General features: G+C 44.1%; 3 protein-coding genes across 3 annotated transcripts; all 3 read right to left on the reverse strand.

Annotated features, from left to right (window-relative positions):
• Positions 1–6,963: 6,963 nt before the first annotated feature.
• On the reverse strand, positions 6,964–20,047 carry LOC139153222 (cathelicidin-related peptide Oh-Cath-like). The gene is made up of 4 exons (XM_070726870.1): positions 19,871–20,047; positions 16,962–17,069; positions 11,649–11,822; positions 6,964–7,077 (listed from the first exon to the last, which is right to left on the reverse strand). Exons 1-4 carry the CDS (start codon positions 20,045–20,047, stop codon positions 6,964–6,966), a joined length of 573 nt encoding a protein of 190 aa, XP_070582971.1.
• Positions 20,048–31,095: 11,048 nt separating this feature from the next.
• On the reverse strand, positions 31,096–39,741 carry LOC139154822 (cathelicidin-related peptide Oh-Cath-like). The gene is made up of 4 exons (XM_070729823.1): positions 39,556–39,741; positions 36,519–36,626; positions 34,469–34,585; positions 31,096–31,867 (listed from the first exon to the last, which is right to left on the reverse strand). Exons 1-4 carry the CDS (start codon positions 39,739–39,741, stop codon positions 31,754–31,756), a joined length of 525 nt encoding a protein of 174 aa, XP_070585924.1. The 3' UTR covers positions 31,096–31,753.
• Positions 39,742–47,286: 7,545 nt separating this feature from the next.
• On the reverse strand, positions 47,287–51,174 carry LOC139154823 (cathelicidin-related peptide Oh-Cath-like). Its single transcript, XM_070729824.1, has 4 exons — positions 50,959–51,174; positions 49,926–50,033; positions 49,188–49,271; positions 47,287–47,531 (listed from the first exon to the last, which is right to left on the reverse strand). The coding sequence occupies exons 1-4, from the start codon at positions 51,127–51,129 to the stop codon at positions 47,472–47,474; spliced, it is 423 nt and encodes a 140-aa protein (XP_070585925.1). The 5' UTR covers positions 51,130–51,174; the 3' UTR covers positions 47,287–47,471.
• Positions 51,175–71,258: the final 20,084 nt, after the last annotated feature.

Raw genomic sequence — 71,258 nt, forward strand, 5'->3', positions numbered from 1 at the left:
CCCTACGGAGGCTTCTCCTTGCCTTTTCTGGCCCTGTTTCCTCCCAGGAGTTTCCTAGAGAGGCCCTACGGAGGCTTCTCCTTGCCTTTTCTGGGCCTGTTTCCTCCCTGGAGTTTTCTAGAGAGGCCCTATGGAGGCTTCTCCCTGCCTTTTCTGGCCCTGTTTCCTCCCAGGAGTTTCCTAGAGAGGCCCTACGGAGGCTTCTCCTTGCCTTTTCTGGGCCTGTTTCCTCCCTGGAGTTTTCTAGAGAGGCCCTACGGAGGCTTCTCCTTGCCTTTTCTGGCCCTGTTTCCTCCCAGGAGTTTCCTAGAGAGGCCCTACGGAGGCTTCTCCTTGCCTTTTCTGGGCCTGTTTCCTCCCTGGAGTTTTCTAGAGAGGCCCTATGGAGGCTTCTCCCTGCCTTTTCTGGCCCTGTTTCCTCCCAGGAGTTTCCTAGAGAGGCCCTACGGAGGCTTCTCCTTGCCTTTTCTGGGCCTGTTTCCTCCCTGGAGTTTTCTAGAGAGGCCCTACGGAGGCTTCTCCTTGCCTTTTCTGGCCCTGTTTCCTCCCAGGAGTTTCCTAGAGAGGCCCTACGGAGGCTTCTCCTTGCCTTTTCTGGGCCTGTTTCCTCCCTGGAGTTTTCTAGAGAGGCCCTATGGAGGCTTCTCCCTGCCTTTTCTGGCCCTGTTTCCTCCCAGGAGTTTCCTAGAGAGGCCCTACGGAGGCTTCTCCTTGCCTTTTCTGGGCCTGTTTCCTCCCTGGAGTTTTCTAGAAATAAAAAATAAATTTAAAAAGTTGCTGAAATAAAAAAAGTTGCTGAAATAAGAATAAGAATAAGAATAATTAATTAATTAAAATAACCCATAGATAAATAAATATTTAGATGGATAATTAAGATAAAGGATGGATGAGATGGATAATAGAGAGAGGAAGAGAGGGAGAAAGAGAGGGAGGAAAGTTATGATGATGATAATAATAATAATAATAATAATAATAATAATAATAATAATTTATTAGATTTGTACGCTGCCCCTCTCTGAGGACTCGGGGCGGCTCACAACAACATAAACAGTGTAGAAATCCAATTTTAAAATACAATTTAAAAACCTTATAATAAAATAATCACACAACCAATCAAACCATACACCAGCCTTGACAATTGGTGTGTGTGTTAGTTTCCCCATGCCTGGCGTCAAAGATAAGTTTTTAGTAACTTATGAAAGGCGAGGAGGGTGGGGGCAGTCCTAATCTCTGGGGGGAGTTGGTTCCAGAGGGTTGGAGCCGCCACAGAGAAGGCTCTTTCCCTGGGTCCTGCCAGACGACATTGTTTAGTCGACGGGACCCGGAGAAGACCAACTCTGTGGGACCTAATCGGCCGTTGGGATTTGTGCGGCAGAAGGTGGTCTCGCAGATATCCTGGTCCGGTGCCATGAAGGGCTTTATAGGTGATGACCAACACTTTGAATTGTGACCGGAAACTGATCGGCAACCAATGCAGACTGCAGAGTGTTGGTGTGACATGGGCATACCTGGGGAAGCCCATGATTGCTCTCGCAGCTGCATTCTGCACGGTCTGAAGTTTCCGAACACTCTTCAAAGGTAGCCCCATGTAGAGAGCATTACAGTAGTCAAACCTCGAGGTGATGAGGGCATAAGTGACTGTGAGCAGTAAGTCCCGGTCCAGGTAGGGCCGCAACTGGTGCACCAGGCGAACCTGGGCAAACGCCCCCCTTGCCACAGCTGAAAGATGGTTCTCCAATGTGAGCTGTGGATCGAGGAGGACGCCCAAGTTGCAGACCCTCTCTGAGGGGGTCAGTAATTCCCCCCCCGTTAGGGTGATGGACGGACAGATGGAATTGTCCTTGTGTCTCGCGCATGTGCAACTCCTTGCAAGATTTTGCTTCTTGTGCATGCACAGAAGCTAAACTACCCTGCAACGTACATGTGCCTGCATGCGCAGTGCAATTTTTGCTACCGGTGCAGCGTTCTTATCCATACCAGTAGCCATCCATTACTGGTTACTTGGAACCCAGACAGTGAGTTAATTTACCAGGTGGGAATAGCTTGACAATCATGTGACCAGGGGGGTGGCATAAAGGTCATGTGACTGGGTGGGAGTGGCTTACCAACCAAGGTATGTTTTCAAATAGGTGCTTGGACTCTTTTTCAAGTCGCATGATTTAAATAGCCACCAAATGGACAAATGATAGACAGCATTATTTATCAGGGAGCACAAGAACCTTTTAAGGTTTTATACTGAATCCACAAGGTTCAGTAGAAACGTAGAAGATTGACGGCAGAAAAAGACCTCATGGTCCATCCAGTCTGCCCTTATACTATTTTCTGTATCTTATCTTAGGATGGATCTATGTTTATCCCAGGCATGTTTAAATTCAGTTACTGTGGATTTACCAACCACGTCTGCTGGAAGTTTGTTCCAAGCTTCTACTACTTTTCCAGTAAAATAATATTTTCTCACGTTGCTTCTGATCTTTTCCCCCAACTAACTTCAGATTGTGCCCCCTTGTTCTTGTGTTCACTTTCTTGTTGAAAACACTTCCCTCCTGAACCTTATTTAACCCTTTAACATATCTAAATGTTTCGATCATGTCCCCCCTTTTCCTTCTGTCCTCCAGACTATACAGATTGAGTTCATTAAGTCTTTCCTGATACGTTTTATGCTTAAGACCTTCCACCATTCTTGTAGCCCGTCTTTGGACCCATTCAATTTTATCAATATCTTTTTGTAGGTGAGGTCTCCAGAACTGGACACAGTATTATTCCAAATTTGGTCTCACCAGCGCTCTATACAGTACAGCAGAATCCCAATCTCCCTCTTCCTGCTTGTTATACCTCTAGCTATGCAGCCAAGCCTTCTACTTGCTGTCCCTACCGCCTGACTGCACTGTTCACCCATTTTGAGACTGTCAGAAATCACTAGTAGGATAACAGATTAGGCAAGTAGCTCAATTTTCTTTAATTGCTATAAAAGGTTCAGTTCTAGATAATGATTAAAATGATTAGAGCGTGCATGAGTAAAAATGTACGATTTAATTATTTTCTATTTTAAAAGTAATTAAGGATCATACTAAGGTAGTACAGAAGGAAGGACAATAAAAAACTATTAAGTATTCAATAAATAGTGCATAAACCTACTACCCCCCACCGCGTCCCCCTCCCCCATGGGGGCTGCAGCCCATTACTGGTTCTAGTCCCATCTTAGGCAAAAATTCAATTCAATTACATTTATTAGATTTGTAGGAAAGAAAGCTAGCTGAAAGCCCTCTGGGCAACAGTGTAGTTGGGGAGGAAATAGTTTGAGGAAGAAATAATTTGCTGATTTGTATTATTTCCAGAAACAATAACCGCACATTAAAAAAACATATACAAAAAAAAATGATGTCATTGGTTGAGTGTTACTGTATTATTGTGGCTGTTGTCCTGTTGTGATGATTGTTGGTTTTGTAAACTTTTAAACTGGAAGCTTGCCCAATTGACCGTTACAAAAGAAGTGGCTGCATTAAAGGATTGAAGCAAACCACAAACTTTCTTTCCTGAAATAGAAACTTCATCAAGGCCTTGGCTAAGATTCAACAATTATTTAAGGGAACATAATTAGATGTTCCCTTAAACATCTAATTATGTCAGTCAATCAACTGGTCAATCAATTAATTGGTTAGAGAAGATTCGGAAAACCACGGGTGAGAAGTTACAGACAGTACTTCACTGTTCCCAGCCTTGTGTTTGCGTAAAGAACTTGGAGATTTTCAGGAGTTCTGCGTTCAAAGATTTAAAAATTTAATGATTAACAATTCTCTCCCTCTTACTTCTCTGAATCATTTCTCCCTCTGCATCAACAGAGGGGTAGGATCAAGATCACGTGAAGGGTTTTTGTGAACACAAGAACAAGGGGGCACAATCTGAGGTTAGTTGGGGGAAGGATCAGAAGCAACGTGAGAAACGTGAGAAAATATTATTTTATTGAAAGAGTAGTAGATGCTTGGAACAAACTTCCAGCAGAGGTGGTTGGTCAATCCACAGTCACTGAATTTAAACATGCCTGGGATAAACATATATCAATTCCTAAGATAAAATACAGGAAATAGTATAAGGGCAGACTAGATGGACCATGAGGTCTTTTTCTGCCGTCAATCCTCTATGTTTCTCTGTGTTAATACCACTTTATAAGGCCTTGGTAAGGCCATACTTGGAATCCTGAATTCAGTTTTGGTCACCACGATGTAAAAAGGATGGTGGGACTCTAGAAAGAGTGCAGAGAAGAGCAATAAAGATGATTTAGGGGACTGGAGGCCTAAACATATGAGGAAGGGTTGCAGGAACTGGGCATGGCTAGTTTAATGAAAAGAAGGACCAGGGGAGACCGGATAGCAGTCTTCCAGTATCTCAGAGGCTGCCCCAAAGAAGAAGGGGTCAATCTATTCTCCAAAGCACCTGAGGGTAGAACAAGAAGCAATGAATGGAAACTAAACAAGGAGAGAAGCAACTTAGAACTAAGGAGGAATTTCCTGACAGTCAGAACAATTAATCCGTGGAACATCCTGCTACTAGAAACTGGGATTGTTCCAACACTGGAAGTTTTTAAGAAGATGTTGGATAGCCATCTATCTGAAGTAGTGTAGGGTTTCCTGCCTAAGTAGGGTGTTGGACTAGAAGACCTCCAAGGTCCCTTCCAATTCTTTGGTTGTTGTTGTTGTTGTTGTTATTTAATTTAGCAAGCAAAATCACTGCTCAGCCTTGAGGCTGAAAATGTGTGATGGGGAAATAGTTGCAGAAAGGACAAAAAGGGAACTAGACAAAATAGGAATAATTCAGGTAGTCCTCGACTTGTGACTACAATTGAGCCCAAAGTTCACTGCTCCTGAGACATTTCTTAAGTGAGTTTTGTCACATTGTGCAACCTTTTTTGCCACAGTTCTTAAATGAATCCTTATGCCTATTAAATTAGAATTAAATTATTAAATTAGTATTAAATTATTTCCATTTTTTTCTCGCCATGTACATGTATACATCGGAATTAGACTGCATTGTTTCTCTGTTGTCATATATGTGGGTGTATACATAATTTTCTATTTGTTTAGTGGATTTATTTATTTATTTATTTATTTATTTAGTCACGCTTATTCCGTCTGAGAGTTGTATGAAATTAATTTTCTTTTGATATTTATTTATTTATTTTATTTATTCATTTGTCCAGTACACAAATACATAGGAAGAAAAATAGACATGTAGTAATATATATAAGGGTAAAAATGAACTTAGAGGGGAGGATATATGAAAGAAAAAAAATATATATGATAAGTGAGAGAAAGGAAAGACAATTGGACAGGGGACGAAAGGCACACCAGTGCACTTAAGTATGCCCCTTACTGGCCTCTTAGGAACCTGGAGAGGTCAATCGTGGAGAGTCTAAGGGAGAAGTGTTGGGGGTTAGGGGTTGACACAATTAAGTCCGGCAATGAGTTCCACGCTTCGATAACTCAATTGTTGAAATCATATTTTTTACAGTCAAGTTTGGAGCAATTCGTATTAAGTTTGAATCTGTCGCGTGCTCTTGTGTTGTTGCAGTTGAAGCTGAAGTAGTCATTGACCGGTAGGACGTTGCAGCATATGATCTTGTGGGCAATACTCAAATCGTGTTTTAGGCCCCGTAGTTCTAGGCTTTCTAGGCCCAGGATTGTTAGTCTATTTTCATAGGATATTCTGTTTCAAGTACTGTATATACCAATTAGCATACATTCAAAATGACAATAAAGTTATTGTAAGTCTAAGTCTAGTAAGTTTAGTACAAGGAATAAATTGGAATAGATACATTGCTATTGGGTAAAAATGGGTTATACAAGATACACCCCCGATTGGTGGTGGGGTATGTATGTTTGTCAGGTGGTGGGCACTTTTTCACTATACTGTACACTTGTTTTGTGTTGTGTGTATCTAAAAATTGTTCAAAATCAATAAAAATATTTTTTTAAAAAAGTTTAAGTCTAGTAACATGGTTGTTAAGCAAATCTAGCTTCCGCATTGACTTTGCATTATAAATTTTGTTTTAATCAAAGAGAAAGCAAAGAGTACAGCTACCATGTACTTTACTGCTCAACTGTTTAACTCTAACAGGAAACAGGAAACGCCACTTAGAACAAAAGAGCAGAGTGTATACCATAGAGCCCAACTTGTAAACGCCGCCCTCTACTGGGTGAATACTACTATACTGTAGTTGTTGATTGCATTCCAGCAGTGAATTCCAACAATTTGCATGTTGGAAGGGCACAACATAGGATGACATGATCTCGGGACACTGTAACAGCCATAAATGTGGGTCAGCTGCCAAGGATCTGAATCTTGATCATGTGGCTTTGGAAATGCTGCAACAATCGTAAATGTGAAAAACAGTCTTATTATTTTTTTCAATAGCATTGTAACCTTGAGTGGTCCTTAAAACACACCACTGTAAGTCAAGGGCTGGCAGTATGAGTCAAATGCTATATGGATCTACAAAAGCTGTGGAAATGTGAAAAAAAGAGTAAAAAATCACTTTTTTCCAGTGCCAATGTAACTTGAAATGGTCACTAAATGAATTATCATAAATCAAGGACTGCTTCCCGAGTTTGGATTTTCCCAGATCACCTCGGAGTTACGACTTTCTGGATCTGTTTGTTTGATTGATTTACATACTGTCCCTCTCTGAGGACTCGGGGCAGCTTACAACATATAAGTATAAACGTCTTAATTCAATTAATTTTAACTAATTAGTCTAAAGCCCAATTTCACTCCAAACATGCAGGAAAAATGTACAACCAAGCCAGAGAATTTGAAACTTAATTTAATTTAAATGTAATTAGTTTGTAATTTAAATGTAACTCAACTAGCCTGGATTGGATTAGTTTTTCAATGTAGATTTAAGAAGGAAAAATGGAGAATTCCCATCCTTTCCTGTGGACATTCCTCTGGGATCCGGATCCTCGTTGGTTACAAGTTGAAATGGGCCCCAATGGCCACTTGGGTTTTCTTGAAAAATTTCTTGATGCCCTTCTTGATCTTCTTGAAAAATTTCTTGAATCTCTTGACCCGCCTGGGCTGAGCCTAGAGAGGAAGAGAAGGACCGCATAGGTGGTCAGGGCTAGTCACCCAACAGGTAGCCTCCAGGTGGAGGTGCCTACCTACCGCCACAACCGGTGTGAAGTACGTGCAGCTCCAGGTGACTGCTGGGTGCATGCACGAATCCAAGAAACATTTCGCTTACGCACATGGGCAGGAAGTAAAATCTCACGAGAGGATGCGCAGCGGTGTGAGATTTTGGGATTTTTTGGCTTCCATGCGTGCGTGGAAGCAAAAAAATCACTGGAAATTGTTAAAATCTCATGTGCACGCATGTCCTCTCACAAGATTTCATTTCCTGCACATGAGCAGAAATCAAATTTTGCTTGGACATACACACCCGCCTGCCGGTTACCGTGGACAGCTCCATTTTTGCTACCGGTACGCAGTGCAGCGTGTACCAGGTAATAATAATAATAATAATTTATTAGATTTGTATGCCGCCCCTCTCCGAAGACTCGGGGCGGCTCACAACAATGATAAAAACAATATTATAGTGGCACAGATCTAATATTAAAAGAAATAACTAAAACCCTATCATATTAAAACCACTCAACACATACATACCAAACATAAATTATAAAGAGCCTGGGGGAAAGATGTCTCAAATCCCTCATGCCTGGCAGTATAGGTGGGTCTTGAGTAGTTTACGGAAGACAAGGAGGGTAGGAGCAGTTCTAATCTCCGTGGGGAGTTGATTCCAGAGGGCCAGGGCCGCCACAGAGAAGACTCTACCCCTGGGGCCCCCCAGACGACATTGTTTAGTCGACGGGACCCGGAGAAGGCCAACTCTGTGGGACCTTATCGGTCGCTGGGATTCGTGCGGTAGCAGGCGGTTCCGGAGGTAACAATCCATTACTACCCTGTTTCCCCGAAAATAAGTCACCCCCGAAAGTAAGACATGGGAGAGGTTTTGCACAATTGCCTAATATAAGGCATCCCCTGAAAGTAAGACGTAGGAGATGTTTCATTTTGCAGTATTCCCGAACAGAACGTATATAACACTGCTGTCCATAAATTGCATCGCAAAACGCTGCATCAATCAGATTTAAAACACATCCAACACGCATCCAACATGCAGCTGTGTGTTTGGATGTGTTTTTGCTGCAGCAGGATGCAGGATACAATTCATTGACAAAAAATAAGACATCCCCTGAAAATAAGACGTAGCACATCTTTGGGAGCAAAAATTAATATAAGACGCTGTCCTATTTCCGGGGAAACACGGTACTAGCCCCAGGGCCCTGCAGTCCTTTCCTCTTTCTGCTTCCATGACCATCTTCTGTCCTGTTGGCTATTTTCCCTTATCCCCAATTCTGTTTTCTCCGTTATATTTTACCTAGATTTCAGAATCAAATTCTCTATCCCTTCTCCTTTTCTTTTCTATTCTTTTTAGCCTAAATGGGTCATGATTCAAATTACAGGTAATTTAAGAACAGGTGACTCCAATTTTAAAAAACCCGATTTCGTTTCTTGACATAAATAAAAAACAACACACCTCCCTACAGAACTTATGGGGCCCATTGAAAGGATATACAAGAGGAATAACAATAGCTTATTTGTCAAAAAAGAAAAGCAGAAACAACAGAATGTAATATTTGAAAGAAATAGGCCAATTGGAAAAACAAAACCGGGGGATGAACAAATTATTGAGATGTTATCACTTAATAAACATAAATTAAACCTAATAGAATAAGCTGAATACGTAAACAATATCAAACGTATCAACCAACATCTTTTTAAAAATGCAAATCACTTGGGGAAGTGGTTGGCATATAAGCTAAAAGAAGAAAAATAAATTAGGATAGTCCACCAACTGCAGAATGAAGTAGGAAATTTACAAATCAATGAAGAGGAAATTAAAAAGATTGCAATTAACTATTTTGAGGAAGTATGTAGGCAGGAGGAAATTGATCCAGATAAAATAAAATTTTATTTAAAAGAAGAAAATATGATTGCATTGGAAGAAGGAGAAAAGGTCCAGATGGCATACCAGGGGAGTTCTATAAAAGTACAGAGGAATTGATGGATAATCTTAGAACTCTACACGGAAGTGTTGATAGAAGCTAAGATGATAATAATAATAATAATAATAATAATAATAATAATAATAATAATAATTTATTAGATTTGTATGTCTGTATCATGGATAGAAGCATATATCACAGGGATTATGGAAGAAGATTCAGATGCAAATCAAATTCAAAATTATAGGCCAATTTCTCTTTTAAATGTGGATTATAAAATTTATATGATCATCAATACAGGACAATTTTTGGAAAATGAAATAATTCACCCTGACCCAAATGGTTTTCTCCCAATGAGACAAATCAGACACAATAGAAGAACAGTACTAAATACATTAGAATATTACGAAGCACATCCAGAAAAATAAGTCACACTTGGTTTTTTGGATGCACAAAAAGCATTTGATAATCTAATTTGGGAATATATGATTGGAAAGATTAAAGGAATGATATTTGGATATAGATTCAAACAAATGATAGATATATTCCATTCAAAAAAGCAAATATAATAATAAACTGATGTATCACAAGATCATTTCAAATAATGAAAGGAGTCCATCAACCCTTTGGCACGTCTCCTATTTATTCTAATATTAAAGTCTTTATTATTATTATTATTATTATTATTATTATTATTATTATTTATTGGATTTGTATGCCGCCCTTCTCCGCAGACTCGGGGTGGCTAACAACAATTAATTGAAGACTAGTGCAAATAAAGAGATTTAAGGAACTCAGATTAGAAAGGAAGAGTGTAACATTCAAATGTTTGCAAATAACCTAGTATTTTTTATTGAAAATCCAAACAGCAAAAAAATTACTCGGGGAAATAGAGATATGTATATGGAGAAATAGCAGCCCTCAAAATTAATAAAATAAAACAATTGTTTTGTGAAAAATCTAACATTAAAACAGGAACAAGAATTAGAGTGACTATTGGGACTACAATGTACAAAAAAAATTAGGTGTTTGGCTAACAGAGAGATGTTCCTTGATCAAAGAAGACAACTATGGGTAATTAATATAACAAATAAAAACAGATTTGGAAAGATGGAGAATATTATAATTATCTATACTAGGTTGAATTGCAATCATCAAAATGAACATTTTACCAGAATTGCTCTATCTTTTCCAAATTAGATTTTTTTAAACAGATTTGAATAAAAGTACAACAAAATTTATTTGGGCAGGTAAAAAAGCAAGAATAAAATTAATAAATCTTCAGGACAACAAAAGCAGAGGTGAGATGGGGCTCCCTGACTGCCGACTTTACTACAAAGCTGCAATTTTGGTATGGATTAAAGAGTGGATTAATCTAAGAAATAAAAGATTACTAACATTGGAGGGGCATGATCTACAAAATGGTTGGCATGCCTTCCTATGGGACAAAGAGAAAAAAAACCTGCATACTTATTTTGTAAAACACAAAATTAGAGAAGCCTTGATGCAAGTATGGTAAGAGATTAAAAGAAAACATTATATGAAAATCGCTCGTAAGGTACCCACAATGGAAGTGATAACTCACCCCAACACTTTGGATATAAATAAAATGGTTAAATACCAGCAACTTCTGGATAGACAAGAGAATTTAAAAAGTAGACAAGAATTGGACGATCAGAGTATAATTATAGATTGGTGGCTACATATTCAAATTCAATCACAATACAAAAAGGATAAAGAAGAATAGGGATTTGAAACATGCGGAAATGAATAGACTTACAGTGAAAATTAAAGATAAAGAAGATTTGGAGTTCTATAAAATTTAGGGAACACCTTATGAACGGGTTGAAAATAAAAATGGATAAAATAGTTGATGTAATGTAAATTTAATGTAAAAGTAATAAAGAAATGAGAAATGTAATTGAGAGGACCTGGGTGACAGATGGAGAAAAGGAGGCAGCATTAGATAAATATGTAACATATACTTAAAACTAAATTAGAAATAGGTTTGAAATAGAATTGAAAAGCTAAGAATTTGATTAGTAGAATTGAAAAATGAAGAAAAATGTTCAGTCTATTGTTCTTAAAATTAAAATTAGATAGATAAAATTAAAATTAGATAAATAAAATTAAATTTATTTTAGATAGACTGGATCATTTGGGATTGAAAATGAGATTTAGGATTTTTTAAAATACTTTTAATATACAATATTTAATATTGTTATTCACTGAAGATATAAGTGTTGTTATGTATGTATGTTTTTATGGTGGAGAAAAAAAATAAAAATATTTATTTTAAAAAATATGGATTTGAATAATTAGCCCAGAATTCAGGGGTAGGCAAAGTTGGCTCTTCTATGCCATATGGACTTCAACTCCCAGAATTCCTGAGTCAATCATGCTAGCTCAGAAATCCTGGGAGTTGAAGTCCACGTGGCATAGAAGAGCCAACTTTGCCTACTCCTGGCCCAGATGAAAATGTAGAATCTCAGCTGAGAGGGGGTCTCTTTTGCCTTGCAGGTTGTTCAAGCTTCCTTCTAGGTTTTGAGCTCATGTCAGGAGGCCCCATCCATCACATAGAGTTCTCACCTTGTCTTCCTCCTCCTCTTTCTCGTCCGCTTCCTTCTTTTCTTCCTTCTTTTCTTCCTTCTCCCGTTCCTCCTCTTCTCTCTTCTCCTCCAGTCCAGCCACAGTTAAACAGGTGAGTACAATCACTGGGGGCCTCTCCTCAAAGAAGTAGTAGCCTCTGCATTGTCTGACCACCTGGGTTGAGAAAAGAAAGCTGCTTGCTGTAAGCTACTTAGAGTCCTTCTGGAATGGGCGGCATAGTAAGTAAGTAAGTAAATGAGTAAGTAAATAAGTAAGTAAGTGAGTAAATGAGTAAATAAATGAATAAATAAATATAATAAATGAGTATGAGTAAATGAGTGAGTAAGTAAGTAAGTAAGTAAATAAATAAATAAATAAATAGGTAAATGAGTAAATAAATGAGTAAATAAATATAATAAATGAGTATGAGTAAATAAGTAAATAAAGTAAATGAATAAATGAATGAATCAGTAAATGAGTAAATAAGTAAGTATTATTATTATTATTATTATTATTATTATTATTATTAATTAGATTTGTATGCCACCCCTCTCCGCAGACTCGTAAGTAAATGAGTAAATAAATGAATAAATAAGTATAATAAATGAGTATGAGTAAATGAGTACATGAGTAAGTACATGAATGAATGAATCAGTAAATAAGTAAATAAAGTAAATGAGTGAATGAATGAGTAAATGAGCAAATAAGTAAGTAAATAAATAAATAAGCAAATGAGTAAATAAATTAGTAAATAAATATAATATGATTATGATTTATTAGATTATATGCCGCCCCTCTCCGTAGTATGAGTATGAGTAAATAAGTAAATAACAAACGAGCCAGCAAACATGTGGAAAACTCTCAAAAGCATCACGGGTTACAGCAAACCACCTTCCCAAGCTGAAGGAGATCAGCAATTGGCAGATGACCTGAATGTATTCTACTGCAGGTTTGAAAAGAAACCACAACCACTTATCTGCACAACCTCCATCCCAGACACACCAACAACAGCTAAATCTTCTACAACTGAACCCATCCCATTGGGTTTACAACCCCTAGTGATCACAGAAAAGGAAGTGAAAGATCTATTTCACAGACAGAAGCCTGGAAAAGCACCAGGCTCAGACAAGATAACTCCTTCTTGCTTAAATGTCTGTGCTGACCAATTGGCCCCCATCTTCACCCAAATCTTCAGTTGTGCTATGTTCCTTCCTGCTTCAAACGCTCTACTATCATCCCAGTGCCGAAGAAGCCCTCCATCAAGGAACAGAATGACTACAGACCAGTTGCTACGAGTCTACGGAGAGGGGTGGCATACAAATCTAAATAATAATAATAATAATAATAATAATAATAATAATAATAATAATCTGCAGTTATGAAAACTTTTGAAAGGCTAGTGATGTTCCACTGGAAAACCATCACGGATCCACTGTTAGACCCCCCTGCAATTTGCATACCGAGCAAATAGATCAACAGATGATGCTGTTAATATGGCTCTACACTACATCCTTCAACATCTTGAATCTCCAATGACCTACGCCAGGGTCCTCTTTGTGGACTTCAGTTCAGCATTCAATACCATCATACCGGACATTCTCTTAACCAAACTAAATCAGCTAGCGGTACCTGAACACACTTGTAAGTGGATCACAAGCTTCATAACAGACAGGAAGCAGCAGGTGAAGCTAGGAAAAATCACATCAGATACATGTACAATTAGCACAGGTGCCCCCCAAGGCTGTGTACTCTCACCACTTCTCTTCTCTCTATACACTAATGACTGCATCTCAAACGATCCATCTGTTAAACTACTGAAGTTTGCAGATGATACAACAGTGATCGGACTCATTCAAGACAATGATGAATCCGCATACAGACGGGAAGTTGAACAACTATCCTTGTGGTGTGACCAGAACAATCTAGAACTGAACACACTCAAAACTGTAGAAATGGTGGTAGACTTTAGGAGAAACCCTTCCACCTCTCACAATACTAGACAACACAGTATCAACAGTAGAGACCTTCAAATTTCTAGGTTCTGTCATATCTCAAGACCTAAAATGGTCACCTAACATCAAAAACATCATCAAAAAAGCACCACAAAGAATGTTCTTTCTGCGCCAGCTCAGGAAGCTCAAACTGCCCAAGGAGCTGCTGATTCAGTTCTACAGAGGAATCATTGAGTCTGTCATCTGCACCTCTATAACTGTCTAGTTTGGTGCTGCAACCCAACAGGACCGACACAGACTTCAGAGGAGAATCAGAACTGCAGAAAAAACAATGGCTGCCAACCTGCCTTCCATTGAGGACCTGTAGACTGCACGAATCAAAAAGAGGGCGGTGAAAATATTGACTGACCCCTCGCATCCTGGACACAAACTGTTTCAACTCCTACCCTCAAAACGTCGCTACAGAGCTCTGCACACCAAGACAACTAGACACAAGAAAGGGCGTTGACTTACCAGAGTGCCCCTTCTCGTAAGTTGGAGTCAGCCTTCAGATAGGGTTTTCCTTGTCCAATCACATTGAGGACTGAGCCTGTCAATCAAAATAGCATGATATACATATCCGGCCACCATGTAATATCTCCAGTTTGAGACGAAGCCGGAAAGACAGACTCGACGTGGAAGATTCCTGGGGAAAAAGTTACTGAAAGAATTCACACCACTAATTAATGATGCTCTGGCAAAGAACAAAACTGAGGAAGAAGTGATTTAAATATTTATTTTTTTTATTTTTTTATTTTGTCCAATACGCAATAATACACAATGAATGTTATAGAGGATATAGTAGAGAAGATAAGATGAATAAGATAAATTTATCTCATTTATAAAGAAGATAAGTAGATAAATAAGGCTTGTGGAAAAAGGCCTGCAGGAGTAGGCTGTTCTATTGGTATTGCTCTTCTCTGTGGTGGCCCCGACCCTCTGGAACCAACCCCCCCCCCCCGGAGATTAGAACTGCCCCCACCCTCCTCGCCTTTCGTAAACTCCTCAAAACCCACCTCTGCCGCCAGGCATGGGGGAATTGAGACATCTCCCCCAGGCCTATATAATTTATGCATGGTATGTTTGTGTGTATGTCTGCTTTTTAAATAAGGGTTTTTTAGTTACTTTTAAATATTAGATTTGTTATTCATTGTTTTTATTATTGTTGTGAGCCCTCCCGAGTCTACGGAGAGGGGCGGCATATAAATCTAATAAATAAATAAAATAAATAAATAAATAAAGCCTCGTCAGCAGAGAGGGCCTCATCCTGACACTCTGCCTCCTCCAATGCTGAGGCTTGGCTCTCATTATCTGAGGTATCTGAATAATTACGATCCTCTAATCCTCCGAAGGATTTGTGTTGCAAAGGAGGCTGGTTCATCAGAGGCTGGGCCTGGTTTTGTGAGTGACTGGAGCAAGCTCCGGTAATCACCATGTAGAGTGGAAATACAGCCATTTGTGAAAAGCAGCCAGACACTGTTGTATAGTATTGGTAATAATATTTTGAATGTTGTTAGGATCCAATACTGGTGGCTGGGTTGTTGGTTGTTGCCCTAGCTCAGTGTTTCCCAACCTTGTTAATCTGTTATCTGCTTTGCCATGGAGAAATCTTGACTCAGCCCCTGAGGTTGCTTCAACCGTGTCCTTCATCCGATAAGCTCTGCCTCAATCTCCATGTGTACTTTAGAAGGATAGAAACCACCACTGAAGGGTCCAAATGCCGGGGTCCCTTCTCCATCCATGGCGTTGGGCCTAAGTGTTGAGTTGGAGAACAGAAGAGACAGCCAAGACAGAGGTAGAAGAGAAAGAGGCAGCCTCAAGTATGCTTTTTCTTCAACCTAACGGAGTTGGAATTCAACGATGTAAAACTCTTTGAACACCATCGATAACACAGCTACTCTCCAAAAAGACCTTGACTTCGTGTCTGAATGGTCAAACATCTGGCAACTCCAAATCTTAACCAAGAAATGCTCTGTCCTACACATTGGCAAAAAGAATCCGAATACCAAATACCAAATACAAGCTGAACAAATAAGACCTTGCAGATAACCCTCACTCCACACGAATCCCAGTGATCGATTAGGTCCCACAGAGTTGGCCTTCTCCAGGTCCCATCGACTAAACAATGCCGTTTGGCGGGACCCATGGGAAGAGCCTTCTCTGTGGCGGCCCTGACCCTCTGTAACCAGCTCCCCTCGGAGATTAGAACTGCCCCCACCCTCCTTGCCTTTCATAAACTCCTTAAAACCCACCTCTGCCATCAGGCATGGGGGAATTGAAACATCTCCCCTGGGCCTATACAGTTTATGCATGGTATGTTTGTGTGTATGTTTGCTTTTAATAATGGGGTTTTTAGTGTTTTTTCTTAAATTATTAGATTTGCTGTACATTGTTTTATTATTGCTGTGAGCCGCCCCGAGTCTACGGAGAGGGGCGGCATTCAAATCAAATCAAATAAAATAAAATAAAATAAAATAAAATAAAATCAAAATAAATAAATAAATAAATATAAAAGACCTTGTAATACTCATATCAAATGACCTAAATTCCAAAGCCCACTGCAAGATCATCGTCAAAAAGGCTTCAAGAGTTGTTAACCTAATCCTACGTAGCTTCTGCTCCGGTTATCTCTCACACTACTAACCAGAGCATACAAAACTTTTCCAGACCAATCCTTGAATACAGCTCATCTGTCTGGAGCACACACTGTATTTCAGACATAAACACTCTAGAAAATGTCCAGAGATATTTTACTAGAAGAGCCCTCCACTCCTCCACTTGCAACAGAATACCCTATGCAACTAGATTTATAATCCTAGGTTTAGAAGGTTTAGAACTACATCACCTTCAACACGACCTAAGCATAGCTCATAAAATCATCTGCTACAATGTCCTTCCTGTCAACGACTACTTCAGCTTCAACCACAACAACTCACGAGCACACAACAGATGCAAACTTAAAAGTCACCAAATTTGAATGGAAGAAATACGACTTTAGTCACCGAGTAGTTGATGCATGGAACTCCCTACCAGACTCTGTAGTATCATTACCTAACCCCAAAACTTTACCCCTAGACTACCCACTGCTGACCTCTCCTGATTCCTAAGAGGTCAATAAGGGGCATGCCTTCCGTCACTTGTCCTAATGTTTCTCTTTTACTAGTACCATGTACATAAATATTGTTATCTCTTTGTCTACCACCAATACATACTTGACAAAACAAACAAATAAATAAATAAGTTTCATCTCTGCCTAGAAGACCCTACGACTGTCCCATGGCCTCGAAGCATTGCTGGCCCACGTTGGCATCCATCCACTCACCCCATCTTCTTGGAAGCTGCATTCCTCCAAGAAATATTCGTCTGCCACTGGACACACCGTCTCTTTCATGGTGAAGTTCAGCTCTTGGTTGCTTTCAGACCTGGGATCCTGAAACAGAACACACGGTCAACGAGGTGGATAGTGTGGAGGCCCCCTGGCCTTCCTCCCATGTTGCCTTGGAACTACGTGGAACGATTCTCCATGGAGCCACCAGAATGTAACTACAGAGCAGACTCCATAACAGGCTCTGGATTCCCCAGCCCATCATCCTGGTCGACCGTAGATGAAGGCTCTTCAAAATCTCCATCATGATAGGAGAACAAGATCGATGGATTCCATCCATGCCACATACCTCCTAGCGACCAACAAGAGCCCACAGAGTCAGCCTTCTCCGGGTCCCGTCAGCCAAACAATGTTGGCTGGCGAGTCCATGGGGAAGGGCCTTCTGTGTGGTGGCTCCAGCTCTATGGAACCAACCGCTTCTGGAGATTCGTATCCTTACCATCTTACCAGCCTTCCATAAAGCTGTAAAGACCAGGCTTTTGCGGGAGGCCTGGGGCCGTTGACTGAATGAGACACTGTTTAGATAAATGTGAGAGTATGTAAGTTTTAGGACAGTGATGGCAACCCTATGGCACAGGTGCCACAGGTGGCACATGGAGCCATATCTACTGGCACGCGGGCCATTATTATTATTATTATTATTATTATTATTATTATTATTATTATTATTATTATTTATCAGATTTGTATGCCGCCCCTCTCCGTAGACTCGGGGCGGCTCACAACAATAACAAAGACAATGTAAGAACAAATCTAATAATTTAAAAAACACTAAAAACCCCAATATTAAAAGCAAACATACACACAAACATACCATGTATAAACTGTATAGGCCCGGGGGAGATGTCTCAGTTCCCCCATGCCTGATGGCAGAGATGGGTCTTAAGAACCTTACGAAAGGCAAGGAGGGTGAGGGCAGTTCTGATCTCTGGGGGGAGCTGGTTCCAGAGGGTCGGGGCCACCAGAGAGAAGGCTCTTCCCCTGGGTCCCGCCAAACAACATTGTTTAGTCGACGGGACCCGGAGAAGACCCACTCTGTGGGACCTAACCGGTCGCTGGGATTCGTGGGGCAGAAGGTGGTCCCATAGATATTCTGGTCCGATGCTATGAAGGGCTTTATAGGTCATAACCAACACTTTGAATTGTGACCGGAAACTGATCGGCAACCAATGCAGACTGTGGAGTGTTGGTGTGACATGGGCATATTTGGGGAAGCCCACGATTGCTCTCGCAGCTGCATTCTGCACGATCTGAAGTTTCCGAACACTTTTCAAAGGTAGCCCCATGTAGAGAGCATTACAGTAGTCGAGCCTCGAGGTGATGAGGGAGTGAGTGACTGTGAGCAGTGAGTCCCGGTCCAGATAGGGCCGCAGCTGGTGCACCAGGCGAACCTGGGCAAAGGCCCCCCTCGCCACAACTATTGCCCTAGCTCAGCTCCAATGTGCATGTGTGTGATTTTTGCTGATTATTGGCTTACACAAAGCCTCTTGGAGGATGTTTTTGGTTTCCAGAGCCTCCAGCAGATGGGAGAGGGCGTTTTACCCTCCCCCGGCTCCAGGGAAGACTTTAGAGCCTGGGGAAGACGAAACACGAGCCTACTGGACCCACCAGAAGTAGGGAAACAGACCGTTTCCAGCCTTCAGAGGGCCTCTGAGAGGCGGGAAAAGCTTTTTTCGTCCTCCCCAGGCATGAATTATGGGTGTGGGCACTCGCTCATGTCCACTAGTGCGCACAAACGCTCTTTTGGCACCTGACAAATAAAAGGTTCGCCATCACTGTTTTAGAGGCTTTAATGAAATGTTTTTATGCCGATTTTTTTTTACAAATTGTCTTTTACTTGTTGGAAGCCGCCCAGAGTCCCTTGGAAGTTGGGTGGCATATAAGCAAGACCAATAAATGATAAATAAATAAATTTGCCCTTTTTTCACTAATCCACTGGCGGTCTCAGAAGATTCCCAGGGATCGGTCTTCTCTACCAAAGGCTCCAAACAAGCCCAGAATGGACCTGAACTGAGGAGTAGGTACTCAATGAGGCTCACCAAGAGCCTCCAGATGCTGATATGTACGCAGCCTTCTCCTGCTTTGCTGTTGTCGATGGTCACTGCAAGGCCTTGTCACAGGTCAGTGGTTTGTGTGGAAGTCTAGAAATCCCTCTCTGGACTCATTTCCACAACATAGAAACATAGAAGTCTGATGGCAGAAAAAGACCTCATGGTCCATCTACTCTGCCCTTATACTATTTCCTGTATTTTATCTTAGGATGGGTCGATGTTTATCCCAGGCATGTTTAAATTCAGTTCCTGTGGATTGACCAACCACGTCTGCTGGAAGTTTGTTCCAAGGATCTACTACTCTTTCAGTGAAATAATATTTTCTCATGTTGCTTTTGATCTTTCCCCCAACTAACTTCAGATTGTGTCCCCTTGTTCTTGGGTTCACTTTCCTATTAAAAACACTTCCCTCCTGGACCTTATTTAACCCTTTGACATATTTAAATGTTTCGATCATGTCCCCCCTTTCCCTTCTGTCCTCCAGACTATACAGATTGAATTCATGAAGTCTTTCCTGATACGTTTGATGCTTAAGACCTTCCACCATTCTTGTAGCCCGTCTTTGGACCCGTTCAATTTTATCAATATCTTTTTCTAGGTGAGGTCTCCAGAACTGAACACAGTATTACAGTATTACAAATGGGGTCTCACCAGCACTCTATATAAGGGGATCACAATCTCCCTCTTCCTGCTTGTTATACCTTGTTGTTGTTGTTGTTGTTATTGTTGTTGTTATTATTATTATTATTATTATTATTATTATTATTATTATTACCTGAACCAGAGAGTACATACCCACTCAAGCGGAGGAACAGCCTCCAGGAGGCGGTAGAGAGACTCTTCTCCCGCCTTGCTATTGTAGATGGCTACTCCGAGCTCCACAGCCTTGTCATAAGTGAGCAACTTTTGTGGCCCTGAGTAGCTCCCACTGATTGTAAGAGCCCCAATCACCAGCCAGAGGAAGCCTTCCATCCTGGCTCCTTCTACTAAGGAGACCCACAGCCTTTGTGGCCCTCAGGGCTAAGCGGTCTCCTTTTATGCGCAGCTTGGTAGCGCAAGTTGTCCGCTGGCTGGTGGAAGGCCGGGGGTTGTGAATTTCCTGCACAATTTGACACGTTGAGAAATAAAGCAGGGCCAATCAAGACCTGTTTTGTTCAGGTGAAAAAGAAGGAGGACAAAGAAGCAGGTGCCACAACACCTGGCAGACCCCTGGAAATACCCGGTGTGCATTACAGCCACCTCGGCTTCTTTCCATTCACCAGCGTTGGGGAGGAGTGCCAAGGTGTAACCTCAGAGTAGGAGACCTTAAATAATCTTGCACAGGACCTTCTGTCTTTGTGTTAGGGTTGTGAAGTGTCGAGTAGCAGTCCAGAGCGGAAAAAACGTGTCCCCCAAACTGTGATATAAATGAGGCACTTTGGTGGAGGGTGCGAAGGTGGCAGGCCGAAAGCTGGGAGTTCTAGTCCCGCCTTAGGCATAAGTGACTTCTGAGTGGGCCAATCACCAGGAGACTGTGAGTTCTAGTTTCACATGCGGGCATGAAAATTGGCTGGGTTACTTTGAGGTGACACCAGGAGACCAGGAGCTTTAGTCGCGCCTTAGGCATGAAAGCAAGGCGGGTAGCTGGACCAATCAGCGGGAGACAGTGAGTTCTAGTTTTGCTTTCGGGGTGCAAGTTGGTTGGCTGACTTTGGGCAATCCCCAGGAGGTGGTGAATTCCAGTCCTGCCTTAGGCATGAAAGCCTGCTCAGCTACTATGAGTGAATAACCAGGAGTCTGTGAGCTCTAGTTTCACGTTTGTCATGAAATCAAGATGGGTGACTGGGCCAATCACTAGGAGACTGTCAATTCTAGTCCTGCTTTAAGCTTGAGAGCCTGCTATGGTGCTATGGGCCAGTCCCCAGGAGACAGTTCTAGTTTGACATGAAAGGTGTGACTTTGGGCGATCTCTTTCTCTCACCCACACACGTGTATGTGGAGGAGGGGGGGGCGTTGTCAGGCTCCATCAAACGGGCGATGGCTGGGAGACTGACACCCCCCTCCAGCGGTTCCCCTCCCGCCGGGCAAGAGGGCTTAGGAGGCAGGTTCTGCTGGCCAGCTATTCAGGATCCCAGCCGGCAGCTTCAAGCGGGTGGTGGCCGGGAGGGGGAGGCGGGGACCCATGAAGAATAAATTGCCGCAGTGTTGTGCATACACGTGTGTTTGTGTGCTTCCTTAAAATAAGAAAACAAAAGCCCCACGCTACAATATTTTCACCAAGAAAAACATCTCTCAGCTGTGGTGAGGGGGGCGTTTGCCCAGGTTCGCCTGGTGCACCAGTTGCGGCCCTATCTGGACCGTGAGTCACTGCTCACAGTCACTCATGCCCTCATCACCTCGAGGTTCGACTACTGTAACGCTCTCTACATGGGGCTACCTTTGAAGAGTGTTCGGAAACTTCAGATCGTGCAGAATGCAGCTGCGAGAGCAATCATGGGCTTCCTTAGGTATGCCCATGTAACACCAACACTCCGCAGTCTGCATTGGTTGCCGATCAGTTTCCGGTCACAATTCAAAGTGTTGGTCATCACCTATAAAGCCCTTCATGGCACCGGACCAGATTATCTCCGGGACCGCCTTCTGCCGCACGAATCCCAGCGACCGGTTAGGTGTTGGTGTTGGTGTTACATGGACATCCCACAGAGTGGGCCTTCTCCAGGTCCCATCAACAAAACAATGTTGTTTGGCCCAGGGAAAAAGCCTTCTCTGTGGCGGCCCCGGCCCTCTGGAACCAACTCCCCCCAGAGATCAGAACTGCCCCCACCCTCCTCACCTTTCGTAAGCTCCTTAAAACCCACCTCTGCCGTCAGGCATGGGGGAACTGAGATATTCTTTCCCCCTAGGCCTTTACAATTCATGCATGTTATGTTTGTATGGATGGATGTTTGGTTTAACAATAAGAGTTTTTTAGTTGTTTTAGTATTGGATTTACATGCTGTTTTTTATTACTATTGTTAGCCGCCCCGAGTCTACGGAGAGGGGCGGAATACAAATCCAATAAATAAATAAATAAATAAATAAATAATAAGTTCTGGCAGCCGGCTATTCAGGATCGCGGCCGGCACAAGCAGGTGGTGGCCGGGAGGGGGAGGCGGGACCCATGAAGAATAAATTGCCGCAGTGTTGTGCCTACACGTGTGTTTGTGTGCTTCCTTAAAATAAGAAAACCAAAGCCCCACGCTACAATATCTTCACCAAGACCTTCTCCCCCACCCCACCCCCCGGAAGCCTTAAGTCTCCTTTCTGTCCCTTTTCCCTTCATTTGTTTTTTTCATTTTCATCCTTCGGTTCTGAAACCAGATCTTAACCTGCCTCTCGGTGAGGTTTAAAATCCCGCCACCTCGCAAGCGCCTTTCTCGGGTGAGGTTCACGTGAAAGAGGGATTCCTTTTCCAGCTCCAGAGTCTGGAATTTACACTTTTCCCCGGTGGCGAGAGCGTGGATCCAGTTCGTGGCCGGGTTATTTGAGCCAAGCTGCTGCTGCTGCGGCTGCTCCTCTTTTTCTTCCTTGAGGTCGCTGAGCGGGCTGCCTCCAGAGGCCGGCTTGGATGGGCTGAGGAGGGCGTTGCTGGCCGGGGAGGCGAGAGCGGGTGTGCCCAGCCCGTCAGTCACCTTTCCATCCGCTGCAGCCAGAAAGGAGCCGTCACCCGTGTAGTCGGGACCCATGGGAACGGCCTGCGGGGGAGGAGAAGCTCTCAATTCGTGGGGTCGGGGAACCGGAGGCGTAGGACGGGTCAGAGGCGGTTGAAGCGAAAGCCCGGTGTTCAAGCGACACGGAGGCGGCGGGGTCCAGCTTGCCCATCCCGTAGAGGCGTCCGGCGGGAGGCGAAGTGATGGAGGGGGGGGGGTGTCAGGCTTCATCAAACGGGCGATGGCCGGGAGCTGCCGAAAATCCCTGCCCCTAGTTCTCTCTCATTTCGGCGGCTCCCGGCCATCGCCCGTTTGACACACACACCCTACAGCGCTTCGCCTTCCGTCGGGCAAGAGGGCTCAGGAGGCAATTTAGCGTTCCAGCTCCTAGCCCATCGCTGCCTGCCCCCCAGCACTTCACCTCCTGCCGGGCCAGAGGTGTTGGGGTTCGGGTTCTACCCGAACTCCAATGTCAAGTTTGTCTGATCCCGCCGAGCCCAAACTTCCACGGGTTCGTCCAACACTAGTCATAACCAACACTTTGAATTGAGTCCGGAAACCAGTTGGCAGCCAATGCAGACTGCGGAGTGTTGGAGAGACATGGGCATATCTAGGAAGGCCCATGGCCACTTGCACAGCTGCATTCGACACAATGTGCAATTTCCGAACGCTTTTCAAAGGTAGCCCCATGTAGAGAGCATTGCAGTAGTCGAGCCTCGAGGTGATGAGGGCATGAGTGACTGTGAGCAGAGACTCCCAGCCCAAATAGGGCCGCAACTGGCGCACCAGCAGACCTGGGCAAATGCCCCTCTCGCCACAGCCGAAAGATGATAGTCCAATGTCAGCTGTGGATCGAGGAGGACACCCAAGTTGCAGACCCTCTCTGAGGGGGTCAAAAGCTCCCCCCTCCCAGGATGATGGACAGACAGATGGAAGTGTCCTTTAGGAGGTGGAACCCACAGCCACTCCGTCTTGTCAGGGTTGAGTCTGAGTTATTAGCACCCATCCAAACCCTAATGGCCTCCAGACACTGTCACATCTTATTTTATTTATATTTTCATTTATTAGATTTGTATGCCGCCCCTCTCCGTAGACTCAGGGCAGCTAACAACAGTAATAAACAGCATGTAACAAATCTAATGTTTAAAATAATTTAAAAATCCTTATTTAAAACCAAACATACACACAAACATACCATGCATAAATTGTATAGGCCTAGGGGGGAAAGGGTAGTTCAGTTCCCCCAAGCCTGACGACAGAGGTGGGTTTTGAGGAGCTTACGAAAGGCAAGGAGGGTGGGGGCAATTCTGATCTCCGGGGGGAGCTGGTTCCAGAGGGTCGGGGCCGCCACAGAGAAGGCTTTTCCCCTGGGTCCCGCCAGACGACATTGTTTAGTTGATGGGACCCGAAGAAGACCGACTCCGTGGGACCTAACTGGTCACTGGGATTCATGCAGTAGAAGGCAGACCTGGATGTATTCTGATCACTTCCACTGCTTCGCCAAGTGGACATGGGGTGGAGATGTATAGCTGAGTATCATCAACATACTGATGGTAACTCACCCCATGTCCTTGGATGATCTTGACCAGCGGTTTCATGTAGATTTTGTGCCTCTTGTTGTCCTTGGCTGTGAGGGTGTGTGTTGCCGTGGTGGTTGGTTTAATTGTGTTTAACTTGGTTACCTGCCCAAAGTTGCTGTTATGGGAAGCTACATAAATGGATTAAAGTGAACCAAGCCCACGGAGAAACCCCATCAAGGCTGATGGCTAAGAGTCAACAAAGGAAGGCACCTGATCAATCAATTAGATTGATTAGAGGCAGTTATGTCAAATTATATAGGGTCTCCTGCCCAAGCAGGGAGTTGGTCTAGAGCAGTGATGGTGAACCTATGGGATGGGTGCCACAGGTGGCACGTGGAACCATATCTGCTGGCACGTGAGTTGTTACCCTAGCTTAACTCCAATATGGGTTTGTGTGCTGGCCAGCTGATTTTTGGCTCGCACAGAGGCTCTGGGAAGGTTTTCTCGGCTTCCAGAGAGCCTCCGGGGGTGGGGAGGGCACTTTTATCCTTCCCCAGCTCCAGGGAAGCCTTTGGAACCTGGGGAGGGTGAAACACGAGCCTACTGGGCCCACCAGAAGCTGGGAAATAGGCCATTTCCAGCCTGCAGAGGGCCTCCGGGGGGGCTGGGGGAATCTGTTTTCACCCTCCCCAGGCATTGAATTATGGGTGTGGGCACTTGTGCATGCGTGTTAGCACATGCTCATGCACTTTCAGCGCCTGAAGGTTCACTGCCGCTTCGAATTCGTTTGATTCCTTTGATTTATTCGCTGCCGCATGAATCCCAGCAACCGATTAGGTCCCACAGAGTTGGCCTTCTCCGGGTCCCATCGACAAAACAATGTCTTCTCTGTGGCAGCCCCAGCCCTCTGGAATCAGCTCCCCCCGGAGATTAGGACTGCCCCCACCCTCTTTGCCTTTCGCAAACTATTGAAAACTCATCTACGTTGCCAGGCATGGAGGAATTGATATATCCTTAGCTGTCTTGACTTTGTGTATGGTGTGTTTGGGCTGTATGATTGTTTTTAATAGGGGTTTTTAAAACTGTTTTACCATTGGATTTGTATGTGATGTTTTACCTGTTGTGAGCCACTCTGAGTCCTCGGAGAGGGGCGGCACACAAATCTAATAAATTATTATTAATTATTATTATTATTATCACTGGTCTAGACTCTAGATGACCTCCAAGGTCTCTTCCACACTTGTTCTTCTATGATTCTGTAAGGATCTTCTGTTTGAACTGGGGGCTCGACTAGATGACCGCCAAGGTCCCTTCCCAGTCTGTCATTGTATCATTCTCTAGGGTCTCCCCTCTGAGCAAGGAGTTGGACTACAACACCAGGGATTGGGTTTCTCTAGTTTAATGAAAAGTGTGCCATCCTGATACCAGTTTTTTTATTTTCCCAATATTTTCCATAGAAGACTTTTTCTCCAAAGAACCAGAAAGCCAGAGAAGAGGCAATGGATGGAAACTAATGAAGGAGAGAAGCAGCCTAGAACTAAGGGGAAAATTCCTGACGGGGAGAACATAGAATAACAGAATCGGAAGGGATCTTGGGAGAGTCATTTAGAAAAAGCCCCTGCACGAGCAAGAGACTCTTATGTCATTTCTGACACATGGTGGTCCAAACTTTTCTTGAAAGCCTCCCGTGATGAAGCTCCCACAATTTCTGCAGGCAGGTAGTTCCACTGGTTAATTTTTCTCACTGTTAGGAAGTTTCTGCTTAATTCCACATTTGTTCTCTCCCTGATTAGCTTCTTTTTGTTGGCTCTTGACTTGTTTTCTCTGTATTTTGGAAAATAAGTGGAACAACACTCTCCTCCAGCACCATTAATTGTGACAATTAATCAGTGGAACAGCTTGCCACCAGAAGTTGTGGATGCTCCGTCACTGGAGGATTTGAAGAAGAGACTGGGCAGCCATTTGCCTGAGATGGTATAGGGCTCTTCTTGTTGAGTAAGGGGCTAGACTAGAAGACCTCTAAGGTGCCTTCCAATACTAATGTTCTACGTTCTATGTTTAGGGCCAATTAGAAACTGAAGGACAAGGAAGCAGGCTCTGCATTGGAAGACCCATGCAGTGTCAGCGTCCCAAATAACACCTGACAAATAAATGTGTCAGAAAGATGTCAGAGCTCCAATTGGCATCTGAGAAATAAATCAGAGTCCAACGCTGGCCTTCTCCCACGTTCCAATTTATTGACAGAGCCAATAAATACATTGTATTCAACCCGTTACTAACTTTTCCTACAGTTCTCCACCCAGGTTAAGGTTCATCCCTCATCCCCACACCCATAAGTTCATTAGGTGAACCACTCCAGTTCTTTCAATGCCCATGATCCTCCCCTGTACTTCCGGCTGGTGCTGAACAAAAGATGACCTTGAATCTCTGAAAAGAATTTGTTGTGGCTAATATCTTTCCCACGCATGCAACCAGCCCTCCCCAATTCCCACAGTACTTTTCTATTTGTGGCAAGTCTGTAACTCAAAATGTTGGCTTTGGTCTGACATGCAGGGTTGGGGGTCAGGGGAAAGGGAGGGTCTTGCCTTCTCTTTCCGCTCAAGATCCCCATGGGCAATTGATGGACCACTATGGGACACAGAATGCTGGACTCGACGGGCTTTGGCCCCATTCAGCAGGGCTCTCCTTATGCTCCTATGTTCTTATGAAGTTTTAAACTGAATTATTGTCCTAATTTCTCTACAGAGTTATCATAAAGCATTTATCCAACTTGGCAATTTGAAAACAGCCAGCTGGGTGACTTCAGGCCAATCACTAGGTGATGGTGAGTTCTAGTCCTGCCTTAGTTATGAAAGCCAGCTGGGTGACTTTGGACCCATCAGCAAGGGTGGGACTCAGCCCAGGGACAGATTCACGTTATTGCTGCTAACAGTGCGCTATTTATGCATGTGCATGCACGTCCCAGCGTGTTTTTGCTTCTGGGCTTGTGCAAAATCTCATGCATGCACGAAAGCAAAACATCTGCCACAATCTCATGCGTGTGTGTGTCCCCTTCCAAGATTTTGCTTCCAGCACATGTGCAGAAGCAAAACCATATTGGAACGTGTGCATGCATGCAGAAAAATAGAGGCTGTGCGCGCAGCATAACTTTCGCTAACAGTGTTCCGTTTTCAACTATACCAGTAGCTACCCACTACTGATTCAGCCAGTTTGAACCAGTTTGGGTGAACCGGAGGTTAATTTTAATCTGGTTCGCCGAACCGGTAGTTGCAAGGACTGGCTCAGCCTGCCCAGCCCCTCCCTTCGTGGGGATCCCCACGCGGCCCATTTTGTATGCAAGTAAGTGGAGGGCGCACATGGAGCCTCAGGGAGGGTGAAGAACTGGCCTACCGGAAGTAGTCCAGAAGAGGCCTGTTTTCAGCCTCCCAGACCCTCCACAAAAACACTGGCCACACCGTGGTGTGGGAGGCAAAGTAGACCACGCCCACCATGGCCACACCCACCCAGACCACCTGTTGCTAAAAGTTTTGAATCCCGCCCGAAGAACGGAGAAGGGTTCAAAGATAGGCAGAGACCATTTATTTATTTATTTATTTATTTATTTATTTATTTATTTATTTATTTATTTATCTATTTATCTATTTATCTATTTATCTATTTATCTATTTATCTATTTATTTATTTATGTTTGTTTGTTTATTTATATTTATTTATATTTATTTATTTATGTTTATTTATTTATTTATTTATTTCTATCTATCTATCTATCTATCTATCTATCTATCTATCTATCTATCTATCTATCTATTCATTTATTTATTTGTATGCCGCCCCTCTCCATAGACTCGGGGCAGCTCACAGCAATAATAAAGACAATGTAAAAACAAATCTAATAATTTAAAAAACACTAAAACCCCCATTATTAAAAGCAAACATACCATATATAAACTGTATAGGCCCGGGGGAGATGTCTCAGTTCCCCCATGCCTGACGGCAGAGGTGGGTTTTAAGGAGTTTACAAAAGGCAAGGAGGATGTGGGCAGTTCTAATCTCCAGGGGGAGTTGGTTCCAAAGGGTCGGGGCCACAGCCGAAAGATGATGTTCCAATGTCAGCTGTGGATCGAGGAGGACGCCCAAGTTGTGGACCCTCTCTAAGGGGGACAATAATTTCCCCCCCCCCAGGGTGATGGACAGACAGATGGAAATGTCCCTGGGAGGCAGAACCCACAGCCACTCCGTCTTATCAGGGTTGAGTTTAAGTCTGTTGACACCCATCCAGACCCCAACAGCCTCCAGGCACTGGCACATCACTTCCACTGCTTCGTTGACTGGACATGTAGGAGAAAATGAAGCCAAGTTTATTTCTCACTCAGCTCTCTTATATCAATGTTGTCTCTATGCTACTTCAGCTATGTACATGCGCCGTTTTACATGAATGTGGTAATGTTACAGGTGCAAGGACAGAACTTTAAGGAGTAACATTAGGGAGTTTTGGCAGCAGACAAAGAATGTGTTCTGCCAGACGGCATGTCTACATCTTGGAACATCTTGCCCCTGGCTTGAACTTTCCAGGCCTACCCAGAATTCTGTGTTTGCAAGGCCTGGGCAAAAACCCATGCTAACTTATGCTAACAGCATGATGTGAACTGAGCATCCATATATGGTTTTATGTATATCTGGGCTTGCCCAACCATACTCAACCAGACTCAAACTCAACCCGGATAAGACGGAGTGGCTGTGGGTTTTGCCTCCCAAGGACAATTCCATCTGTCCATCCATTACCCTGGGGGGGGGATTATTGACCCCCTCGGAGAGGGTCCGCAACTTGGGTGTCCTCCTCGATCCACAGCTCACATTAGAGAACCATCTCTCAGCTGTGGCGAGGGGTACGTTTGCCCAGGTTCGCCTGGTGCACCAGTTGCGGCCCTATCTGGACCGGGACTCATTGCTCACAGTCACTCATGCCCTCATCACCTCGAGGTTCGACTACTGCAATGCTCTCTACATGGGGCTACCTCTGAAAAGTGTTCGGAAACTTCAGATCGTGCAGAATGCAGCTGCGAGAGCAGTCATGGGCTTCCCTAGGTATGCCCATGTTTCACCAACACTCTGCAGTCTGCATTGGTTGCCGATCAATTTCCGGTCACAATTCAAAGTGTTGGTTATGACCTTTAAAGCCCTTCATGGCACTGGACCAGAATATCTCCGAGACCGCCTTCTGCCGCACGAATCCCAGCAACCGATTAAGTCCCACAGAGTGGGCCTTCTCTGGGTCCCGTCAATTAAACAATGTCGGTTGGCGGGCCCCAGGGGAAGAGCCTTCTCTGTGGCGGCCCCGACTCTCTGGAACCAACTCCCCCCAGAGATTAGAACTGCCCCTACTCTTCCTGCCTTCCGTAAACTCCTTAAAACCCACCTTTGCCGTCAGGCATGGGGGAACTGAAACACCTCCCCCGGGCATGTACAGTTTATGTATGGTATGTTTGTGTGTGTGCTTGTTAGTAAATGGGGTTTTTTTAACAATTTTTAAATATTTTAAATTTTTTTGGATTTGTTACGATTTGTTATATTTTGCTGTGAGCCGCCCCCGAGTCCGCGGAGAGGGGCGACATACAAATCTAAATAATAAATAAATTAATAAATATGATTTTTGATCTGCACAAGTAATACTACACCCACGCCTGCCTGTGAGCCGTTTGTTTGCTTGTTTGTTTGTTTACTTACTTACTTACTTACTTACTTACTTACTTACTTACTTACTTACTTACTTACTTACTTACTTACTTACTTACTTACTTACTTACTGGATTTGTATGCCGCCCCTCTCTGCAGACTCGGGACGGCTAACAACAGTGACAAAAAACAGCATGTAATTGGGAGATCTAATTCTACTTTTAGGAGTAAAAGCTAGCTGGGTAACTTTGGGACAATCACTAGGTGACAGTGAGTTATAGTTTTCCTTTAGGCATGAAAGAGACTGGGCGAATCCCCAGGAGACTGGGAGATATAGTTCCACCTTTTGCAAGAAAGCCAACTAGGGCCAATCAGTAGGAGACAGCGAGTTCTAGTCTCACCTTAGTAAGCAAAAACCAGTCATGTGACTTGGGGCCCAACCCATCTCACAGGGTTGTTGTGTTAGAGAAAATAGGAGGGAGAAGTATTAGATATATTAGCCACCTTGAGTTACTTACAAAAACAATAATATATAGTGTACATCAAAAGGGAAAGAGGCTTTGAGTTGTTGCAATGGAAATATCCCATGTATAGAAATAGTCCTTGGTTTGCAATTGCATTTGAGCCCCAAATTTCCGTTGTTAAGTGAAACATTGGTCCACTGAATTACCTGTAACCAAGGACTACCTGTAAATCCAGTTAAGTCCAAAAAAACCAATAAAGACCTTCAAATTGAGATAAAACATTGCAAAGGAAACAGAATTGGAGATAAAAGGATGAGACATGGTTGGAAAAGAAGAAAAAACAAGATTTTTGCCCAGAAATTTGTTTATTATTATTTATTTATTTATTTAGAAAATTTACACAGCCTTTTAAATCAATCTCGGGGACTTCAGAGCTCTTTCAAAATAGAGAACGTCCTCAACTTACAACAGTTCATTTAGTGACTGCTCCAAGTTACAATGGCACTTACGCCCGTTGCAGCATTGGTCAAAATTCAGATTCTTAGCAACGTGACTCACATTTATGACGGTCTCAGTGTCAAACTTGTGAGGAGTCCAAAGGGAAGCCAGGTCCACTTAATGACCATGTGACCCACCTGACAAATACAACGATTCATTTAATAATTGCAGTCAGAAAATTCATGAAATGAGACTAACTCTCCTTAACAAATGTTTCACTTAACAACGTAAATTTTGGACTTGGTTCTGATTGTAACTCCTGTAAAGACAGGATAGAAAAATGGATTTAGCTCCAAAAAAGACTCATATTTTGCAAAGTAAAGCCTTCATCCATCTCATTTTGGTGTTTCCAGGTGATCCTCGACTTACGACCAAAGTTGAGCCCGAAATTTCTCGTCGCTAAAAGAAACATTCGTCAAGAGAATTTTGCCCTGTTTTACGACCATCCTTGCCACATTCATGAAGCGGATCCCATGCGCATGTTAAGTCATCGACATGGTTGTTAAGCGAATCTGGCTTCCCCTTTGATGTCAGAAGGTTGCCATGGGGATCTCGTGACACCCCCCCCATACAACCGTCAGTTGCCGATCATCCGAAATTTGATCACGTGACCACGGGTCTCTTTTCTCAGTGCCACTGGAAATTTAAACAGTCATTAAACGGACCGTTGTAAATCGAGGACTACCAATATTGCCATTTAAAAAAAGGAAAAAGCTGGGTTATTGATTCTAAGCCTCGTGCTCGTTATGATTCTAAGGAAAGGTCTAAATGGCAAAAGCAAAGCTGGAAAAAACAGGAGATTTTTTATTGTTTTTAAAAAACCGATGGAAGATTGGGAGATTCAGTCCTTTTCGCTTAGAGGCGGAAATTTACGCCGAAGACGAAGTGGTTGTTGTGGAGGAACTCCCGAATGCCCTTCCCGACTTGGTGGAAAAAATTCTTGAATCTCTTGACACGTTTGAGCGGGTCCTAGAGAGGAAGAACGTAGAACACAAGAGTTGTAAGGGGACCTTTGAGGTCATGTAGTCCAGCCTCTACAGTCGAGCAGGAAACCCGTCTCTCGTGTCTCTCTTCTACTTCTCAGTAGGACAGAGTTGGAGGGAGTTTGGAGGTCATCTAGTCCCACCCACTCCTCTAGAAGGAAACCCTCTTTTCCTTCTCTTCCTTCTTCTCAGAATTAGAGAGTTGGAAGGGACCTAGGAGGTCATCTAGTCCAACCCACTACTCTAGCAAGAAACCCTTGTCTCTTTTAGTTCTATTATTATTATTATTATTATTATTATTATTATTATTATTATTATTTATTAAATTTGTATGCCGCCCCTCTCCGAAGACTCGGGGCGGGTCACAACAGTAATAAAAACAATATAGCAGTGGAACAAATCTAACATTAAAAACATATAAAACCCTATCATTATTTAAAAAACCAAACAGCACATTCATACCAAACATAAAACAAAGTATTAAAAAGCCTGGGGGAAAGGTGTCTCAACTCCCCCATGCCTGGCAGTATAAGTGAGTCTTGAGTAGTTTACGAAAGACAGGAAGGGTGGGGGCAGTTCTAATCTCTGGGGGGAGTTGGTTCCAGAGGGCCGGGGCCACCACAGAGAAGGCTCTTCCCCTGGGCCGCCAAACGACATTGTTTAGTCGACGGGACCCGGAGAAGACCAACTCTGTGGGACCTTATCGGTCGCTGGGATTTGTGCAGTAGCAGGCGGTTCCGGAGGTACTCTGGTCCAATGCCATGTAGGGCTTTAAAGGTCATGACCAACACTTTGAATTGTGACCGGAAACTGATCGGCAGCCAATGCAAGCCACGGAGTGTTGAAGAAACGTGGGCGAATCTTGGAAGCCCCACAATGGTTCTACACGACCTGAAGTTTCCGAACATTTTTCAAAGGTAGTTCTCCTCCTTCCCTCCTCCTCTTTCTCAGAATTATACAGTTGGAAGGGGACCATCTAGTCCAGTCGTGGGGAGTAGCCGGTGCTCCGTCCCAGTAGGAAATTCCAGGATGTGTGCGCCCCCAACGCACCCCCGCATGAGATTTGGCTCCTGCGCATGCACAGCAAGCAAAATCTTGTGGAAGGATACTCGCGCCAGTGAGATTTTGATAATTTTCACTGCTTTTTTGGTTCTGCGCATGGACGGAAGCAAAAAATCAGCAAAATTGCCAAAATATTGCTCGTATGCGCATCCTCTCTCAAGATTTCACTTGCTGCACATGTACAGAAGCCAAATCTCACACCGATGGGTGCGCGCATGCCCGTAATGGCCTTGGAGGGCGCACCGGTAGGAGGTAGGAGGAGCAGCCCTTCACACATCTACAAACCTATGGCACGCCTGTCACAGATGGCACGTGGAGCCATATTTTGAGGGTACGCAAGACGTTGCCCTATGTCACCTCCAGCGCACATGTGCATGAGGGTACGCTGATTTTCAGCCTTGGGAAAAAACTGGACTTCCGGTTTGCACGTTGTCCTGTTTTTCGCCCTCCGGATGCCTCAGGAAACCTTCCCTGAAGCCCCAGAGTACAAAAACCCTCCAGAGTGCAAAAAAACAGCACAACACACAAACCGGAAGTTTAGAAAACGCACTTCCGATTTGCCCATTGTGCTGTTTTTTTGCGCTCTGGAGGGTTCACAGAAGCTTTCTGAAGCCCCGGAGTACTAATACAAAAGACCTAAGTGCCAAAGCCCACTGCAACAACATCACCAAGAAGGCTTCAAGAGTTGTTAATCTAATCCTACATAGCTTGTGCTCTGGAAATCTCACACTACTTACCAGAGCATACAAAACTTTTGCCAGACCCATCCTCGAATACAGCTCATCTGTTTGGAACCCATATCACATCTCAGACATTAACACCCTTGAAAATGTCCAAAGATACTTCACCAGAAGAGCCCTTCACTCCTCCACTCGAAACAGAAGACCCTACGAGACTAGACTTTCAATCCTGGGCCTAGAAATCTTAGAACTAAGCCGCCTTAGTATTGCCCACAAGATCATATGCTGCAACGTCCTGCCTGTCAACAACTACTTCAGTTTCAACCACAACAACACAAGAGCACACAACAGATTCAAGCTCAATATTAACCGCTGCAATCTTGACTCTAAAAAATATGACTTTAGTAATAGAGTTGTTGAAGCGTGGAACTCATTACCGGACTCTGTAGTATCATCCTCTAACCCCCAACATTTTACCCTTAGACTGTCCACGGTTGACCTCTCCAGATTCCTAAGAGGTCAGTAAGGAGCGTACATAAGTGCACTAGAGTGTCTTCTGACCCCTGTCCTATTGTCTCTCCTATATCCCATATATCTTCTCTTCTATCCCTATATCTTTCTTCTATTCTCTCGTTGATTATTTTATCATCTCTTCTATTCTTTCTCTAATTCTATTTCCTCGAAGGTGTCCTCTATTACCTTCATTGTGTATTATTGTGTATTGGACAAAATAAATAAATAAATAAATTAATAAACAAAACAAACAAACAAACAAACAAACAAATAAAATGGTTCCACCCTCCTCCTAGTTTTTCAAGGCCATGCTGGGAGCCCCCACCGCTTACCTTCCTCTTCCCCTCCTCCTCCTCCTCCTTCACTGCTCCCGCCACGGTGTCACAGGTGAGAACAGCCACGGGGGGCCTCTCCTGGAGGAAGTAGTAGCCCATGCATTGTCTGAGCAGCTGCAGAGGAGGGAAAAAATGGGTGGTGAGAATCAAAATACCTCTTACAACTCAGATTCTGTGGCCTCTGCCTTCTGCTTTCCTACAGAGGGAATAAGAACCTAGGAGGAGCCCTGCTGAATGGGGCCAAAGCCCATCGAGTCCAGCATTCTGGACCAGACAGTGGGCCCCCAATTGTCCATGGGAAATCTTGAGCAGAAAGAGAAGGCAAGACCCTCCCTTTCCCTTGACCCCCAACAAATGGGACCCGAGGGAACCCTGCCTGCCTCAACCAACATAGAGGGGGCACTTGGACATCCATTTGACCCATCCTCTGGGTGAAGAAATGTTTCCCTTGATTTGTCCTCACTTTCTTACCTATGAACTTTAGGGAGGGCCCCCTCGTCTTCGTATTGTGTGAAAGAGAAAATGATTTTTCTCTATCCACCAATTGTCCATGGGAAATCTTGAGCAGAAAGAGAAGGCAAGACCTTCCCTTTCCCTTGACCCCCAGCAAATGGGACCCAAGGGAACCCTGCCTGCCTCAACCAACATAAAGGTGGCACTTGGACATCCGTTTCAATAACTACCTGTAATACACTTGGCATCCATGAATCTGTCCAATCCTGCCTTGAAGCTCCTCAGGCTGACAGCTGTCACAACTTATTCTGGAAGTGAATTCCATAAACCAACAACCCTCTGGGTGAAGAAATATTTCCCTTGATTTGTCCTCACTTTCTTACCTATGAGTTTAGAGAGGGCCCCCTCGCCCTGGTATTGTGTGATAGAGAAAAGAACTTTTCCCTATCCACCTTTTCTATCCCATGCATGATTTTATACCCTTCGATCAAGTCACCCCTTAAACGCCGTCTTTCAAGGCTGAAGAGACCAAGGCGATGCAACCTGGTTTCATAAGGGAGGGGCTCCATTTCCTTGATCATTCTTGTTGCCCTTTTTGCATCTCTGAGTCTACGGAGAGGGGCAGCATACAAAACTAATAAATAAATAAATAAATAAAATTTTGGAGGGGGGCCTAAGAGTTGGCTTGGAGAACCGAGAAGTAGATGTCCCTCAAGACAGAGAAGTTGAAGAGCTCTTTCTTCATCCCAATGGGAATGGTGGTCCAATTTCACCTCTGCCTCCAGAGTTGGGTGGCATACAGGTTTAATTAATTAATTAATTAATTAATGAACTCAATCTGTATAGTCTGGAGGACAGGAGGGAAAGGGAGGACATGATCGAAACATTTAAATATGTTAAAGGGTTAAATAAGGTGTTTTAATAGGAAAGTGAACACAAGAACAAGGGGGAACAATCCTAGGGTACTTGGGGGAAAGATCAGAAGCAACGTGAGAAAATATTATTTTACTGAAAGAGTAGTAGATGCTTGGAACGAACTTCCAGCAGACCTGGCTGGTAAATCCACAGTAACTGAACTTAAGCATGCCTGGGATAAACATAGATCCATCTTAAGATAAAATACAGGAAATAGTACACTGCTCAAAAAAATAAATAAAGGGAACACTTAAACAACAGAATATAACTGCAAGTAAATCAAACTTCTGTGAAATCCACTTAGGAAGCAACGATGATTGACAGTCAATCTCACATGCTGTTGTGCAAATGGAATATTTCATTCATTCAGATCTAGGATGTGTTATTTGAGTGTTCCCTTTATTTATTTTTTTGAGCAGTATATAAAGGCAGAATAGATGGACTACGGGGTATTTTTCTGCCATTGATCTTCTATGTTTCTAAATGAAGAAGAAGAGGAAGAGGAGGAGGAGGAGGAGGAGGAGGAGGAGGAAGAAGAAGAAGAAGAAGAAGAAGAAGAAGAAGAAGAAGAAGAAGAAGAAGAAGAAGAAGAAGAAGAAGAAGACCCTGCAGAGGGGTCCCATAGACCTGCCTCCATCTACCATAGATCACCCAACCAGCTTGGATATCCATCGCTCACCCCGTTTTCTTTGAAGTCACATTCGTCCATGGAAAACTCTTCTTCTGCCGTGCACACCGTCTGTTGGATGGTGAAGTTCAGCTCTTGGTTACCTTCGGAATAGGGATCCTGGAAAGAACACGTGGCAAAACCAAATGGCTAGTTTGAAGGCCCCCGGGACCTCCTCCCCTTCGAGGTTGGAATCATTTCTGAACGGCTCTTGATGTCGCCACTCGGAATGGAAACAGGAGAATTTGATTTAAATTTTGGAAGGCAGGTGGCGAAGATGAGAAATGGTGGTAGCACCTATACAGTGTTTCCCAACCTTGGCAACTTGAAGATATTTGGACTTCAACTCCCAGAATTCCTCAGCCAGCATTATATAAGTGTTACCACCATTTCTCATCTTCGCTGGCTGGGGAATTCTGGGAGTTGAAGTCCAAATATCTTCAAGTTGCCAAGGTTGGGAAACATTGTAATGATATAACAAAAAATGTACTTATAGTTTAAACTTTAAACCAGTGAAGGGCTACCAAAATTTTTACTACCACACTGTGGGCGTGGCTTATATAGGACGCCCTGCATTTTCTTTCAACATCTTTCGTTGCAAATTGGGTGGTTTGGGGTGGAGCTCCATTTTTGCTACCCCAGTATGGTTCCCCAGCCCCTCCCGGTCTGGGCAGAAGCCCACCCCTGCTTTTAACATATAGAACTTTACTTTATGATATATTATGCATAGTTTCTTTTATTAAAGATATATATATATATATGTCACATGTTGTTGTTTTTTTTGCTGAATTTGAAAATTAAGGGAGACTAGGATAGATCTATTTCAGCCTTATTTTGTCCTCATCAGCTAGCCATACCCTCACTGGGACTTGAACCTGCAACCTTTGCCTTGTAAGGCAGAGAATTAACCTCTAGGTTACAGTATCCAATCCCTTCAGCTTTGCACCAGGGAAGGGTTACATATTTTTGTGTCGAATCACCCTGGTGTATTGAAGGAACATCACAGCTCCTTTTTTGCCTCACTTATATATGTAGATTGTTCTGAGTTCGGGTTTTACCCCATGTAATATTTTGTATGTATATATATATAATTTTTATTAGCTATATGATACAATATCAAAATTTAGATAAAAGAGATTTTATTATTGTTTGCATTGATGTAATGTAACCTTTTATAGTAAGATGGAGAGGAAGAATTTTTATTTAGACTTTTAAGAATTGACAGTGTTGTATAAAAATAATAAAAATGTTTAGATGGGGAGAGATAAGAGCCTCCATTGAGTGAGTAATAAGAAAATAAAAGTTTATATGTGATTGATTTTAAGCATCGTAGTTGTGTTTATAACTATGTATTGTTTTATTTTATGCTGGAGAAAATAGAAAAAATTATACCCAGGAAGTGGCTGTGAAGATGAGTCCATGCCAGTCCTAGAAGTTCTGGATTCCATGCCCATGATCCTTTTATATTTGACTTTTATATTATCATTGTCCCATGGCAGGGGTAGGCAAATTTGGCTCTTCTATGACATGTGGACTTCAACTCCCAGAATTCCTGAGCTAGCATGATTGGCTCAGGAATTCTGGGAGTTGAAGTCCCCAAGTCATAGAAGAGCCAACGTTGCCTACCCCTGTCCTATGGGATGGGGCGGCATTATAAGTCAAATCAATCAAATTAAATTAAGTTAAATCCTGATTGACCACAGATCAAGACTTTTTGAGATCTCCATGTTAGGAGAACAAGGTGAGTGGGTCTCTCTTTCTCAGCTAGTTCGGAAACAGTCCCCAAGGGGATGTGTCTACTCTACCTGATGAGGTCCACCCTGGGCCTGAAATAGCTCTCTCAAGTCATGTTAGGGTATTTCAGTTTTTAACCTCACTTGGGAAGACCATGACTTTAGCGGAATGGTGTCCTTTTCTGCTTTAAACGAATGTCCAATGTGCCATGAGCTCATGAAAGAGTCTTGACCACCCTTGGAGGTGAGAGGTCTCCTGGGTGTAGTAGGGAAAATGCTATACCAGCAGCAACAGAAGCCTTCTCAGACACTGGAGATACTAGGAGAATTTGGGGCTCTCCTCTCTCCCTGCCTTTCTGTCTGTCTATCTGTCTGTCTGTCTCTCTCTCTCTCTCTCTGTCTCTCTCTCCAGTCTCTCTGTGTCTCTCTCTTTCCCCGTCTGTCTGTCTCTCCCACTCTCTGTTTCTTTGTTTCTGTCTCTCTCTCTCTCACTGTCTCTCCCTGTCTCTCTTGGTCTCTGTCTCTCTCTGTGTCTCTCTCTGTGTGTCTCTGTCTCTCTCTCTCTGTCTTTCTCTCTCTCTCTCTCTCTCTCTCTGACTGCCCTACTTCTCAGGCTGATGATCCAGTAGAAGGACACACAGATGGGGAAGTTGTGTTTGCTGCCTTCATCCTCTGGGGGTGGGGGAGGTAGACCATATATATTGTCATCCTCTTCAACAGGGACTTCATGACTATCAATATCACCATGACCAACAACTTCATCTTCCTCCTTCCCCTCCTCCCTATCATCACTTTCATCATCATCATGTTCTTCAACATCACCTTTCTTCTCACCATCCTCATCATCACCACCCACAATTCACCCTTTTCAACTTCATCATTGACATTACCATCCTCACTTTCTTCAACTTCATCCTCCATCTTCCTCAACTTCATCCCTGTCCTCCTCACCTTCATCATCCCTGTCCTCCTCACCCTCCTCAACCCCATCCTCACCTTCATCATCCCCATCCTCAACTTTATCCTCCATCCTCCTCAACGTCATCCCTTCCTCCTCACCTTCGTCACCCTCCATCCTCCTCAACTTCATCCCTATCGTCCTCACCTTCATCCCTGTCCTCTGTCATCCCTGTCCTCACCTTCATCAACCCCATCCTCACCATCCCCATCCCCATCCTCCTCAACTTCATTATCTCCATCCTCCTCATCATCTTTATCATCCCCATCCTTCTCAACTTCATCATCCCCATCCTCCACAACTTCATCACTTCCATTATCTCCATCCTATGCCATGCCACCCCCTACCAAATCCATACCCATTCAGGCTGGGGAACAGCCTCCACGAGACGGTAGAGAGAATCTTCTCTGGCTTTCTTATTGAAGATCTCCACTCCGAGACGTAGGGCCTCATCATAGCTCAAGGGATTGTGGGGTAGGTGGGGGCTCCCAGAGGCCGAAAGAACCCCAACCAGCATCAAAGTCTTCCAGAAGAACCCTTCCATGCTTGGTCCAAAGCTGATGTGGTCCTCAGGACCACGACACCCTCCTTTTATGTCCTGCTACGCAGATTGTCCAGCTGCTGGTGGACAGCCAGGGGTTTCCCCCGCATTGAATTCTCCCTTTCTTGGAAAGAGGACTGAGACAAAGCAGAGCTGACCAGGAACTGTTTTCTTTAGGTGAGAAAACGGAGGACAAGGAAACAGGTGCTGCACCTGGCAGCCCCACGGAGAGTGGTCGGTGTAGGTTACAATCAACCACCGTTTCCTCCATTCACGAAGGTTAGGGATCGTTGCCAAGGAGTGACCTCAGAGCAGGAGACCTTTCATCCCCACTAAACAATCTGGCGTGGGATATTTTCTTTTTGGCATGGTGCACAACAGGGTAGGGCAACATGGTGGTTATGGCGCTGGTGTTCATCCTTTGCTTTCAAAGAGCCGGGGTGGCACAGTGGTTAGGGTACACCACTGCAGGCTACTTCATCTCACTGCTAACTGTAGTTCAGCAGTTCAAATCTCACCACCGGCTCAAGATTGACTCAGCCTTCCCTCCTTCTGAAGTGGGTCAAATGAGGACCCAGATTGTTGAGGGCAATATAAGAACACAAGAACCTAAGAAGAGCCATGTTGAATCAGGCCAAACCTCATTGAGTCCAGCATTCTGGGTCACACAATGGCCCACCAATTGTCCATGGGCATCTTGAGCAGAAAGAGAAGGCAAGACCCTCCCTTTCCCTTGACCCCCAACAAATGGGACCCAAGGGAACCCTGCCTGCCTCAACCAACATAGAGGCAGCACTTGGACATCCATTTCAATAACCACCTATGATACGCTTGGCATCCATGAATCTGTCCAATCCTGCCTTGAAGCTATCCAGACTGACAGCTGTCATGACCTCTTCTGGAAGGGAATCCCATCAACCAAGGACCCTCTGGGGGAAGAAGAAATATTTCCCTTGATTTGTCCTCACTTTCTTACCTGTGAGCTTTAGGGAGGGCCCCCTCCTCCTATACACTTCAATCAAGTCACCTCTCCAACGCCGTCTTTCAAGGCTGAAGAGACCAAGGCATTGCAACCTGGTTTCCTAAGGGAGGGGCTCCATTTCCTTGATCCTTCTTGTTGCCCTTTTTTGCACCTTTTCCAGTCCCATTCTATCCTTCTTAAAATGTGGTGACCAGAACTGTACACAGGACTCCAAGTATGGTCTCACCATCGATTTGTACAGAGGCAATACAATACTTATTTTCAATTTCCTTCCTAGTATGTATGCTGTATGCTTTTTTATATACTGGGGTTTTAAGGCTTTTTAATGTAAAATTGTTATTTTAAACTTGAATATTAGATTTGTTACTGTGTATTGTTTTTATCATTGCTGTGAGCCGCCCCGAGCCTGCGGAGAGGGGCGGCATACAAATCTAATAAATAATAATAATAATAATAATAATAATAATAATAATAATAATGCCAAGCATGGAATATGCTGATTCTGTAAACTGTATAGAGCGCTGTAAAAGCGCTGTGAAGCGGTATATAAGTCTAAATGCTATTGTTATTCGCCTGTTGCTCCCCTCAACTCTGCCTCTTAAAATTGGTTGTTTTCCCCAATGGAGTTTTCAGGCTCGCAATGTCACGTGTGGAACCACAGGATTGTGCAAATAACATTGATTGTGCAAAACCTAAATGTTGTGGGTTGTCGTAAGACCCTTGGAAGGACGGCTGCGATGGGGCCAACCCCAGAGAGAAGAAGGACGTGCTGAGTCACCTGAACTTTGTAGGGAAAGTCCTCACAAAAGAGGGAACTCACAACTCAGCCGTTGTGGTGTGGGAAGCACAATGGGGAACATTGGGTTATGACCCTGGACAGAACCTGGAAACTCAAAAGGGGAACTCTCGAATCTGTGTCTCACGATATATCACCTGGTTTTGCTATGTATTTCTTTGTTCCACTGGTTTATAGTTTGCCTTTATTGTGGCTAATATTCCATCTTCTTCCTATTTCCCCCACAACAACTGCTTGCAATGTGGGTTGGACTGAGAAAGAAGGACGGGCCCAGGGTCACCCAGTTGCCTTTCATGCCTAAGGCGGGACTAGAACTTCAAATAACATATTTATTTGTTTGTTTGTTTGTTTGTTTGTTTATTGGTTGGTTGGTTGGTTGATTGATTTGATTTGATTTTTATGCCGCCCTTCTCCTTAGATTCAGGGCGGCTTACAACATGTTAGCAATATCACTTTTTAACAGAGCAAGGTTATTGCCCCCACAATCCGGGTCCTCATTTTACCCACCTCGGAAGGATGGAAGGCTGAGTCGGTGGTGAGATTTGAACCGCTGATCTACAGAACTACAGTCAGCTTCAGTGGCCTGCAGTACAGCACTCTATCTGCTGCGCCACCCCGCCTCTTTATATCTGCCCTGGATGTACCCCATTTTAATTTAAAGCACTAGGTAACTAGGTTGTGAACAGGAGGAGGGGGGGGAGGAAGTCTGTAGGGTCTTTGATATTCTCTGAATTTTGTTGGGGTTTTTTGCAGACATTTCATGACCCAACTAGGTAACATCATCATCAATGCCAGAAGGAGGTGAGGTTGCAATATGTGCATCTAGGTTATTGTCAATTATTGCAACAATACAGGAAACCTATCTCATTAAAAAAAATTAGACAAAGATAAGTATTATTTAATGATACACATACTGACAGCAGCCAGAATGGTGGTGACTCAAAGTTGGAAGCAACCTAATTTATCGGAGGACTCACTGATCCTTAAAAAAATCATGGACTGTGCAGAGGTAGATGCATTAACACTTAAATTAAGAAATAAAGAAAACCCACCTCTGCCGTCAGGCTTGGGGGAACTGAGACACCTCCCCTTGCCTATGTAGTTTTATGTATGGAATGTTTGTGTGTATGTTTTTATATAAGGTTTTTTTTAGGTTTTTAATGTAAAATTGTTATTTTAGACTTAATATTAGATTTGTCATTGTATACTGTTTTATCACTGCTGTGAGCCGCCCCGAGTCTGCGGAGAGGGGCGGCATACAAATCTAAAAAATAAATGAATGAATGAATGAATGAATGAATGAATGAATGAATGAATGAATGAATAAATAAATAAATGCTACCAGAATTTGGTTGTTTTCTTGCAGACCCTACATGACCCAACTAGGTAACATTATCAGTGCTAGAAGCAAGTGGAGGGTTGTGGGGAGGGGTTGGGGAAGGGGAGAGGGGGAGGGGGAAAGGGGGGAGTGTCAATAAATCAATTGCTGAAGTCCCATCATGGTGACTGGAAAATTCTGCGAAGTCCAGCATATCTTAAAAGTTGCCAAATCTGTGAACGATGGCTGTCAATCATCCCCAATCTCAGCACTCACACACACACAAAACACAGACCAAAAGCTGCACTTTTCGGCCCCAACCAACCAACACCAGCCAGTGAAGGTAGGCCAACCGAGAAGACTCTTGATTTTAGCTGCCTAAATTTTAGCAGGCGGAGAAACAAGGCGGATTTTGGGTGGAGTGGGGGTAGCGTCACCCCAAAGCTGAAGCCCACCCAACTCCTTTGTGCCCCACAACAGTGGCAATCCATCCCTCTATGCAAACCCTAGTAGGACAACTAGTTCTTTCCATAGTAAAAGTGTTTTCCTGTAAAGGATCGATTCCCTGCTGGACTCTGTTGTGAGTGTCCATCTCAGGGCATGTCAGACTCTGAGGAGGATGAGCCAGGCCCCTCTGGGTACCCTTGGCCACGGGGGTTGACAGAGGAAGCAGAGAGCGAGAGTGAGCCAGATAGTGACTTGAATGAGCTTGAGGAACCACTAGAGGGAGCTGATGTGACACTGGTGGAGTGGTCGCAGTCAGAGAGTGAGGAAGACACCAGAGTGGAAAGCCAGTGGATTGACCCTCGCTATAGAAGGTTATTGAGAAGGTGAGAGGAGATACAAAGTAAAAAGTATTAGCTTACAGCCTTAGCCTCTTTGAGATGTGATGTCACTTCCAGGCAGTGTAAAGGCAAAGGAGTGTGGGAAATGGGGTGTGGAGATTCAACGTTGTTCAATGGAAGAGATGTGGAACTGGGGGTGCGCTTGAAAGAAGCTTTAAAACCATGATTTCCACCACAATAACACTCATTCTCAGATGGATGCTGGTTGGCAGGAATCTGGTGAGTGTAAATCATAGGCTTCAATGATAAACGGACTTTGTTATCTACTGGAATGCTAATTAAACCAAGCTTGGCGTTTTTCCTGGACCTTGTTGACATTTAGTTCCCCAAAAGAAAATCCTCCCTACTCTGAGTTTTTTCAAAAACCTGCTTTCACTATGTGTGCTTATATCTATAAAGAGTTTGATTTATTCATAAAATAAAGGGGACCCAGGGGAAGAGCCTTCTCTGTGGCAGCCCCGGCCCTTTGGAACCAACTCCCCCCAGAGATTAGAACTGCCCCCACCCTCCTTGCTTTTCGTAAGCTGCTTAAAACCCACCTCTTCCCTCAGGCATGGGGAAACTGAGATATTCTTTCCCCCTAGGCCTTTACAATTTATGCATGGTATGTCTATATGTATGTTTGGTTTTTATAATAAGGGGTTTTTTTAAAAGTTATTTTACTATTGGATTGGATTGTTACATGCTGTTTTTATCATTGTTGTTAGCTGCCCCGAGTCTACGGAGAGGGATGGCATACAAATCCAATAAATGAATGAATGAATGAATGAATGAATGAATGAATGAATGAATGAATGAATAAATAAATAAATAAATAAATAATAAAGGATTTTTGAGTCGGGGGTTTCACTCCAAGGGCTGTGCACAGAACAGACTCCTTCTGAAAATCAGTGTGGGCTGTGTAATTGTGTAATAGCCCAATTGCGCAGTTTTTGTCTAGTTGTCTGTGACCTCTTTGTGTGTATATGTGTGTGTTTTGTGGCTGATAAATCATATTTTCAGGAATGTTTTCCTCCAGTTAGAAGGGTCCATGGGGGTAATCTACTCCAACCCCCTGCTCGAGCAGGGAACCCTGATAGAATAGCAGAGTTGGAAAAGAGAATTATAATTCTCCACATTTTAACTGTGACAAGAATTTTGTATGCCCAATTCTGGAAACAAGAAAAAACCCCAACTACTCTTAAACTTATAATAAAAATTATGGAATGCGCATAAATGTCGAAATTGACCATGGAAATTCAAAACAGAGATGAATCGGATTTTTACAAAGCCTGGGGAAAATGATACTATTGGCTCAACCAAAAAAATATATATACCAAAACATCATTAAGAAAGAAAGTAATATTAATTGTGCTCTTTATCAACACAACAGATGAAATGAAAACAATGTATATTTTAAACCACACAAGACTTATGCTGAAGTCTCTCTTCGAACCCTACAAACCAATTTTCAAATGACTGTTCATCAATACAAAGACATAACTGTTAAAGATCACAAACATACAATTAAACTTCATAAAAATTAGGGATTGGGCAGAATTAAATTAAATTAAATTAAATTAAAAAGTCAACTGGAGAGTCGACACAGCTATCCCTTTCTCTCTTTTTCTCTCATCTTTTCTTTTCCCTTCTACCTTTTAATCTTTATTTTTATTTTTTCCCTTTTTATATTATGTTATGTTGTCCAATTTGTGATGTTTTAAATGTATATATTTAATAAAGATAATTTTTTTTAAAAAACAGACTTAGAAGGGACCACAGAGGTCATCCAATCCAGCCCCCGGCTCAAATAGGGGACCCTTATAGAATCATAGAGTTGGAAGGGACCTCCAAGGGCAGGGGTAGGCAAAGTGGGCTCTTCTATGACATGTGGACTTCAATTCCCAGAATACCTCAGCTAGCATGATTGGCTCAGGAGTTCTGGGAGTTGAAGTCCACAAGTCATAGAAGAGCCCACTTTGCCTACCCCTGTCCAAGGTCATCCAATCCAGCCCCCTGCTCAAGCAGGAGAGCCTTACAGAATCATAGCGTTGGAAGGGACCTCGGGGGGTCATCTAGTCCAACCCCCTGCTCAAAGGAGGAGGAGGCCCCATTGATTATGGTTATAGGAACCCTGCTGGGAAGGTCACATGACCACAGGATGCTACACCTGTCCGAAGCAGAGACAGTCCACAACCTACAACCATAATCGAGCTCAAACTTTCCACTGCTAATTGGGAAAGGTGTTAAGTGAGTTTTGACCTATTTTATGGCCTTTGTTATGTGAATCACTGCAGTTGTGAAGTTAGTCAAACGGTCGCTAAGCGAGTCCAGCTCCCACTTTGGACTTTGCTGGCCAGAAGGTCACAATAATAAGGGACCTCACGTGACTTCAGGACATTGTGACCGTCATAAATACAAATCAGCGTTCTGAATTTCGATCCTGTGACCAGGGGGACACGGCAGGCGTTAGTGTGAACGGGGGGCCCCTCGGTCCGTTTTCAGTGCCGTCGTAACTTGAAACGGTCACTAAACGAACGGCTGTAAGTGGAGGTTCTGAATGTGCCTCTTCTTTCTACCTTTATTGCTGATTCGCCCTCAGGTCAAAAGTGGAGACGGCCGGTTCTCTGATGGGAGGAAAAACAGATCCAGAATTGGGGGAAAGTCTTTTGCCCCCTCAAACGGAGCCAATGCAGGGAGGGTTTGTGGGAGGAAAAAGAGGGGGCAGGTGGCTCTGATGGCCAGAGAGGGGATTTGGGAATTAGGATTCATATTTCCTGGGAAGGAAACAGGGAATTCCTTGTGTTTCTTTTAAATCTTTTTGTTTTTCTGCATTCTTCTTGTCTTTTTTGGTGGTTCTTAGTGAAGTGAAAGTCCTTCTTTCTTTCTTTCTTTCTCTCCCTCTTTCTTTCCTTCAATCCTTTCTCCCCCTTTCCCCTTCCTTCATTTTTCTTCCATCCCCCACCTTCCCTTCCTTCCTTCCCCTTTTCTTTTCCTTTCTTTCCTATTCCTTCATTATTCTTCCACCCTCACTCCTCTCCCACCCTTCCTTCTTTCCTTCCTTCCCTTTTTCTTTCCCTTACTCTTTCCTTCATTTCTTTCCCCACTACTTCTTCCTTCATTTTTCTTCCTCCCCCTCCCTCCCTTCCTTCCTTCTTCCTTCCTTTCCCCACTTCTTAATTTTTCTTCCTTTCACCCCCCCTCCCTCTCCCTCCCCTCCCTCCCCTCCTTCTTTCTTTCTTTCCTTCCTTCCCTTTTTCTTTTCCTTTCTCTTTCCATTTCTTTCCCCACTTCTTCCTTCATTTTTCTACCTCCCTTCCCACTTTCTTTCCTTTCTTTTTCTTTCTTCTTCCTTCCTTTCCCCACTTTTTAATTTTTCTTCCTCCCCCCTTCCTTCTTTCTTTCCTTCCTTCCCTTTTTCTTTTCCTTTCTCTTTCCTTCCTTCCTTTCCCACTACTTTCTTCTTCCTTCAATTTTCTTCCTCCCTCCCTCCTTTTCATCTCCTTCTCTCTCTCTCTTTCCTTCTTTCTTTCTCTCTCTCTCTCTCTCTTTCCTTCTTTCTTTCTCACCTTTACCATCAAAAGTGTTTCCCGCCAGAGGAGAGAAAAAACCCAGAAGATTCCAGCTGTTGTGGTCCAACGGAGATTTTATTATGCAATTCCGAACGTATCAAAACCAGAGGTAAAAAAAATAATAATAAGACAAAACATTTTAAAGTTGCAAGCGAAGTCTTCAAAAGTGAAGCTGTCAGAGATCTCGGGAGTGGAAGGAATATTTTCCCATTTCCATGTTTCGGTCAATATCTTCATCCAATCAGCGGCCAAAAATTTTCTTGATGATGCTGAAGATTCTAAACCTCGGGGTCTGGTTCAGCTGGATCAAGAAGATTTCATGAAATCAATTGGGGAATCTCCCTTCAGGCCCCACTCTTAAAAAGTCTGCAGAGTTTCCCTAAGATGACCGCTTTAAGACGCCTGGACTTCAACTCCCAGAATTCATGCCGGCCGACGGATTCTGGGAGTTGGAGACTTCCCATCTCAAAATCACCAAGGGTTGTTTAACTTTATTTAAAACAACAACAACTCCGGTTTAGATACAGGCTCTGTGGTTGTATCCTGTACAGCAGAATTTTCAAATTTTGGGCCCTTTAAGACGCCTGGACTTCAACTCCCAGAATCCCTCAGCCAGCGTGAATTCCGGGAGTTGAAATCCACGCGTCTTAAAGTGTCCACTTTAGGGAAACTCTGCTGTCCACTATACAACCACAGGTCGTGTATCTAAACCAGAGAGCGTTGTTTTCCCCCCCTCAATCTTGGTCTCTTTAAGATGGGTTGAAGTCCCCCTGTCTTAAACCATGTTGTCTGGACTAAACTGATCTAAACACCTCTAGACTGATGTACTTACCTAAATATTGGCTTAGTTTAACCTGTGTTTGAATTTAATGGTTGTTATTGACACTCTTTACGACATTTGATAAATGAATTTATCTCTTCTTTCTTCTTTTTTATTTTTCCTCTTCTCTTTCCCTCCTTTCTCTTTTTCTTTCTCTCCCTTTAGCTTTATTTTCTTCCTTATTTTCTTTCTTTATGTAAGCGTCTATTTTGATGTATAACCATATACTCTAAATTAATATACATTTGTACCAATATTCACACAGTCCTCTTGCTTTATGTATCCCCTCCCCTATTTATCTTAAAAAAACATTAGATTTTCTTTTTTTAAAAAATAAAAAAATAATTTAATTGTTATGTCTTTGATCAAGGCATCAATCGTGGTTTATTAAGCACAGGACCTGGATTGACAGTGTCCAGGATGCACCATTGTTGCACAAAGACATGATGGCTTAAGGCATTGAGGTACATTGAACATGAGAAAATATCAATTACACAAAGAATTTTGTGTAGATTTTAGACAAATGCAACACAATTATACTGCTCAGAAAATAAAGGGAACACTCAAATAGATCTGAATGAATGAAATATTCTCACTGAAAACTTCATTTGCACAACTATTCCATTTGCACAACAGCAGGTGGAATTGACTGTCAATCAGTGTTGTTTCCTAAGTGGACAGTTTGATTTCACAGAAGTTTGATTTACTTGGAGATTGTGTTGTTTAAGTCTTCCCTTTGGTTTTTTTGAGCAGTGTATATTCTCCCGATATATGTGTTGTGTTGTGTTGTGTTTTATTCAATAACCCAAAATTACTTTGTTAAGTGAGGCATTTATTAAGAGGGTTTTGCCTCATTTTACGACTCTTCTTTCCAGATGTGATGAGTGACTCCCTCCAGTTGCTCAATTATTAGCCCCGTTGTTAAGTGACAACAAGCTTTGACTGTGCAGGTCAGAAGGCCACAAAAGGGGCCACGTGACCCCGGGAAGCCGCAAACGTCATAAATACGGGTCAGTGGCCCAGGGTCCGGATGCGGGTCAGGCGACCCAGAGGGAAGCTCCCAAGGCCATAAGTGTGAACAATGGCCCTCAATGAACCGTCCCAAGCCGAGGGCTGCCTGGGAAGGGCCGAACTCACCTGTTGGTCAAAGTCCTCACACTGGACGCTTTGAATCTGGGGTTGTTGTTGTGCCACGTAGATTCCGGTACAATCTTTATCCAGCTGCGCAAGACAACAGGGGGAGACTCAGCCACGGAGGACACACAAAGGTGGCGCTTACACACACACACACACACAAATAGGTAGGGGAGGGGGTCCCACCCAAGGAAAAGGGGGGGGGGGCTTTATGGGGAGACTCCCTCACCGCGAGGGGAGAAAGGGGAGCAAAATGGCCACTGTGTGGATTCCCGGCCCATAAGAGAAGCCCCCCCCCCACCCTCCACGAGCAGCAAGAGACCCCCCTCCATGCTCAGGGGAGTCCATGCAAGGGGGCTTCTGCCGGACCCCCAGCCCCTCCCTTCCTGGGGACGTTCAGAGTAGAGGGAGGGAGATGGGAGGGACCCCGGAGGTCCTCTAGCCCACCCCTCCACTGTGAGATATCTAATCTCTTCTGAACAGAGACTCAAGCAGGGAGACCATTTCAGACCAACGGCTCTCCAGTGTCTTCTCAAAGGCCTCCAGGGATGGAGCGCCCATAACTTCTGGTGGCAAGTCGTTCCACCGGTTAATTGTCCTCCCTGTCAGGGAGTTTCTCCTTGGTTCTAGATTAGTTCCCCTCCGTTGCTTCTTCTGGTGCTTTGGAGGATAGGCTGAGCCCCACCTGGAGGAAACCCAAAAGGAAAAGAAGCCAAGGACCGTCTAGAGAACCTCACTCACCCCATCTGCTTTGAAATTGCACTGGATCAGGTTCTGTCCTGTTGAGGAGGGGCACACGGTCTCTCTGACGGAGAACCTCAGCTCCTGGGGGGTTGCGCTGTTGGGGTCCTGCAGGAAGCGAAGGGGGGAAGAAGAGGACACGGAATGAATCCCCCCCCCCTCACAAGGCCTCCTCCGTTCTTGCTTCACTTTAATCTTCATCCCTTCCTCAAAAACAAACCAGCTTCCTCAGCACAAAGTGGACTCGCCCAGGAAATAAGGCAAATAGTTCCAGGCAATGAAAACTGAAAAAAACCCTATTTCCAGCAATTCTGTGATTGCAATTTTTTAATTGCCATTTCTGGTGTGAATTACTCCAGAATTTTGCATTATAAAAGTCCTTCTGTATTCTTTTAAAATATTGCTGAGCAATGTACGAAATAATACAGTGGTGGCCTTTGGGGTGGTTTGGGAGGAAAGGAAAGAAGGAATGGAGGAATGGAAAGGACAGGAAAGGAAAAAGGAAATAAAGGAAAGAAGAAAAGGAGATGAGAGGAAAGGGAAGGGAAGGAGGAAGAGAAAGGAAAGGAATTGAAAGGAAAGGAGAGGAAAGGAAGGGGAGAAGAAGCAAAGAAGAAAGGAAAGAGGGAAGAAGGGAAGGAAAGTGTGAGGGAGAGAAGAAGGAAAAGAAAACGGAAGAAGGAAAGGAAGAGGAAGGAAGGGAGGAAAGGAAAGGTGGGAGAAGAAAAGGAAAGGAGAGAAGATGACAAGAGAGGAAAGAGAGAAGAAGGAAAGGAGAGGAAAAGAAAGGAAAGCGAAGGGAGGGAGAAGTAGAGGAGGAAATGAAAGAAGAAAAGAAAGGAAAGGAGCTAGAGAAGAAGGAAAGGAAAGGAAAGGAAAAGAGACAGGGATGGAGAAAGGAAGGAAGGGGACAGTGAAGAGAAGGGAGAGGAAAGAAGAAGGAAAGAAGGAGGAAAAGAAAGGGAGGGGAGGAAAGGCCCAGAGTCCCACCGCCCTTCCTCCTCGTGGGGCCAAGGCAGCCTCCAGGACTCACCCAGTCCGGCTTGGGTTCAGCCTCCACCAGGCGGAAGGCGAATTCGGAGGGTCGCTGCTGGTTGTAGAGGGTCACGGCCGAGGCGATGGCCTGCTCGTAGGTCAGGACCGGCGTCTGGGGGGTTGCGGCGGCCAAGGCCAGGAGCAGCAGGAGAGCCCAAGCAGCGGCCATCTTCTCCCAGGGGACCCGGAGTCTGGCTGGCCCACCGCCGCTGCCCCCTTTATAGCCCCCCTCTCCCCCTCCAACGCCCCCCCCCGAGGCTCAGCTCAGGAAATGCGGGTTTGGGGTCCAACCGACCGGGGAGGGGGCAGGAGGCGGTTGGAGGGCGGGAGAGGCCCTGTCGAAATCCCTCGTCTTGGGCAACGGAGCATTTGGGGAAGTGCCAGGGGTCTCGGGGTTGTGGGGGGGGGGGGGCAGAGGGATGGGGCAGCCAAGTCCCCTCATCGGTTGGAAGGATTTAGAGCAGGCTGATGGTGGTTTTTTAAACTATTTATTATATTATTATTATTATTATTATTATTATTATTATTATTATTATTATTATTATTATTAATTAGAATTGTATGCCACCCCTCTCTAGAGACTCGGAGCGGTTATTAAAGTATATAAACTTTAATAACAAAGAAAAAAAGAACCTCCTGACAAAAAAGACATTAAAAATGAATATCTCTCCCCCCCCCCTCTCTCTCCCTCCTATTAGGGTACACATATCGACTCCTATTCTATGCTTTAAGATTTCCATTATAAGCTTCATTATTCAATTTACATTGTGGAAGTTTAAATATAACATCCATTATTCATATGCATATTTCTCAATTTTATACTGATAGAATAGAATAGAATAGAATTTTTATTGGCCAAGTGTGATTGGACACACAAGGAATTTGTCTTGGTCCATATGCTCTCAGCGTACATAAAATAAAATATACATTTGTCAAGAATCATGTGGTACAACACTTAATGATTGTCATTGTATTGTAAATGATATTGTAAATTATTCTATTCTTTGTTATTATTGTTTAGGAGTGACCAGAGGGATGGGGCAGCCAAGTCAGCTCATCCGTTGGAGGTTTTAGATCAGGCTGATGGTTTTTGTAGTGCTTCTTTGCTGTTTACCTGTATTTGTTTTAGTTAACATCTCTCTTTCTCTTTTCTTTCTCTCTCATATCTGTCTGTCTGTCTATCCATCCATCCATCCATCTTATCATCTCTCTCGATAACTATATTCATCATCTATCTCTCTATTTAGATCTCTCTATCATCCATCCATCCATCATTTTTTTAATTAGTAAATTTTATTTATATACATATATATACACAATACATAAATCAATACAATTACATTTTTTTAAAAAAGAAAAAAGAAAAGAAAAAAGACAAACAGTGTTCATGTCAGCCCAGGCCACTGTGACCGTCATAACTATGAGTCAGTTGCCATGCGTCTGAATCACAAATGCCACGTGGATACCCTAATGGTCGTAAGTGTGAAGAAGGGTTGTAAGTAAGAACTATTTTTCAGTGGCGTTGTAACTTTGAGCATTCAACTAAAGTTGTAAATGGAGTGTTTCATTTTAGTGGAATCACATCTGTCTAGAGGGAAATCTAACAGACATTTTGGAAGGGACCTTGGAGATCATGTAGTCCAACCCCCTGTCCAAGCAGGAGACCTTTACAGAATTACAAAATCACAAAAAGACACAATGACAGAGTAGGTTAAAAAAAAACAACTTTGGTTATAATATAGAATTAGAGAAATGGCAAAACCTGTGGGGAAGGAGGTACATTGAAAGTGGCAACTTCAAATAAAGAAATTTTATATAAAATGTTTCATAGGTGATACTTACCCCACTGCTACGTTAGCTAAAATTTTATTTTTTTTTTAATTTTTTTATTTTGTCCAATACACAATAATACACAATGAATGTTATAAGGGATATAGTAGAGAAGAAATACGAGATATAGGAGAGACTATAGGACAGGGGACGGAAGGCACTCTAGTGCGCTTATGTACGCCCCTTACTGACCTCTTAGGAATCTGGAGAGGTCAACCATGGATAATCTAAGGGGGAAATGTTGGGGGTTAGGGGATGATACTACGGAGTCCGGTAATGAGTTCCACGCTTCAACAATTCTATTACTAAAGTCATATTTTTTACAGTCAAGTTTGGAGCGGTTAATGTTAAGCTTGAATCTGTTGTGTGCTCTTGTGTTGTTGTGGTTGAAGCTGAAGTAGTCTTTGATAGGCAGGACATTGCAGCATATGATCTTGTGGGCAATACTTAGATCATGTTTAAGGCGTCGTAGTTCTAAGCTTTCAAGACCCAGGATGTAAGTCTAGTTTGATAGGGAATTCTGTTTCGGGTAGAGGAGTGAAGGGCTCTTCTGGTGAAGTATCTTTGGACATTTTTGAGGGTGTTGATGTCAGAAATGTGGTATGGGTTCCAAACAGATGAGCTGTATTCTAGGATGGGTCTGGCGAAGGTTTTGTAAGCTCTGGTAAGTAGTGTGAGATTTCCAGAGCAGAAGCTACGTAGGATTAGATTTACAACTCTTGAGCCCTTCTTGGCGATGTCGTTGCAGTAGGCTTTGGCACTTAGATCTTTAGTTATTAGTATTCCAAGGTCCTTGACCGAGTGGGGATTATCTGTGATAATTTGTTTATTCAGTTTGTATTTGAAGTTCTGATTCTTTTTGCCGATGTGTAGGACAGAACATTTGCTGGTTGAGATTTGGAGTTGCCATGTATTGGACCAGTCAGAAACTGAGTCTAGGTCTTTTTGTAGAGTAGTTGTGTTTTCAGTGGTGTTGAAGAGTTTTACATCATCTACAAAAAGAACACAGTTGCTTGTGATGAGATCGCAAAGGTCATTGATGTAGAGAATGAAGAGCGTAGGTCCCAGTACGCTACCTTGGGGGACCCCACTTTTAACAGGGACAGGTGTGGATATGGAGCTTCCTATTTTGACCACTTGTTGCCTGTTTGATAGGAATGCAGTAATCCAGCTGTGGAGGGATCCTGAGATGCCATAGGATTTGAGTTTTAGAAGTAGTTTGTCGTGGACCACTGAATCAAAAGTTTTGCAGAAGTCAATATAAATTGCATATACTGTATAGTTTTTCCTTGGTCAAGATGAGTTATCCATATGTTTTTGCAGTGGAGGAGCTGTAGGTTGCAGGATAGTTTTTTTCTGAATCCAAATTGTTTGTTAGAGAGCAGATTATTAGTTTCTAGGTGGAGTGTAATTGATTGGTTTATAATTGATTCCATAACTTTACATGGGACGCAGCATAGTGATATTGGTCTGTAGTTGTCGAGAAGAGAGGGGTCTCCTTTTTTGAAGATGGGGATGACCATAGCTTTTGACCATAGTTTAGGAAGTGTGCTGGTTCTGAAGGATTTTTCGAAGATTATGCTCAGTGGTTCTGCTATAGCAGAAGAGAGATTTCTTAGGAAATATGCACATAGACTATCTGGTCCGACTGATAGGGAGGGTTTATAGGGAAGGTTTAAAATGTTTAAAAATATGTCTAGGAAACGTAACCAAAAAATGGACACTTATCTTCATATGTGGTGGACCTGTGTTAAAAAGCAAAAAAAAGTTTGGGTAAAAATACATCAATGGTTAGAAAAGATGATAGGGAAACATGAAGGTTTTTAAACCTGATGTGTTTTTATTAGAAAAACCTCATAGTCAAAGTCTTCGGAGAGGGGTGGCATACAAATCTATTTTTATTATTATTATTGTTATTATTATTATTATTATTATTACTATTACTACTATTACTATTATTATTATTATTATTATATTTAATATTGCATGTTAATATTGGGAGGATTATATAGAATAGAACAGAATTCTTTATTGGCCAAGTGTGATGGGTCACACAATTTGTCTTGGTGTAGATGCTCTCAGTGTACTAAAAGAAAAAGATACATTTGTCAAGAATCATGTGTTATATTTACACAATATTGGAAAAATGCTCTCCGAGTCTTCGGAGAGGGGCGGCATACAAATCTAAATAATAAATAAATAAATAAATAAAAATGCAGAGACACAGTGTGACAAAGATAATTAGGCAGGTACCAGATTGTTCAGAAATAGACAAAAGATTATGCTTAAAATTAAACACAAGAATATTATCAAACGTGGACTTTATTTTAGCAGTGGCTGGTAAAATAAGGGGTGGAAATTAAGAACGTAACCTCTACTTTTTTTTTTAACCTCTACTTTTAAGCCATTAAATAACCCAGACAACACAAAGTTTATTAAGCATTAAGAAAATGGAAACAATAGAAAAATCAATACAATTATTTATTTATTTTTAAAAGAATTGCAGAATAAGAGAGGTGGAAGGGACCTCGGAGGTCATCTAGTCCAACCCCCTGCTCTAATAGGAAAGCCTACACTATTCCAGTCCAATCTCTCCTTGAAAAGTGGTTCTGTTTTAGGCCCCCTTCTCTCCAGCACCTTCATCAAGGATTTAGAGGAGTGGGAGGGGGGATAGAAGGGGAACTCATCCAAGGGGCAGCCGAAGCCCCATGTGGCACGAATGCCGGTGTTGAGTGTGCAAGAGGGCAAACGGTGACTGACACAAGCCCAACCAGCTCCCTGGCACCTGGAGAGGAAACGGTTGGAGGGCTGGTGAGGGGGCTTTGGGTGGGGGGTCTGGAGGCCTTTCTCCTTCAGGAAAGGAATTGGGCAAGACTCCCCCAGCCCAGCTGCCCTCCTCACCGTTGGCTGACTCGGCGCTTCTTCTTTGAGGAACCTCTTCAGGTGCTTCCTGGCCAGGTTGACCCAGCCCAACAGTTAGGAAGTGGCCCCTCCGGCAGCTCCAAGCCATCGAGGATGGAGAGATGGCAGATCCCAAGATGCCCCCCTCTCAATCTGTGTGTATGTGTATGTTGAGTGTCCTGGAGGGTCCCTTAATCCCACCCTAGGTTCTGCCTGGAGCTATTGAAATCGGCGGTTCCATTATTACCCTTCTTCAGTGGAAAGTGAGAGTGGAAAAGACCGACTAGATTTTCCTACAAAGATCTCATTTCAAGAAAATCCAGAATTTTTAAGGGATGACCTTCCCGTCTCAGAAGATAAATGCATTTTAGTTTCATTTTATTTGGTATTCTGGAAAGATTTAGAAGTCTCTCCCAATGAAGCTTACCCAAAATAATGCCCAATCCTATCCCAGTCAATTTGATGTTAAAAATGAATATTGATAATAAAGACAAATGATCTATCTAGCAAACTGGACAAATTCCCCATGGCGGCTAGGGGATTCTGGGAGTGGAAGTCCTCCCCTCTTAAAGCATTCTGGCTGGGGGATTCTGGGAGTCGAATCTTAAAATTGCTGAAGCAGAGAATCTCTGTCTTGCTGCAAAATATGAAGAGAATTTTACCTGATGCAACCAGAATATGAGGAATAAATTAATAAATGTTGAAAAACTGGAAAGGCTCCTCAGAAGTTTCCTGCAGGGCAGCAATTAGGCTGGAAAATTGATGAAAACGAGAGGTCAGCTTTTTAATTGGTCAACCAATTATTTTTTCCCTTGTCTGCTTTAAACTATTTAACTCTGTCCAAGACCAACATTCCTAGATAAGGTCAGGAAATACTGTAACACCTTATGCCTTTGACTTTTTAAAAAACTTCACTGCGTTTCATTTCAAAGGAAAGCAAAGAATTGCAAAAGGGAATAGGCAGATTTCTGATGTGTTTTTTTTTAAAATCACCTTCCAAGTTCAGCAAATCTCTTTTTCTATCCCATTGTTTGATGGATGCATTCATGAGTTCGCTTTATGTAGGCAGTCCTCAGTTGTGTCTAATATTTCTGTTGCAAAGTGATTTTTGTCCCATTGGTACAACCTTTCTGCCCACAGTTGTTAAGCGAATCCTTGCAGTTGTTAGTTAACATGGTTTTTATGTGAATTTCACTTCCTCATTTCATTGGCATGTCAGAAGTTCGCAAAAGTGGCTCATGTGATCCCAGGATTGTTTTAAGTACAATGGTACCTCTACCTACAGATGCCTCTACTTACGAACTTTTCTAGATAAGAACCAGATTTTTTTGCCTCTTCTCAAGAACCATTTTCCACTTACAAACCCGAGCCTCCAAAACTGTAACCGGAAAAGGCAGGGAGGAGCCTCCGTGGGGCCTCTCTAGGAATCTCCTGGGAGGAAACAGGGCCGGAAAAGGTGGAGGAAAGCCTCCATGTGGCCTCTAGGAATCTCCTGGGAGGAAACAGGGCCTCCACCCTCCCTGTGGTTTCCCCAATCGCACGCATTATTTACATTGATTCCTATGGGAAAAATTACTTCTTCTTACTAACTTTTCTACTTAAGAACCTGGTCACGGAACAAATTAAGTTTTTATTTTTATTTTTATTATTATTATTATTATTATTATTATTATTATTATTATTTAGATTTGTATGCCGCCCCTCTCCGCAGACTCGGGGCAGCTCACAGCAACAATAAAACAATGTACAACAAATCTAATAATTTAAAAAACACTAAAAACCCCTTATTAAAAGCAAACATACACACAAACATACCATGCATAAATGCCTGATGGCAGAGGTGGGTTTTAAGGAGTTTACGAAAGGCAAGGAGGGTGGGGGCAGTTCTAATCTCCGGGGGGAGCTGGTTCCAGAAGGTCGGGGCCGCCACAGAGAAGGCTCTTCCCCTGGGTCCTGCCAAATGACATTGTTTAGTCGACGGGACCCAGAGAAGGCCAACTCTGTGGGACCTAACCGGTCACTGGGATTCGTGCGGCAGAAGGCGGTCCCGGAGATATTCTGGTCCTGTGCTGTCCCCAGAGACAGAGATAGTTGGACTGTATTTAGGCATGTCTCTTTAAGATATTGCATTAGGGGAAATGTAGTGAAATTGCACTCTGGGTAATGTAGTTCTACATGTGACCACATTTGTGTATTCCTATTGGCTCTGACTCGGGATGAGGGGTAATTGGAGAGAACCTTCCAGAGGGTCTTTGTCTTCACCCACTAAGCCAGCCAGCATGTAGATGCTACACCTAGGGCCTGGGTCAATTCAACCTCTTTTACCTGCACAACGGGAAAGATTATACTGCAGAAGAATCGCATCGTAACTGTGAGTTATTGCGAGAATTCCTGTAATAAAATGATCTGGGATATCTCGTTGTGCTGAGTTATTTGACTGGGAAAAGTTGATTTGTACCAGAACAGTAAAAAGAGGTTGTAAAAAGAGGAGAAATTCATGTCCCCTGGCATAGCTGCAAGCCTTCAAAGCAATCACTGCTGCCTTAAAGAAGTAATCAGCCTACTAAAAAGGATTAAACCTCCCTCTGGCAAACTTAATAGCAGGAAAGAGGTCTGATCCCTCTTTTCCTAATGATCAGAAGCCTTAAATCGTCATCCTGAGGATGCCCGCATGCTATACCTTCTGAAGCCTTAAGAATAAGAGAAAAGAAATCCCCACCATTTCTTTCCCCTCAGTTACTGCCTTGGAAAAGTATTACTCTAATCCGTTCAACCTAAGGGGGAAAGGGGGGAATGTTTGCATTTAAAGGCTATTGGTTTTGCCTGTTCCAACTATTTGTGGATCTACAAACTCAGAGTTTTTGCCCCTCTCCACAACACTAACTAAGAACCTATATTAAAGTTATGACTGAGAATTGAATGCTTGTTCTAGAAAACAGCACATGGCCCCTTTAGACAAAGGAAGGGCCAGTGCACCCAAGCCTTTACAGTAGTACCTCGACTTACGAATTTAATTGGTGCAGGAAGGAGGCTCGTAAGTCGAAAAGCTCGTATGACGAAACATTGTTTCCCATAGGAATCAATGGAAAAGCGATTAATGCGTGCAAGCCCAAAAATAAGAAACCGGCCGCCACCACCGAAGGAGGCTTGAGCCTCCCGATCCTCCCCGCCCCTTTGCCATGCATGTCATCCTGCATGCAGGATGCCATGCAGTCAGGAAGGTCATCCTGCTCCCCCCCCCCAGCCAAAAACACAAAGGCTGCAGAGGGAGGGAGGGAAGCTCACCGCCTGTCCCTGTCAGCAGCCCAGCCACCTTCACCCGCCCGGACAACCGCCAGAGGGGCTCCTCCGGAGGGGCGCATGGGGAAGGGCTTGAGCCGCCGCCTTCTCCTTTCCCCGTGGGAGCGCTGCACCTCTTGTCTGCCCGGCCTGAGAGGCACGAAACCGGTGCTCATGCTGGGGGGCCCGCCTGGAATGCCAGCAATGCCGCCAGGCCGATTGCCGAGCGGGGGCGGGGCGCGGAAGGAGGCGGAGGCGGCGCCGCACCGTCCCCCTCAGGCCGCTCCATCTGGGATAGGGCTCCTCCGGAGGGACGCATGGGGGCTCCAGAGGAGCCCCATCCCAGGCGGAGCGGCCTGAGGGGGGCGGTGCGGCAGCGCCTCTGCCTCCTTCTGCGCCCTGCCCCCGCTCGGCAATCGGCCCGGCGGCATTGCTGGCATTCCAGGCGGGCCGCCCGGCATGAGCACCGGTTTCGTGCCTCTCAGGACGGGCAGACAAGAGGTGCAGCACTCCCACGGGGAAAGGAGAAGGTGGCGGCTCAAGCCCTTCCCCGTGCGCCCCTCTGGAGGAGTCCCTCTGGCGGTTGTCCAGGCGGGTGAAGGTGGCTGGGCCGCTGACAGGGACAGGCGGTGAGCGCTCGTATCCCGAATTTGGGCTCATAAGTAGAACATAAATATCTCTCCCCTCCTAGCTCGCATCTCGAAATGCTTGTATATAGAGCAGCTCGTATGTCGAGGTTCTACTGTACTGGCAAATGGCGCCATCTACTGGTTGAAGTGAATACGCCCAAGCCTTAGCAAAGAAGCAGCGCCATCTGGTGGTCACACTCTGAATCTCAGTTAAAATACGCCAAAGCTTAGAATACGGTCGCCGCCTCCCTCTACTGGCCCCCGGCTGAATTTTGCTAAACACACTAAAGCCAAACAAGCCAAGTGTAGCCCACTACCAAGCCTATAGCGCGCCCTGTTGTTCAAAGCAAGCCAAGCATAGCCTAACAAGCCATTCCGGCAAGAAGCAAAGTAAAGCAACAGCAAAGAGCAAAGCCCAAGTACCTCCCACTCTCTTACTCCAACAGCACCTCCTATTGGCTGTGGACAAGCAACTAAATATGGAGTGGGAACAATTCAACTCACAGCAGAGCCTACATGAGGAATGGAACAAGTACTACCAAAACAGGGAAAAACTTTGGAAGAAATTGTTATATCTCTCAAACATCAAGGAAGAAGAGCTTTCTTCACGTCGCATTCGGTCACTACATGAAAAGTGCAAGGGAACTCGCATACTTTGGAAAAACTGTGAATGGCAGCTAATTGACACTCAACAGGAGTTACAAGATGAGGACCTTCTGAAGGACACACAAGCTATCCAGCAGACAAACAAAGAACAAGCGAAGTTCCTCGAAATGTGTGTATATTTCATTTTTTCAAACCCATCGAAGATGAAGAGGCACAACTTGAAGCAAAATTAGCCAGACTAAAGGAAGAAAAGGCCAGATCACGGGCCAACCATGAGAAAGAAATGGCCAAACAAAAGAAAGAAATAGCCAAACTTGACAATTTGATGAGTAAGAAGACAGGCCCAAACAACAGTGGCAAGGCCTATGAAAAAGAACAAGATTCGCTACAGCAGGGAGGTGAATCTCACCAACCAGAAATACCAAAAGGTCAGGCATGAGACATCGCACACTCTGCATCACAAGATCCCTCCCTCACCATTACAAAGCATAGCCTGATGGACCAAGACGCTAACCAAGGAGATCCTTCAGCAGCGGTGAAGGAGTCCCAGCCAGAAGGTTCGCAAGCGATTGTGAAGTGTAACCTCAATGCTGAAGCTGAGACATTCCCGTCAAACCTGCAAGACCCCTTGAACGTGAGACACCAGATATATCCAGAGGTATGCCTGGAAAAGGCCGTGAAACCGTATGCAATGATAGACACACAAAGCAACCAATCATTATCTAGATCTGCATTTCTTGACCTCTTTGACATCCAGACCGAGGAAGCACGCTACACAATGTCAGCGTGCGCTGGATACCAGCGGATGGCGGGGAGGAAAACCACTGGATACTGCATAGAATCATCAGATGGGAGTGCAACATTCAACACTACCACCATTGTCAGAATGCAACAAGTTGCCAGGTAATTGCAGCCAAATCACGTTGCCTGAAGTAGCAAATAGTATACCCTACTTGAAGCCATGCCAAGAAGAGCTCATAACTTTCAAAGACAATCCTGTCCTAGAAGTGACAGTACTCCAGACCAACAAGGAAGACAATGAGGTAGACATATCAATAGAGGACAACAAGGAGGACAATGACTTAGACACCTCATTAGAGGACAAATGTTCTCCACAGCTCATAGAAGGAGAATTTAAACAAGACACTAGCGGAAGCTGGGTTGTACCATTGCCTGTTCAACACGCGCCTAACAACCACGAGCAAGCTTCCTCCCACCTTTTTAACCTGAGAAGACCTATGAACAAGAAGCCTGAAATCAAAGCTCATCTGGTGGAGTTCATGGACAAGATGATCCAGAACGGACATGCTGAACTTACCCCGTCTCCTAAAAGGAACAAAGAATGGTGGTACTTGCCATTCTCTGGAGTGTACCTTTCACAAAAGTCAGAGCAGAAACGAAAAAGGGAGTCAAGACATACCTCCCCAAGCAGTCTTCAAGGCATCAGTGTACAATGCCCGCCTGCCACTATGACGAAAAGAGAGCTGCATGTTTTCTCAGATGCATCCACGCAAACAATAGCAGCCATGGCATATACCAGAATCTACGGTGGGGAGCATAGCTTCCAAGCCCCTTTTCCAGCTTCTGTTCCTACTCCTGCTCCTGTTCCTGTGGAACCTTTTCCACTTTCTCTTCTAGTTTCTATTCCAGGTCCAAGTCCAGTTTCCGATCCTGATCCTGTTCCAGTTCCTACGGCATCTGCTCCTGTTCCTGATCCTGTGGAACCTGTTCCTGTTCCAGGTCCAAGTCCAGTTTCCGATCCTGATCCTGTTCTAGTTCCTATGGCATCTGCTCCTGTTCCTGATCCTGTGGAACCTGTTCCTGTTCCAGGTCCAAGTCCAGTTTCCGATCCTGATCCTGTTCCAGTTCCTACGGCATCTGCTCCTGTTCCTGATCCTGTGGAACCTGTTCCTGTTCCAGGTCCAAGTCCAGTTTCCGATCCTGATCCTGTTCTAGTTCCTATGGCATCTGCTCCTGTTCCTGATCCTGTGGAACCTGTTCCAGTTTCTCTTCCAGGTCCAGATTCTGATCCAGTTTCTGTTCCAGTTCTGATTGCACCTGTTCCTTGTCCTGTTGCAGGACAAGAACACATCTCCAAACTCTTGGCACATGGGACTTGTGCTCCAAGTTCTGCCCAGTGCAAAAGACGTTCGCCAGGAAGATCTATGCCATACCAGTCACCAACCGAGTCTTGCTGAAAAGACAGATCGAGCTTCAAGACTGAACCTCAAGCTTTGCATGCCTTGTGTCTACCTCAGTGTTTGCATTGTTTGATGACATGCTTCATTTACCTTTGTTATTTAGTTCGGATAGACTGTTATTCTATGCCCTTTATTTAGTCAATTAGATAGTTATATTACATCGCTTATGCTATGCATTGTTTACCTTAGTAAGATAGTTAAGCTGCACTATTTAGCCTATATCTTTGTTTATTTCAATTTATTCGCTAGTTAGTAGTGGAATTTTACAAATTCCAGGCAGGGAGTGTGCTGTTCCCAGAGACAGAAATAGTTGGACTGTATTTAGGCATGTCTCTTTAAGATATTGCATTAGGGGAAATGTAGTGAAATTGCACTCTGGGTAATGTAGTTCTACATGTGACCACATTTGTGTATTCCTATTGGCTCTGACTCGGGATGAGGGGTAATTGGAGAGAACCTTCCAGAGGGTCTTTGTCTTCACCCACTAAGCCAGCCAGCATGTAGATGCTACACCTAGGGCCTGGGTCAATTCAACCTCTTTTACCTGCACAACGGGAAAGATTATACTGCAGAAGAATCGCGTCATAACTGTGAGTTATTGCGAGAATTCCTGTAATAAAATGATCTGGGATATCTTGTTGTGCTGAGTTATCTGACTGGGAAAAGTTGATTTGTACCAGAACAGTAAAAAGAGGTTGTAAAAAGAGGAGAAATTCATGTCCCCTGGCACAGCTGCAAGCCTTCAAAGCAATCACTGCTGCCTTAAAGAAGTAATCAGCCTACTAAAAAGGATTAAACCTCCCTCTGGCAAACTTAATAGTTTCCGATCCTGATCCTGTTCTAGTTCCTATGGCATCTGCTCCTGTTCCTGATCCTGTGGAACCTGTTCCAGTTTCTCTTCCAGGTCCAGATTCTGATCCAGTTTCTGTTCCAGTTCTGATTGCACCTGTTCCTTGTCCTGTTGCAGGACAAGAACACATCTCCAAACTCTTGGCACATGGGACTTGTGCTCCAAGTTCTGCCCAGTGCAAAAGACGTTCGCCAGGAAGATCTATGCCATACCAGTCACCAACCGAGTCTTGCTGAAAAGACAGATCGAGCTTCAAGACTGAACCTCAAGCTTTGCATGCCTTGTGTCTACCTCAGTGTTTGCATTGTTTGATGACATGCTTCATTTACCTTTGTTATTTAGTTCGGATAGACTGTTATTCTATGCCCTTTATTTAGTCAATTAGATAGTTATATTACATCGCTTATGCTATGCATTGTTTACCTTAGTAAGATAGTTAAGCTGCACTATTTAGCCTATATCTTTGTTTATTTCAATTTATTCGCTAGTTAGTAGTGGAATTTTACAAATTCCAGGCAGGGAGTGTGCTGTTCCCAGAGACAGAAATAGTTGGACTGTATTTAGGCATGTCTCTTTAAGATATTGCATTAGGGGAAATGTAGTGAAATTGCACTCTGGGTAATGTAGTTCTACATGTGACCACATTTGTGTATTCCTATTGGCTCTGACTCGGGATGAGGGGTAATTGGAGAGAACCTTCCAGAGGGTCTTTGTCTTCACCCACTAAGCCAGCCAGCATGTAGATGCTACACCTAGGGCCTGGGTCAATTCAACCTCTTTTACCTGCACAACGGGAAAGATTATACTGCAGAAGAATCGCGTCATAACTGTGAGTTATTGCGAGAATTCCTGTAATAAAATGATCTGGGATATCTTGTTGTGCTGAGTTATCTGACTGGGAAAAGTTGATTTGTACCAGAACAGTAAAAAGAGGTTGTAAAAAGAGGAGAAATTCATGTCCCCTGGCACAGCTGCAAGCCTTCAAAGCAATCACTGCTGCCTTAAAGAAGTAATCAGCCTACTAAAAAGGATTAAACCTCCCTCTGGCAAACTTAATAGCAGGAAAGAGGTCTGATCCCTCTTTTCCTAATGATCAGAAGCCTTAAATCGTCATCCTGAGGATGCCCGCATGCTATACCTTCTGAAGCCTTAAGAATAAGAGAAAAGAAATCCCCACCATTTCTTTCCCCTCAGTTACTGCCTTGGAAAAGTATTACTCTAATCCGTTCAACCTAAGGGGGAAAGGGGGGAATGTTTGCATTTAAAGGCTATTGGTTTTGCCTGTTCCAACTATTTGTGGATCTACAAACTCAGAGTTTTTGCCCCTCTCCACAACACTAACTAAGAACCTATATTAAAGTTATGACTGAGAATTGAATGCTTGTTCTAGAAAACAGCACATGGCCCCTTTAGACAAAGGAAGGGCCAGTGCACCCAAGCCTTTACAGTAGTACCTTGACTTATGAATTTAATTGGTGCAGGAAGGAGGCTCGTAAGTCGAAAAGCTCGTATGACGAAACATTGTTTCCCATAGGAATCAATGGAAAAGCGATTAATGCGTGCAAGCCCAAAAATAAGAAACCGGCCGCCACCACCGAAGGAGGCTTGAGCCTCCCGATCCTCCCCGCCCCTTTGCCATGCATGTCATCCTGCATGCAGGATGCCATGCAGTCAGGAAGGTCATCCTGCTCCCCCCCCCAGCCAAAAACACAAAGGCTGTGGAGGGAGGGAGGGAAGCTCACCGCCTGTCCCTGTCAGCGGCCCAGCCACCTTCACCCGCCCGGACAACCGCCAGAGGGGCTCCTCCGGAGGGGCTCTTCCGGAGGGGCGCACGGAGAAGGGCTTAAGCCGCCGCCTTCTCCTTTCCCTGTGGGAGCGCCGCACCTCTTGTCTGCCCGGCCTGAAAGGCACGAAACCGGTGCTCATGCTGGGCGGCCCGCCTGGAACGCCAGCAATGCCGCCGGGCCGATTGCCGAGCAGGGACGGGGCGCGGAAGGAGGTGGAGGCGGCGCCGCACCGTCCCCCTCGGGCCGCTCCGTCCGGGATAGGGCTCCTCCGGAGGGACGCATGGGGGCTCCATAGGAGCCCCATCCCGGGCGGAGCGGCCTGAGGGGGGCGGTGCGGCGCCGCCTCTGCCTCCTTCTGCGCCCCGCCCCCGCTCGGCAATCGGCCCGGCGGCATTGCTGGCGTTCCAGGCGGGCCGCCCGGCATGAGCACCGGTTTCGTGCCTCTCAGGCCGGGCAGACAAGAGGTGCGGCGCTCCCACGGGGAAAGGAGAAGGCGGCGGCTCAAGCCCTTCCCCGTGCGCCCCTCCGGAGGAGTCCCTCTGGCGGTTGTCCGGGCGGGTGAAGGTGGCTGGGCCGCTGACAGGGACAGGCGGTGAGCGCTCGTATCCCGAATTTGGGCTCGTAAGTAGAACATAAATATCTCTCCCCTCCTAGCTCGCATCTCGAAATGCTCGTATATAGAGCAGCTCGTATGTCGAGGTTCTACTGTACTAGCAAATGGCGCCATCTACTAGTTGAAGTGAATACGCCCAAGTCTTAGCAAAGAAGCAGCGCCATCTGGTGGTCACACTCTGAATCTCAGTTAAAATACGCCAAAGCTTAGAATACGGTCGCCGCCTCCCTCTACATTTTGCTAAACACACTAAAGCCAAACAAGCCAAGTCTAGCCCACTACCAAGCCTATAGCGCGCCCTGTTGTTCAAAGCAAGCCAAGCATAGCCTAACAAGCTATTCCGGCAAGAAGCAAAGTAAAGCAACAGCAAAGAGCAAAGCCCAAGTACCTCCCACTCTCTTACTCCAACAGCACCTCCTATTGGCTGTGGACAAGCAACTAAATATGGAGTGGGAACAATTCAACTCACAGCAGAGCCTACATGAGGAATGGAACAAGTACTACCAAAACAGGGAAAAACTTTGGAAGAAATTGTTATATCTCTCAAACATCAAGGAAGAAGAGCTTTCTTCACGTCGCATTCGGTCACTACATGAAAAGTGCAAGGGAACTCGCATACTTTGGAAAAACTGTGAATGGCAGCTAATTGACACTCAACAGGAGTTACAAGATGAGGACCTTCTGAAGGACACACAAGCTATCCAGCAGACAAACAAAGAACAAGCGAAGTTCCTCGAAATGTGTGTATATTTCATTTTTTCAAACCCATCGAAGATGAAGAGGCACAACTTGAAGCAAAATTAGCCAGACTAAAGGAAGAAAAGGCCAGATCACGGGCCAACCATGAGAAAGAAATGGCCAAACAAAAGAAAGAAATAGCCAAACTTGACAATTTGATGAGTAAGAAGACAGGCCCAAACAACAGTGGCAAGGCCTATGAAAAAGAACAAGATTCGCTACAGCAGGGAGGTGAATCTCACCAACCAGAAATACCAAAAGGTCAGGCATGAGACATCGCACACTCTGCATCACAAGATCCCTCCCTCACCATTACAAAGCATAGCCTGATGGACCAAGACGCTAACCAAGGAGATCCTTCAGCAGCGGTGAAGGAGTCCCAGCCAGAAGGTTCGCAAGCGATTGTGAAGTGTAACCTCAATGCTGAAGCTGAGACATTCCCGTCAAACCTGCAAGACCCCTTGAACGTGAGACACCAGATATATCCAGAGGTATGCCTGGAAAAGGCCGTGAAACCGTATGCAATGATAGACACACAAAGCAACCAATCATTATCTAGATCTGCATTTCTTGACCTCTTTGACATCCAGACCGAGGAAGCACGCTACACAATGTCAGCGTGCGCTGGATACCAGCGGATGGCGGGGAGGAAAACCACTGGATACTGCATAGAATCATCAGATGGGAGTGCAACATTCAACACTACCACCATTGTCAGAATGCAACAAGTTGCCAGGTAATTGCAGCCAAATCACGTTGCCTGAAGTAGCAAATAGTATACCCTACTTGAAGCCATGCCAAGAAGAGCTCATAACTTTCAAAGACAATCCTGTCCTAGAAGTGACAGTACTCCAGACCAACAAGGAAGACAATGAGGTAGACATATCAATAGAGGACAACAAGGAGGACAATGACTTAGACACCTCATTAGAGGACAAATGTTCTCCACAGCTCATAGAAGGAGAATTTAAACAAGACACTAGCGGAAGCTGGGTTGTACCATTGCCTGTTCAACACGCGCCTAACAACCACGAGCAAGCTTCCTCCCACCTTTTTAACCTGAGAAGACCTATGAACAAGAAGCCTGAAATCAAAGCTCATCTGGTGGAGTTCATGGACAAGATGATCCAGAACGGACATGCTGAACTTACCCCGTCTCCTAAAAGGAACAAAGAATGGTGGTACTTGCCATTCTCTGGAGTGTACCTTTCACAAAAGTCAGAGCAGAAACGAAAAAGGGAGTCAAGACATACCTCCCCAAGCAGTCTTCAAGGCATCAGTGTACAATGCCCGCCTGCCACTATGACGAAAAGAGAGCTGCATGTTTTCTCAGATGCATCCACGCAAACAATAGCAGCCATGGCATATACCAGAATCTACGGTGGGGAGCATAGCTTCCAAGCCCCTTTTCCAGCTTCTGTTCCTACTCCTGCTCCTGTTCCTGTGGAACCTTTTCCACTTTCTCTTCTAGTTTCTATTCCAGGTCCAAGTCCAGTTTCCGATCCTGATCCTGTTCCAGTTCCTACGGCATCTGCTCCTGTTCCTGATCCTGTGGAACCTGTTCCTGTTCCAGGTCCAAGTCCAGTTTCCGATCCTGATCCTGTTCTAGTTCCTATGGCATCTGCTCCTGTTCCTGATCCTGTGGAACCTGTTCCTGTTCCAGGTCCAAGTCCAGTTTCCGATCCTGATCCTGTTCCAGTTCCTACGGCATCTGCTCCTGTTCCTGATCCTGTGGAACCTGTTCCTGTTCCAGGTCCAAGTCCAGTTTCCGATCCTGATCCTGTTCTAGTTCCTATGGCATCTGCTCCTGTTCCTGATCCTGTGGAACCTGTTCCAGTTTCTCTTCCAGGTCCAGATTCTGATCCAGTTTCTGTTCCAGTTCTGATTGCACCTGTTCCTTGTCCTGTTGCAGGACAAGAACACATCTCCAAACTCTTGGCACATGGGACTTGTGCTCCAAGTTCTGCCCAGTGCAAAAGACGTTCGCCAGGAAGATCTATGCCATACCAGTCACCAACCGAGTCTTGCTGAAAAGACAGATCGAGCTTCAAGACTGAACCTCAAGCTTTGCATGCCTTGTGTCTACCTCAGTGTTTGCATTGTTTGATGACATGCTTCATTTACCTTTGTTATTTAGTTCGGATAGACTGTTATTCTATGCCCTTTATTTAGTCAATTAGATAGTTATATTACATCGCTTATGCTATGCATTGTTTACCTTAGTAAGATAGTTAAGCTGCACTATTTAGCCTATATCTTTGTTTATTTCAATTTATTCGCTAGTTAGTAGTGGAATTTTACAAATTCCAGGCAGGGAGTGTGCTGTTCCCAGAGACAGAAATAGTTGGACTGTGTTTAGGCATGTCTCTTTAAGATATTGCATTAGGGGAAATGTAGTGAAATTGCACTCTGGGTAATGTAGTTCTACATGTGACCACATTTGTGTATTCCTATTGGCTCTGACTCGGGATGAGGGGTAATTGGAGAGAACATTCCAGAGGGTCTTTGTCTTCGCCCACTAAGTCAGCCAGCATGTAGATGCTGCACCTAGAGCTTGGGTCAATTCAACCTCTTTTTACCTGCACAATGGGAAAGATTATACTGCAAAAGAATCGCGTCATAACTGTGAGTTATTGTGAGAATTCCTGTAATAAAATGATCTGGGATATCTCGTTGTGCTGAGTTATCTGACTGGGAAAAGTTGATTTGTACCAGAACAGGTCCGATGCCATGTAGGGCTTTATAGGTCATAACCAACACTTTGAATTGTGACCGGAAACTGATTGGCAACCAGTGCAGACTGCGGAGTGTTGGTGTAACATGGGCATACCTAGTGTTCTGCCGGCGTGTTTCAACCGCCCATAATTACAGGGTAATTAGTCCAGGAAGACACACACCACACGATAAAAGGAAAACTCAAAAGTTTTTATAAACAGAAAAACAGAAACAGCTCCCTTTTTAAATGTCAAAGGGATTTTCTGGTACACACAAGGCACAGGTTAAATGCAATCCAATTGCTCACCCAATAACTGGGAAATTGAGTCCAATTCTAAAGTCCAGAGAGTCCACACACAATGTTGAACAGCACAAGAACCACGATCTTGACGAAACAATGAATCAGATAAACTGCCATGAGGCTAAAACACCAGGTTGCACTTTTATCTGTAGCACTAATTACAACAGCCCTACCCAACCACTGGTGGTTTCTCTTGTAATAATCCTTCAGTTGTTGTCTCCTATCCATCACTCTACTCTATGTGTCATTAATTCTTGTTCAGAATCCAAGGATGATACAGATGATTGATCTTCTCCTTGGCTGTCCGCCAAACTCCCCTCTTCCCTGTCACTCACGCTTCCTTGGTCAGTGGAGGCTTTGTCGGCAGATTCCATTGGGAGCAAAACAGGCCTGTGGCATGTGGATGTTTCCCCCACATCCACCTACACATTCCTTGGGGAAGGAGCTGGGCCAGATTTAACCACAACACTAGGGAAGCCCATGATTGCTCTCGCAGCTGCATTCTGCACGATCTGAAGTTTCCGAACACTTTTCAAAGGTAGCCCCATGTAGAGAGCATTACAGTAGTCAAACCTCGAGGTGATGAGGGCATGAGTGACTGTGAGCGGTGAGTCCCGGTCCAAGCAAATGCCCCCCTCACCACAGCTGAAAGATGGTGCTCTAATGTGAGCTGTGGTTCGAGGAGGACGCCCAAGTTGCGGACCCTCTCTGAGGGGGTCAATAATCCCCCCCCCAGGGTTATGGGCAGACAGATGGAATTGTCCTTGGGAGGCAAGACCCACAGCCACTCCGTCTTATCAGGGTTGAGTTTGAGTCTGTTGACACCCATCCAGACCCTAACAGCTTCCAGGCACTGGCACATCACTTCCACTGCTTCGTTGACTGGACATGGGGTGGAGATTTACAGCTGGGTATCATCAGCATACTGATGATACCTCACCCCATGCCCTTGGATGATCTCACCCAGCGGTTACATGTAGATATTGAATACATGGGGGGAGAGGACCAACCCCTGAGGCACCCCACAAGGGAGTAACCTAGAAGTCAACCTCTGACGCCCCACTAACACCGACTGCGACCGACCGGAGAGATAGGAGGAGAACCACTGAAGAACAGTGCTTCCCACTCCCAACACCTCCAGCCGGCGCAAAAGAATACCATGTAAGTAGAGGGATACCATTTAAGTAGAGGTACCATTGTATTAGTGAGTTGCCAAGAGTCTAAATTGTGATCACATGACTATGGGGATTGTGCAACGGTCATAAATGTGAAAAATGGGTCATAAGTCATTTTGTTCGAATGCCGTTGTAACTTCTAGCAGTCACTAAATGAGGTTTTGTATGTATAACTATCATAGGTGGCTTACGAGGATCGCCCAGAAAGTAATACACCACATTCTTTTCCCTCAGCCTACCGTAATGGTACGAATGCAAAACTTTAGATATACATTATTTGAATTGTCAGAAGTACATGCGCTAAATTAGCCAAGATAAAGAAAAAAGTTCTCTAATTGTTGGAAATGTAAAAAAAGAATATGGTACGTACTATCACTTATGGTGGGAATGTGAAAAGATAAAAATAGTAAATTGGCTTGAGGAAATTTTGGTATTAAACTAGAAAAAACTCCAGAGTGTTTCCTTCTAGGAATTTTCATCAACACCTGGATAAAAACCAGCTATATTTGGTCATCCATATAACAAATGTGGCCAGAATAGCTTACACACAAATGTGGAAAAATGAAGGAACACCACAGGAGGGGCAGATTCTGGAGAAAATTATATACTGCACAGAAATGGACAAACTAACACTAGAACTCAAAAACAAAGAAGAATCTATATTTTATAATTG

The sequence above is a fragment of the Erythrolamprus reginae genome, chromosome Z (assembly GCF_031021105.1).
Source record: "Erythrolamprus reginae isolate rEryReg1 chromosome Z, rEryReg1.hap1, whole genome shotgun sequence".
Classification (NCBI taxonomy): Eukaryota; Metazoa; Chordata; class Lepidosauria; order Squamata; family Dipsadidae; genus Erythrolamprus; species Erythrolamprus reginae.

What these genes read in the sequence shown, in the direction of transcription:
- LOC139153222 (XM_070726870.1), bottom strand. Translation starts at nt 20,047, where the DNA reads ATGGAAGGCTTCCTCTGGCTGGTGATTGGGGCTCTTACAATCAGTGGG. An exon ending in CTGTTCCTCCGCTTGAGTGG is followed by an intron (nt 17,070 to 19,870) that starts GTATGTACTCTC and finishes GTTCTGTTTCAG; the next exon opens with GATCCCAGGTCTGAAAGCAA. An exon ending in GCAGCTTCCAAGAAGATGGG is followed by an intron (nt 11,823 to 16,961) that starts GTGAGTGGATGG and finishes TTCTCAACCCAG; the next exon opens with GTGGTCAGACAATGCAGAGG.
- LOC139154822 (XM_070729823.1), bottom strand. Translation starts at nt 39,741, where the DNA reads ATGGAAGGGTTCTTCTGGAAGACTTTGATGCTGGTTGGGGTTCTTTCG. An exon ending in CTGTTCCCCAGCCTGAATGG is followed by an intron (nt 36,627 to 39,555) that starts GTATGGATTTGG and finishes TGTTCTTTCCAG; the next exon opens with GATCCCTATTCCGAAGGTAA. An exon ending in GTGACTTCAAAGAAAACGGG is followed by an intron (nt 34,586 to 36,518) that starts GTGAGCGATGGA and finishes CCTCCTCTGCAG; the next exon opens with CTGCTCAGACAATGCATGGG.
- LOC139154823 (XM_070729824.1), bottom strand. Translation starts at nt 51,129, where the DNA reads ATGGCCGCTGCTTGGGCTCTCCTGCTGCTCCTGGCCTTGGCCGCCGCA. An exon ending in GCAATTTCAAAGCAGATGGG is followed by an intron (nt 49,272 to 49,925) that starts GTGAGTGAGGTT and finishes TGTCTTGCGCAG; the next exon opens with CTGGATAAAGATTGTACCGG. An exon ending in GTGAGGACTTTGACCAACAG is followed by an intron (nt 47,532 to 49,187) that starts GTGAGTTCGGCC and finishes TTCTTGATCCAG; the next exon opens with CTGAACCAGACCCCGAGGTT.